Source organism: Pyrgilauda ruficollis, unplaced genomic scaffold, assembly GCF_017590135.1.
Source record: "Pyrgilauda ruficollis isolate IOZ18807 unplaced genomic scaffold, ASM1759013v1 scaffold25, whole genome shotgun sequence".
NCBI classification, from domain to species: domain Eukaryota; kingdom Metazoa; phylum Chordata; class Aves; order Passeriformes; family Passeridae; genus Pyrgilauda; species Pyrgilauda ruficollis.
Window position 1 is genome coordinate 6052361 of NW_024523822.1, and position 72089 is coordinate 6124449.

General features: G+C 40.1%; 2 protein-coding genes across 2 annotated transcripts; both read right to left on the minus strand.

The window, feature by feature from the left end:
• Window positions 1-29188: 29188 nt before the first annotated feature.
• SNX18 (sorting nexin 18) lies at window positions 29189-50504 on the minus strand (the record flags this gene model as incomplete). The annotated part of the gene is made up of 2 exons (XM_041470937.1): window positions 29189-33315; window positions 49691-50504. Coding segments are annotated over 2 exons (1068 nt in total), but the record flags the coding sequence as incomplete, so codon positions are not given.
• A 10528-nt stretch (window positions 50505-61032) lies between these two features.
• On the minus strand, window positions 61033-63224 carry HSPB3 (heat shock protein family B (small) member 3). The gene has a single exon (XM_041470921.1). It carries the CDS (start codon window positions 63186-63188, stop codon window positions 62592-62594), a length of 597 nt encoding a protein of 198 aa, XP_041326855.1. The 5' UTR covers window positions 63189-63224; the 3' UTR covers window positions 61033-62591.
• Window positions 63225-72089: the final 8865 nt, after the last annotated feature.

The following is a 72089-nucleotide window of genomic DNA, read 5'->3' on the forward strand; positions in this document are numbered from 1 at the left end:
ATGAAAATTACATATGCGCAAAGCACAAACACTACATGTATTTTATTATTTAAAATCAGTGTTAGCCATAAATTCTGATGGGCTTTCTCTCTCTCCCTCTCTGCCCTTGTGACAGAATTGCTCACTGTGACTACCATTTCCAGCCTCCGCGCAGAAGAAGCCACATCTGCCCTGCTGTGACAGGTGGTGCCAACCACCCCGTGGGGCTTCCTTGCCCCAGCTCGAGCTCTGCTTCCATGGCCAGCAGCAAAAAGTCCTGTCCAAAAGTGAAAGGGGCAACTTTTGAAAGTCTCAAGATACAAGGGCAGCCCTTGTATCTTGAAACAGCAGCCAGTTTTACTGCTACTACTCTTAGCCAAATTTTCTCCAGTAAAATATCCAGAAGATTTTGAAGGCTTTAACATGTGAGCACGTTTTAATAAATTGATAGCTGGGGGAGTGAAGCTGACTTGAGGCTTGCCCTCAGGTCATAACTGGAGGTCATAAACTGAAGAACTGCAGTGGTTATAATGTTTGACATTGGAATGATTGACGCAAAAGAACAGGAGCTGCCAGGTCCAGAGAGATGGTCACAAGGGAAATCATAAATGGTATTCAGGAAAAAATACAAGCTATAGGAACTAGGAAGACTTGTTCTGATGCTAAAAACATTGTAGTCTTGTGCAGGAAAGGCAGGGATAGAAAGGGCAAGGATAGAAAATATTTTAAATAAAAATAATGTGCTTTTTCTGTGTTTTCCCTAGGGGTGGTAGAGTATTTTCATAAATCTATGACTAATTTTTTAGTTCTGGACCTCAAGCCAACTCTGCAATTACCTGAACCTTTTAGTATTTTTAGTGAGATTACTATATAGATGTTTTCAGCCAAGTTAGTCACACACATGAACTCTTATTTTTTTGCTTAGTATCTATTATTAATGAAGGTTTAGTAAATATGGTTGAGGAGGCAAACAAGGGGTTAATTGTTCATGCAATAGTGGAAAGGCCATAATTGATGGGATAGGTCAAACCTTACCCAGAACCAGAACAGAAAATAAAAATTGCTTTTACAAAAAAATGCCTATCTTTAGATATCTAAAGATAGCCAAGTCTATCTTTACACTTGGCTTCTTCTGTAAAAACATTATGAAAGATGGGAGGGTTTCAATGTAATTAGCTGGTGAAGAGAGTAATGAGGCTGTTACTAAAGGGAAGTGACACATAACATGCTGATGTTGCCTGGCTGAATGTGAACCTACTGAGTATTCTTTTCTTAATTATGAACTAGTAATATGACTTTGTTAGCTATGTTGCATTTTAGATTGATCTTTTAATTTTTTTGTAAAGTCATTTTTATGAATGATAAAATTCTTATAGTCATATATTCAAATTTTCATCTTTTTTCTCTTCTTTCTTACTTCTTGAACTTCAAATATTCTTTTGAAGTCTTTTAAATCTGTGAAGCTCTATAAATAGCTTCTTCTCACATTCATATTGAAGTAACTCAGTTATGTTGAATCTTGAAAAGTTTTACCAAGTATTGTAATAAATGAAAGTCTTGTCAGATGCATGCAAATATTTTCCATAACCCTAAGAATTGTTATGGTGTGAAATAAATAACTTTGTGAGTAAATAGCACAATTCTCACTCTGCAGGCATTAGAAACATGTTACTGGACAAAGCAGTAATATCTTACAGCAGACTATACCTTGGCAAAGCTACCATATGAATTTAGTTGCTATATAGCAGAGATTTATTCATTTCAGACCTCTTGGGTCCCTGTTTTTCATTCTTTTTGATATTTAATATTATTTCTAGCAAACCTATTCCCAATTAAAAAGAATAGTTACAAGGGAAGTTTCCAGTTCAGAGTCTTTATAGGTATCTATTTCATTGCTTCTTGTATAAAAAACTATGCTTGACTGCTGTAAAATTTGAATGTCAAACTCATTTTTGAGTTTTACTACAATGCTATGTATTGTACTAAAATATTATATTTATTTTTGGTTGCATTCACAGCTTATATATTTACCATTAGGACATCCTCCATTCCCTTGCTAAAATTATTAGTGGGGAACTTATTGAACAACATGGGAATTCAGAAGACAGAAAAAATGTGGTAGGTGTAAAGTCTTATGATACTGGCTGTGCTGTTTCAGTTTTCTCAAATAGCTTCTGGAGACTATAGATCTTGGAACAATCCTCTCAGCTCTTTTTGGTTCTCTCTCCACCTCTCCTTAAAACACAAACCATGAAGGAGAGTGATGGGATCACTGAAGACCTCTGTCTCTCTCACTCCACATGGTTAAGTTGAAAGGGCAGCCTTCTCAGCTTGGCTGTCAAGGGCAAGCATTTTGTATTATGAATTCAAAACCCTGATATTTTTGAGATATGAATAAATGCCTTGCAACAGGAAAAGGTTTAGCTTGCTTATTTGTGTTTTTTCCTTGTTGACAGTGTTTCCAAAATCACACTGCTGTTTTGTTCATGGCCATTTCTGAGCCTATTAATTAATCCCTCTTTGCTCATTGTGCAGCAGTGCTGAGATGCTCCAACCTTGCACATGGCTCCATACAGGCCTGTAATAAAGGTCTTTTTCCTCCTCTGAAATTATGTGAAGTGAATAGGCCCAAAATTTGGAAGGGCACAAGACAGAATAGGCAATAGATGGGATTATGGCCTGTTCAGGTTTGAGCCCATATTTGTGGGTATCCAAGGCAGTGGAGTGTGGTGACGTGCTGTGACACACGTCCAGAGGAAAGCCACCCTTCAGCCCCAGGTGCACGTGCTGCTAACAGGAGCTAAAGCACTTGTCACAGCCATGGTGCCGTGGCTAGGTGCAGACAGTGTAGGTTTTGCATATATCATGGTTCTGTCTTCACTTTGGTCCTGTAGACATACAGAATCAGACTGCAAAATAACTTGGATGGATTATGCATGCCAGCTGTCTAATACTTGCCAATATTTTGTCATCTTTGGTGCAGAGACAATTTAAGGAGGAAAGCGAGGCAGGATAAGGAGGGTGATGGCTTGATTTTAATCACAGCTGTTTTCTCTCCACTGCCAGGTGTGTTTGGCAGGTTAAATCTAGAGTGTTGAGCTGGCAGTGGTGCTGCAGCTGTGTAATTTTCTGTGCACAGAGTAGTAGGTGTGTGCCAGGAGCTGTGATAGAGGGAAGGTGGTTCAGAGGGGCTAGACCAGTAACAGCAGGGGTAGGAAATTTAACCAGCAGGATGCAGCAATCTCAATTCTCAGTGAATCTAGGCTCCAGAAAACAGAACACCTTAATCAACACCGGAAAAATAAGTTATTAGGTGTATTAGAGGTATTAATTGGATTAGACCTTGTGTTGCTACACCTTGGGAACCAGTCCCTCCTTTGCCAGCAAGGCATGAGTACCTGAACTCACATAGGGGTCCCTGCCTTTTGCAATTACTTGTCTTAGAGTGAGTTTGACTTATGCACTTCTTTGCTTTGGTGTTAAAAGGTGTTTCTAGCATTTGAAGCAAACTGAAAATTTCTTGCAACTTACAAAATCCTTAAAAAAGAAAACATTGGTTTTGCACAGATTAATAGAAAGGAAATGGTCAGTGATTCTTCCTTGACTAAAAGGATCAGACTACAGAGCCTTCTTTTTTCCCTAACATGTTCTTCTGTGGTAAAATTCCTGTTTTCTTGAATGTATTTTTGAATAAGGATTTTAGTAAATTTGAGAAGATTAGGGATTTGTCGTGTTGCAAAAGGTCCTTTGCAAGGCATAATGTGGGACTAACTCTTCTTATTTCAAGTCAAACATTAGTATAAGATAAGGTTTTGTTTGTTTGCCCATTTTTGTGGAAAAAGCAATGAATGTGGAGTCTATAAGAGAGAAATTATGTGGCTTGTGTTACCATACCTACAGCAAATGCTTTCTTAGTGTCTATTACCCTGAAAAGTATGTTTTGGATTCATGCTAATCAAATCATGTTAACCCCTCATCATGTAACTCTGATGCATCATTTGTGATCCATAATGTAACTGGCATAATAAAGATCAAGAATTTTGAAGTACACCTCTCAAAAACAGTTACTAGCAGACTATACCCTCTCTCATTTGTATATTGACCAGTTCTTATAACTTCTACTTGATGATAAATCTCATTTTTCCTGAAAGCCTCCAAATTACAGTGGATCACACAAGCTGCGTGTAAGGATATACTAGTCCCAGATGGCCATCTGTCTCTTCTTTCACCCAGCCAGTTCAGCCAGGTTTCCTGATAAAGGGTGCATGAAGTGTCAGCAGGTCCAGCTGGAGACCTGCATAACAGTATCAGGCTCACATGCTTATATTTTGCTTCTGAATGACAGTATCAGCAGGAGAAGGACTATAGGACTGTGGTTTTGGAAGTCAGTAAGAGAAGTGACTGAGTAGGGACTGAGGCTACTTGGTTGAAGACATGCATCAGTTCTCAACTAAGTGCAGCAACAGGCTGTGCTGTCCTTATTTCTCTAAAATTAACTAAAATGTCCTAAAGTTGTAGAGTATGCTGAGTTGGAAGGAACCCTCAAGGATCCTACACAGAGCATCCCAAGAGTCACACCAGGTGCCTGAGAGCATTGTCCAAACACTTCTTGAACTCTGTCTGGCTTGGTGCTGTGACCGCTTCCCTGGGGAGCCTGTTCCAGTGCCCAAAAACCCACTGGGTGAAGAAACTTTTCCTGATATCCAACCTAAATCTCCTCCAGCTCAGCTTTAGGCCATTCCCTTGGCTTCTGTCACCAGTCACACAGATAACAGATCAGTGCCTGCCCTTCCTCTTCCTGTCCCAAGGAACTTGTAACTGCAGGGAACTCTTAGCTCAGTCTCCTCTTCTCCAGGCCGAACAGACAAGTGCCCTCACCTATTCCTCCTATGACTTCCCCTCCAGAACCTTCAACATCTTTGTTGCCCTCCTTTGGGCTCTTTCCAGTAGTTAAAATATCTTTTTTACACTGTGGCACCCAGAAGTGCCCCCAGCACTCAAGGTGAGGCTGCCCCAGTGCAGAGCAGAGCAGGACAATCCCCTCCCTTGCCCGGCTGGCCATGCTGTCCCTGATGCCCCCAGGACACGCTTGGCCCTCCTGGCTGCCAGGGCACTGCTGGCTCATGTTCAACTTGTCATGGACCAGAAGCCCAGGGCCCTTTCCATGGCACTGCTGCCCAGCCTCTCATTCCCCAGTCTGTCTGTACATCCAGGGTTTCCACATCCCAAGTGCAGAATCTGGCGCTTTTCCCTATTGAACTTCATTTTGTTGGTAATGGCTAATTCCTTTAACTGTTGAGATGTCTCTGCAGGCCCTCTTTGCCCTCCAATTATGTGCCATTGTCAAATTTAGAATTCCTTTGAGTCCTATATTCAATGTATAACATATTGGTATATATTTAATTTGATTTTTAAAATAGCTTGTTTTCAAAGGGAAAATATTGAATAAGCTCAAGAATAAGAATGGCAGAACAATTTCTTTTATCTGCTACTAATGTTTGGAGGGGCAAACTTTTCTAAGGCAAGGTCTGGTTGCCAACCCCTATCCTGCCTAGAAGCAAATCTCTCCACATAAAAAATTAGTTCTGTGTTAAATGCTTTACCTCTGAAGAGTTCTTGTTTCTTTAGCAGCTGCAGCATTACAAATGAATCTTGGAGTAAACACCTAAGCCCTGGGGAGTGCTGGAATTTCAGGTACATTGTTATTCTCAGTGATTTCAGTGCAGTAATTTCAGGCAGCTTCCAGCTCAGCATGACATATTGTGGAATTGTTTGTCTGAGGTAGTGAACCTAGGTTTTAAAGGGGATGGGCTTGCAATCCAAAGCTTGATACTATGTTTTTGAAAATTTGTTTGTTCTCAGCATAGCTCTTTCTTCTGGACAAATAATGATGTGAAATGGTTCTTACCTTTGATTTGGAGCCTAATAGGGGAAACAGGAAATCATTCAGGGTTAAACAACAGCATGATGGTATGGGCCACAATGCAACACTCCTATGTGACCTGCTAGTGCAAAGCTGTGAAACAGAGTGAAAATGGAACTGGCCCCTGGGCTTCCTGCCAGCCAGCGCTGCCTGGCTGCTCTCTGGGAGCAAACAATAAAAACTGACTAATTTTGTTCCATTTACAAGATGGTGCCCTTTCCTGCCAAAGTCCAAGTTCTCAGGAAAAACATTTATTTATTGCTTAGGCAATTTTGTAAAAGCAAGTGAGTTCTACAAACAGAATAAAACCTGTCAGTGAGTGAGTGTTATTCAGCTAGTTCCGGTTTCTAGCTAGGCTAGTTTTCACTGGTGTTGAACCCCATTTCTTCCCTGGTTTTTTTTTTTTTTTTCCCTAGCATTACTCCATCTCACCTTACTTGTTTTACATATTAACTGAATTAACTAGTAGGGAAGGATTTGAGCCAGCTGGATTTTACTCTAACTGGATTACCTCACAGGAGCATGCAATCCATCAGACAGGCTAAAGTAAACACTTAGCTGGGTCACAGTCTTCCTACAGCCCAGCCCATCTAAAGTCCTGTATGAGATCACTGAAGTCTCTAAGTAGATTACATGCTCATCATTGTAATGCAGGGAGATGTTCTGGTAACAAAACGTTTGCATCCAGCAATCAGCCGCTCTTGCCTCAGCCAGCCACGCTGCTGGGAACAGGAGGTGGTGTGGAGCTGTGCTCTTCAGACGTTTAGAGCATTCCCTATCAAAAGGCAAGGCACATTTCTATTAGAAAAGGGATACTCCTACTCTGTTTTTATGGACAGCTGCTTTATTGTTCTGAAATACTTTCGGAGATGAAGTTATTTTCTGTTCTTCCGTCAGTGCAAGCCAAAGGTGTGAATGATGAACCAGCCAGAGGTCTAACCACACTGGCAAGTGGAAATCTGTCAGCATTGTACTAGCAACAGGTATCATCACGGGTGCCAGTCCTGTCAAACCTGCCTGTTCAAGTCTCTCTGCTTGCCCCTGTGAGCCCTCTGACGGGAACCCTCTGTAAAGCACCATCCCATTTTAGCTGATTGCTGGTCTGGGATTCCCAGTGGGGAAAACCCCGTTCTGGCCCTCCAGCTACACCAACCACTGTGAGTGCATTCATTTGAATCATTAGTCTAATTTACTAAATTGCCCTTAAATAATTCCTACCAGCTGCACATTGTTCAGCATCACACCTCGGTGTCTATGGAACTGCTGTCTGCTGTGGCGTGGAAAGGATCCAAAAACTTCTGCACCACATGAGGCTCTTGCAGCTGCAGTGGGGACTTGATCCCTTATTTCTGCTTGGAGACTGGATGTGCTGAGCCCAACTGGGAGCATTCAATAGCAGTTCTCATCTTCTTGCCTCCAGGGCTGTCAAGGCAGCAGCTTCTTTGTGGGGCAGAAATACAAATGTTTCTATTTCAGCCATCCAGAGTATTCAAATATACTACACTGAGATTTACTAAGAAAAGACACTTCTAAAATATTAAAATAATTCCATTAATTAATCCTTTCTCCCCCACTTCCCTCTCTACCCCCTGCCCCCACCCCGCTGCCCCCCCCATCCCCCCCCATTAAATGCAGAGAACTACACTTTTGGGGTCATTTGGAGCAATGAGAAGAGAGGTAGAAGATCTGCTTATAACTTGCTGGAGCGACTTAATGGAATATCATCACTCTGAAATGTACAATTGCAAAAAATAGTTTATAAAGAGAACAGAGGAAACAGGAACTGTTTAAAAATGGAAAAAATGTAACTTCTTTGTGTTTTAGAACAGCTTTCAAGAAAGTATACTATATTGAAACCAAACTGCCTGGAAAATGCTTTGGAATTTTATTCAGAAGAAAACTGAATTTTTTGGCTTTTATCCAGCTTAAAATAAAGTCATATTACAAAATATGAAAAGCTTTTCTGAACTAAAATTTCCATACTTTGTATGACTTTGTTGTTGTATTACCAATGCCCTACTTAAGTTGCAGAAATGGGATGTGAAGACCGTTCCAAGATCAGTTTTTGTAAACAGGTAAAAGGAGAGTTTATTCTTCCATACATTAAAATTTTCTAGTCCTCTTCTTTTATCATTTTTTCCAGCTGCTGAGAGGTTTTCTGCTGATTTCCTGTTGGAAGCAAAATTCCACTTAAATGTGGAAAGAAGGGAAATCAGAATGGTAAACCAATGCCAGATTAAAGCATAGGTATCTTGTCAATATTTCACATGTGGCAGGGAAGGAGTAAAATTCTTCATAAGCAGCTGCTCGATTGGAGAAACAGTGTAAAGGTCTATTCTTCCAAAATAATGTGAGTTTCCTTGTGGGGTTTCAACACAGTGTGACTTATCTTTCTTCTGCATGAGATCCTTTGGATTCATCCACTGTAGAATCTCAGCTTTGTGATACAATCTCAATAACATTTTGACAGGCAAAGAAGTGTCATAAAGCCTTACCCTGTTTTCTCCCCTTCTGAAATAGTCCTTGTGAAGGATGCCATGTTTGAAGCCCAGCTGGTAACTCAGCCCTACCCAGCCACTCGCTCACTCCTCCCACAAGTAGGATGGGTGGGAGGACAGAAAGAGTAAAACTGAATTAACTCATGGGTCAAGATACAGACAGTTTAACAGGGAAAGCAAAAGCTGCACAATTAATTCACTGCTTCCCATGGGCAGGAATATGTCCAGTCACCCCCAGGACAGCAAGGCTCCAACATACATGGTGATGACTTAGGAAACAAACACCACCACTCTGAACTTCTCACCCCTTTCCTCCTTCCCCCAGCTTTATATGCTGAGCATGCCAACATATGGAATGGGACATCCCTGTAGTCATTTGTGGACAGCTGCCCTGGCTGTGTCTCCTCCCAGCTTCTTATGGCTCTCCCTCCCCAAGCATCCTCACTGGTGGGATGCAGTGAGGAGCAGAAAAGTCCTCAATACTATGTAAGAACTGCTCAGCAATAACTACAATGTCTCTGTGTTATCATCACTGTTTTCAGCACAAATCCAAAGCACAGCCCCATACAAGCTACTGTGAAGAGAACAAACTCCATCCCAGTAACCAAAAGTAATCTGAAATTAAGATTTGTCTGACTCTTTTATCAGATTGTACTCATGAGGTGTGATTCAAAGCACACTCATTCTTGCATCTGTTTTACCTTGCCTGGCAGCCTATTGCTATGGACATAGGTCATTGCAATTAATACATAATTCTAAGTGAAGATATGCAATATCCGAATTCCTTACATTAATTGAGACAAACTCCTTGGTGATGTAGCAATTCCTTCTGTTTTTTTGTTCAGTGCTCAAGCATTGTCTCACCTTTTTCTGTCCAGGTTTCCAGCTTTGGTTTCAGGCAGCCATGCACCACCCCACTGCTGCTACGGAGATGCTGCAGCGGCAGTGGTGTAACACACACAAGAACCCTCCCCTGTCCCTCTCCCCCTCCTCACACAGCATCCCTCTCCACAGTGGAGGATGCCTGAGTGTGTAGATTCTACAGGGGCCTCTGCTGCAGCAGCCTTTCTGGGTGCTTTTGGCAGCTGCTGTGCCTTGGAGTAGCCACAAAGAACAATCAAATATTCAGAGATACTCAGTTGTGTAGCAGTGGATTATCCAAGATGAACAGTGCTGGTTTGGAAAAGGTACCACTGCACTGCACATCTGGGTTTATGTAATGGGGTATTGTTTCTGAAGTTACACACTAAATGTGCTTGCAGACCTTTTGTATGATAAGGGTGGCTCCAGAGAAACAAATCTGTGTTCCACATCTTTTAAAATCTCCCTCTGTAGACTCTCAATTGATAGAGCACTTTTAATCTGCTCTGAAATGGAAAGCCCAGATTCCTCATAAGGTTGATTTTCTATTTGTGCTTCTTGGTGGTCCTGTTTCTCTTAGGTATTTTCTCCGATACCAATTCAATACATATTTTAAATTACATGGAAACTCTTCCCTTCCTGGACACCTCAAACATTCAACAAATAGTACACATAATCAGCACCATATCATCCAATTGCCAAAAGCTGGCTATTATTCTGCATGATCAAATCACTAAATCCCCTGTGTCTGTCTCCTATCTGGGGCATGGATTTAAAAGGCAGCTGTATTCTGACTTCTATTCATTTGTTTGGAGCGTTGCACAAGCCATGCTAACAATTACATAAATCAGCTTTTGTGTAATGTTAACTGATAGTCTTTATTGATCACTGGCCAAACTTTTTGAATAATCTGTATTTAGTTCTGTATTAATAACTCTTCTGGGTGCTATTATAAAAACCTGACCAATAAAATCCTTTAAAAGAGTTATTTTACAATGTCCTTCCTCAAAATTAAGCTCATTGCATTCATTTCCAAAACCACACAGAAACATTCTTTAAATGAGTACGAATTAGATGGAACATCAGGGCTTTGTTTGATCTTTGACTAATTTGGTATACTGTGGGAGCAGTGTCATTACCCACTGACCTTCCCCATCATTGGGATAGTCCCAGTGCACACTGGTGCCCTTGCCAAGCCCACTGCATGTCTGTGACCATGCTCTCCCACCAGGTTCTTTCTCCTGTTCCACCTTGTGGAACACAGAAACAGGATGGATTGATGGCTCATCATTTTTACTATGGTTATTTATTGCTGCCTTGCTGTGTGGGCAAAACAGATGCAAAACAGAGAGATTTAGAATACAAACACCAGCTAAGCCATGCAAAGCTGCTTGTGGGTCCCTGAGTCAGCAGCATCCTGCTCCGTGTCTGGATGTAGGGGGAGAGAGCAGCCCTGCAGTCTAATGTAACGTTGATCCACAGCTCTGCAAGCTGGACACAGGGGTCCACACCTGCCCTTCCTCCTTAGAGTGGTCCTGCTGCAACTTCACCTGCTGAGCTGGCAGCAGGGATGGAGTGGGAGACTGCTGCTAGGTCACCATTTATCTTGTCTGATGCACTGTCAGTTGAGTGATCTCAATCAAATGTTGTTGAAAAAGAGCTTTCACAGTCTGTGGGGAAATGGATCCCATCTGTCTCTGAGCAGTGACATGCCTCATCTTGGCTTATGTGATGGATTCTTTCTCATACCAGATGTTATGTTAGCTAGGCTTGCCAACCACAAACATTTTAGTAGTTTCACAGGGACTGTGATAGCTCTTTGCTCAGCTGAGATGGTTTGTCTACCATAGGCAGGATGTTTCATTAGTGTTGAAGACAATAAAGAAGAGCCAAGGAATTAATACCTTTATTCTTGCTCTGTAGGAACAATCTGATGCACATCGGGTCTGCTGAGTTGTTTTAATGAGATCACACTTCCATGTGAGATTTGATCCCAGGGTACTCGACCCATCAGCTTTAACCTGGTTGCCAACAGCCAGTTAGTCATAAAGATTAAAAGCTCCAGTTTATTCCAAGCCTGGAATTAAATGAACTCTGTCCAGTTTACTGGGCTGCCTTACTTCTTCCATCACTCATCTCTGGCAGAAGTGTTAGTGTCAAGATTCCATTGACTTTTCCATGTCTCTGGCTGCAGATGTTCCCAGCACATTAGGGCTGTTTTGAGAGAGTTGTGGTGAAAATAATTAGAACAGCATAGAATGGCCATTCATTACTTCGGGAAGCATCTTTAAGGTCACTGAGTCCAACCACTAATGCAGAACTGCCAAGTGCATCAGTAAACCATGTTCCTGGACTTACAAGTTCTGTTCTTCCAATATACATTTGTGAGAGTATTGATTTCCAACGTATTCTCTGTTCGACATCAATATTTTCAAGGAATTTAATGTTTCTGAGTCACATTCTTTTAAAGGAATTCTACATATGTCCCATTTAGGCAAGGGTATGTTCTTGGCATTCAGGTAGGATAGACTTAGCTAAGTCTGTACCTGTCTGTACCTCATTTATATTGACGTCACTTGGAGTAAACTTATTGATTGACCAAGTTTGGCACTTAGCATTTCATAGTTTTCTTTTGTGCAAGGCATTGGGGATAACATAGAGATTAAGAAAGAATTGTATTTAGCTTTTATTTCTTTGGGACATAACCTGGGATTCAAATCCATCCCTTTGTATCAGGCTTTTATGGCTTGTTGGAATGTGTTTTGGAGATAGAAAACTGTGGCTTGTCTTACACTGCATGTCCATTTCCCTTACTGATTGCTAAAACTAAGCAACTGGGGAAAAAAGCTATTTTTTCTTCCTATTTATACTTTTATGCTAAAGAGACTAGCAACTGTGCTAGCATTGTTTGTTCAGGCCATTCAGTCTCATCCTGCTTCTCTTTAAACAGCTCAGACCAACTCCATGAATGATTTGGAAGCACTCCTGGCAGCTGGGCTGTCTGAGCAGACGTGTGAAAAGCAACCCCCAGCCACCTCCGCAGGACTGTGCTGCCCCCAAACCGGGCTGTCCCGTCCTGTGTCCCCTTCCAGCTGCTGCTCCTCATGGGGAGAAGAATGCTGATATCAGCAGGGGAAAATTGCCTGTCTGGCACCGTTTTGAGCAGCAGTTCCCCTAAGCTTGGCAGACTCCATTCTGATCTGCAGATTTGCCTGACTCCAGGTAGCCTGCTTTGGAACCAGGTTGTCACTGACCTACTTCTTTTCTGTCTATGGCCCAGCTTGGCTGCTTTCTTCACTGCTGCATGCCCTGGCACCCCACAGCTCCCTTTCCATCTGCATGGTAACACACCTTACCCCACAACAACACCTTCAGTTCCTACCACTGATCAGCTCGTTCCCTTTGTGGAAAGATCGCTCTTTCCCGATGAGCTCCCTCTGATATTTGGCAGCTTTGCCTGGGGAGAGGAGCAGGGAAAGAAGAGTTGAGAGAGCATCTCTGACTGCAAGGGCAGGTATTTTTGCCTTTTCCATACAGTTTTCATTTCCCCCAGCTAAAGCTAGAACCAGCCAAAAGAATTCCTTCTTATGCCAACTTCAGTACATCAAGAAGTCATTTAATGCAGTGTCCAAGTTTGGCCAGAGCTGTTTCGATTTAGTAATGTCTCTTACAAATACCTGCCAAAGTATCTAGTTTTCTAGTAATAACTTTAGCCCTGGCAGTATGACTTTCAGAACAAATACCACGTTTTAAAATCTATCACGGATGTGTTTGTAATTAGTTCAAAAATTTGTTCAGATATAAGAGGAGGATTTACTTAAAGGTGGACAGGCAATAATTTGATCTATGTACCAAAATAGGGCTTTACTAATGAGGGAGAAAACAAGCAATTGTCTAATGCAAGATGTACAGAAATTTATCTGTCTTTACAGAAAATTATTTATTAAACTCACAATACAGCTGAGCACTATGATCTTTCTGCACATCTAATTTGAAGTGATTCTTTAATGCATTATTAGAGATTTAAAGTGTGAAAAATTAAAGAACCATTGAGATTGGGGTTTTGGCTAGGGAACTTTAATCTGAAAAATTCAGGTTCCTGAGAATTTAACTTTTTGGTTTTGGAGATCTTGCCAGCTACCTCAACAAGAGAAGGTTCCTGCTTTTTTATTTTAATTTCTTCTTATTTCAGTGATTATAAAGTAAGGAAAAAGTTTCAGGAAAACATTCTTTGTGGGAAGTAAGTAACTTCTGGCAAGAATAAAATGTGATTTCTTAAAAGGCATTTTGGAGCAATGAAGTTATCCAGCAGGCTATTAATATCTAACCTACTATTGCTGTGTCCTTGACTGTGGTTTTGAATAATGTCTGCCTCTGAATCTCTTTTTGTCCTTTTTCTTTCCTTGCTTTCCTCCTCCACCTCTGTGCAGTCCCTTTCCAAATCATGCAATAAATTCTCAGTCTAGGATACAAAGTCATATCCATGTTTCATAAACAACACAATGCTTCCAGATTTTCCCTCTATTAGGGAAGAAGTTAGAGCCCTCTTAGAAGCCAACACACAAAATACAAATTCCTGCTGAAACAACTATATATTAAGGAACGTGGTTCAGTTATTGCTGGTGTCTGTGAATGTAATTTTCCCTCATACACTGTTGTCTGCTATTGTAATATGAACTTGGCAAAGATTTGGGAGGGTGTGTCTTGACTAAACTGTTTATTTAATTATTAAGAATTTGCTGACTAATCTCCCTAAAACAGTGTTTGTTTTCACAGAGGAGCCTCAGTTTGGACATCAGCCAGTCTATTAATACAGGAAACTTGTATAGAATATTTGTACAGAATAGCTTGTATAGAATATTTGCTAGTCCCTGCAAGATTCAAGTACCACTAACATGTTTCCAGTACTTTGATTGCAATACTAGTGAAGACCTCACATTTTTCTCTTTTATTTAGTCACAAAAAAGTACACATTTTAGTTTTCAGCAAAGTTTACAGTAAAAGGATCACATACTTAGACTCTGCCTTAGTCTGCTACATCTGGTGTATTTGTTCTATTTACAGCAACCACAGATATTTCCAAGAAACACTTATATTGACAGGAAAAATATTGCAAGTATATATTCTTGGTGGAAGTATCAAAAATAACACATTTTACTTAGTAAATCAGCAATTAAATGTGTCTGGCAATTTTCATACATTGGTAAAGGAGGTAGAGAGCACTGGGCTTCAGCCTGCAAAGTGACCTTCTGCACTTGCTCCACACACCAACCTCCACTTTATATATTAAGAAGCCTACCACAGTTTTAATAATTATGTGAGTACCAGAATCTGGGCAGTGCAAGGCATGTAGGATCATCCATTACAGCTGCAAATTGTCATTCAGTTATAAGACTTATTCACAGCTATTCTGGTGGAACTGCAGTCAGCTCATATAAACCTGACCTCAAGCTCAATTCCCTTCCCAGGAACAGATTTGCCCCCTTCCCATAGTGACTCACAGGAGAGGAAAATCAGACTCCTTGAGCAGAGCCTGAGATTTCTGCATTGTTGAAGAAGCATTCCAATATTTGCCCAAGAAAACATACTTCATATGTGTACTTGGCCCTGGAAAGCCACCATTTTTAAGGAGACCCTGCTTGTGCATATGTGTAACAGGTCACTATTGAACCCTCATCTCCTTGATCCCACTGAGACACCCAGCTAGTACAAACCTTTATGAATTTAAAGACAGGCTAGCTCAGCAATGCAATGAAGTGGAATGGTAAGGCATAATCTCTTTTCAACATAACATTCTTCATACTCCCATACATCTCAGCTGTAACTTTAAGGAATGGCATATCAACTTTTCAGTCCAGCACTCTATCCCACATAAGACTTGGACAACACTGTCAGGCACATGGTGTGATTCTTGGAGTTGTCCTGTGCAGGGCCAGGTGTTTGACTTCAATGATCAGTACGGAGACCTTCCAGCTCAGGCTATTCTTTGATTCTGTGATTTACTTTTTACTATCATGTGGTGGCAGCTCCCTGTCTTTTGCTTCAGAACAGATTCTGTGCAAATTCTTTTGTGTTCTAGCTGAGATTCAAATACTTTTACACCTAATAGAAACAGAAAAAATTCTTACTGATAGATACCTTTTGGGTAACAATCTTTCAAAAAATTAACCAGGTGGAAAACCACTTTGGAAAGAAGGACAGGTGAAAACTTTTATCAAAGTAATGCAACTGGAGAAAAACTTTTGGGTAGGCAACTGCCCCCATTATGTCCTGAAGAAGCAGCTGAGAAAGATTTTTTCATGTCCCAGACCTTATGAGTTGTTGTTCAGTTTCCTTTATTCCAAATCTTAGTTGCTACATTTATGAACACTGACTCTCTTATTATTTTAGACCACCATGACAATAACAGCACTAGGGCCTCAAAATTTAGGATATGGGACAGGTCTTTCAAATCTAGTGGAAATACATGGAAGGCATTCATCTCAGCTGCCTGGAATTAGATTTGCAAAAAGGACAGAAGACATTTTTATCACATTTTTGTGTCCCTTGGTTAAAACACAAATTTAAATTCAGTGATTGCTTACCTGTCCAGATAGAGAAATTGTCACCGTTGAGCAAGAAATGACACAAATTCACCAGAAGGCTGGTTCACACAACAGCAGCTTTAATACAAAAATTCTCTTATTTTTTAGATAGGTTCAACATATTCTACTTGATTGGCTAATTAACAAAAACATCTTTCTCACAAACACTCCTTGAGAACAACAGAAAAACAGAGTAGGAAAACACCACCTTCAGGTTGTTTATACTAACAAGTTGTCATAGTTTCTCTACAACTCCCAAAAAAAGTCTCATAAGTCCATTGTGAGAAAACCAATCCCGTTTTCTTGCTCTCTGTCCAGGCTGTCACATCCACAGAGAAATCACTAATAGGCCCTAAATAAAGGTAAATCTGAAGGGTTGTTTTTTCATGAAGGAATAAAAAATACACTCACATTGGCCTTAACAGAAAAGATTTTATGGTGGTCAATGGAAATAAATCCAGTTGGAGAAAAAACAATATAAAATAAAAGCTTATTCCATTGCCTTGTTCTGTGCCTGCTAACATCTGTGCGTGCTCATTTCCACGTACCTACAGCAACCCGAGCATATCCATTTGAGTAAAGGCCTCACTTCTGCACAGCAGCACAATTCCTCCTTTATGGCAAGTTGCTCAGTGTATGGGACTCTCACAGGCACAGCAACTCTCAGCATACAGCAATAGTAGTATTATTAGGCTGGAAAATTGCCTCTAAAAATATAAATATACAGTTATTTCCTGGTAAAACTACCATCAGATGGTATCTGTAATAAAAACCTCTCTTCCCACATCCATCCCCTTTTGCCTAAACTGTAAGGATTTTTCTACCGTTCCCTGACATTTCAAGCTGTTCCCTGGTCCTCTGGTGCTTATGGCTGCACAATAGTGTTTTTCACAGTTAATCTCAGTTTAATATATAAACACATCATTTCCAGAAATGGAGGTCCAAGTCTTTCAGACATGGTCAAAATTTCCTTTTGGAGACCCTAACATGACTTCAGCATGGCACCTTTAATGGTAAGAAGGTAGTATTTTTACCTTGAGTTACCGTTGTGGGTAACAGCTCTTGAGACAGAGCCAGGGAAAAGACAAAACACGACGAAACACGTCGCCCTCTGAGATCAAGGCCAGGTGTCTCCCATAGCTGTTAAATCTCTGCCCTCCCATTCCCACAGACATGGTTATTATCATGCCTCTATCCTCCAAAATGATTGAAGTTAAATTTGTCCTTTTCTCCTGTGACTTTTACTCTGATAGGGGCCAGGGTTGATGGTCAGCACCAGGGATGACCCAGACAGACCAGAGACACCGACCTGGGCCAGAAAGGGGACAGGCAGGGCTCAGCAAGAGGGAGGGGCTCACCCAAACCGAGCAACAGCCATGTTGCTTTCCTCTGCTTTCCAGAGAGGCTCTTGACTGGAAACATCTTGTTTCTTCAGGAAACAGTGTCTGCAAAAGAATTTACAAATTGAATATATGGCAAATCACTTTTAAAGGGTGCTAGCTCCAGAGTAGCCATGCAGTCAGTGCCAGTACTGGACAACAAGCTCAAAGTGCTGGCTTCCCTTGTCTTAGGCACACCTGAGTTGAAAATAAACATTTCTTTGCATTCTGTGTGCGAAATAATACACCATTATTCTCAAAATCTTCTTTGTGAACTAAGAGAAAGCATGACACATACATAAATAAAGCCAAGAATTTATTGTTACTGCAACAAAAATCTTAATGGTGTACTTCAAGAATCATTAATTACAATCTGCAATTCAAGACCGTAAATGTTATGATTGCAGAAGAAGGGAGACCAGGAATGCAGTTAGAGTACTACTGTATGGTAAAAGTCTCAATCATAGCAATAATAAAATTGTCATGCATGTATTTAATATTTTCTACCCCTTTCTTTGGACATATGCTCACCCTTTCACTTTCTTCTGGACCTTCAGGAACTCTGGACCAACTGGAGAGGACAACAGCATCAACCATAGCCCCTGGAGTCACTCACCATGAAGAATATGATGGTCATGGCACTGGATTCTTCTTCCTTCCCTGATATGCTCTTGGGATAAGAGGTTTTTTATTAATGCTTTCCAAAGCAATTTTTTACCTTTCTTTTGCTTTCCTGGTCTATGGCTTCATTTAAGAAATTTACTACATATAGTACTATTTATGTCTGTTAGATATTATTTCCTTGTTCCTTTCCTTAGCTGTCAAATTAGATTAGTCCAGATCGGGATCTATATTTCTAAAATGGACAACTGGAGAGTCTCAAGTGCCAAGCCTGTGGCCCATCTCTTACTGCTCCATCCCCCTAAGCCTCTGTGGTGCATTCTGTGTCTCCACTTCTCAAGTCCTCTGCTGTCATACCGCACCTCTATTTCTTTGCCCTGTATTGTGTGGCAGAGTCTTAAACTTCTCATTTAACAGAGCGCCAGCACTTGCTACTGCCAGCTATGTAAAACCATGACTACACCACACAAGGATAAACACAAGTAGAGAGAATTAGCCATAGCCACCTGATTAACTGGAGTTTAAACAAAGCAAAACAGAGCTGCAGGCAAGTCAAGAGGTAGTCAGACAAAGCAAACCTGAAGCCTCTCAGCCATGAGACCTTGGAAAGCCCCTGCAGAGCTCATGGGTTCTTGCTGGAAGGCAGTACTGCATTGCAGGGCTACAGGTTTACACAGCAGAGGTGCTGTCTCTGGAGGTATTTAGCTTTCCATAATAACTATCTAATAGCAATTCACAGAGAACTCAAAACATTTCGTGATTATTTTCCAACCGCGATATATGTGCAGGGACTGAGAAAGCTTGGGTTTTCTTTTAAAGCTGCTGGGTTGTAGGAGCAGCAGAGGCCACTTGGTCTGTTCAGCCTGGAGAAGAGGAGACTGAGAGGAGACCTCATTGCAGTTACGAGTTCCTTGGGAGGGGAAGAGGAGGGGCAGGCCCTCATCTCTTCTCTGAGTGAGCAGCGAGAGAACCTGAGGCAATGGCCTGGAGTTGTGTCAGGGGAGGTTTAGGATGGATATTAGGAAAAGATTCTTCCCCCAGAGGGTGTCTGGGCACTGGAACAGGCTCCCCCGGGATGTGGTCACAGCACCAGCCTGACAGAGCTCACTTGGACAATGCTCTCAGGCACAGGGTGTGATTCTTGGGGATGGTGCTGTGCAGGGCCAGGAGCTGGACTTGACGATCCTTGTGGGTTCCTCCCAACTCAAGCTGTTCTGTGACTCTGTGGAAACCCATGTGCTGAATTTCAGTGCTACCTATAAGAGGTTAAGCACAGCTCCAGAAATTACTGTGGGTTAAGATGATTCCTGCCACTGTGGTGCTTTCATGATCTGGGATGTTTGTGTGGCTGAAATACCTGATGTCCTAAGCTTACTCCTTTAGATTTCTCAGTCACACTTCCTGCACATATTTTTGGCCATTGCTTTTTATAAGTATTTTATTATGGCTAAATAGAAATATTTTCAAAAGTTCTTTCATGCTGTTTCATCCTTAGCAAGGACAAATTCAAAAGTTTCTATTTCTGGTAGTTTAGTATATGAAAGAAAATCCTATGACTTATTCAGAAATTACTAACACTTTGTTTTTTCCCAGATTGTCTGACAGTTAGACTGATCCAATATGTTTAGGACACTACATGTGAACAGGGTTTAAGAACTAGAGCTGGCCTTCCCATGAGATGGCAATTCTGTACCTCAGAGTGTCATGCCGTCCTGTACCTAAGGTCAGCCCAGCTCCCAGTCAGCAGCCAGTTCTGGGCCTCAACAACAGTATGGTTCATTTGCAGACTCCTGCAAGAGTTCCCCCAAGCTGGACTCTGCCTCCCATTCCAGCCTGTGGCACTGCCTGGCTCTGGGAACTGCTGAGACCAGCAGCCAGGCAAGGGGGGAGCAGTGTCTGTGCCCTGGGATGCCCATCACTGACTCCATGGGCAGACAGCCAAAATACCCACTCTGTGTGTCTGGCTGATTCTCTTCACCTCTTCTGTTCCTGTTTTCGTTTGAGGGATAGGATAGGGCATGAAAAAGCACTTTGGAAGGGCATTGGCACGACCTGTCCTGGCACTACAAAAATACTAAATAAAGAGGAATGGCAGTGCTTTCCAAAATCATCCCCACCTCTATTCCTCTGCATCTTTGTGAAATGCAGAACCCAAGTTTTCAGACAGTCTTTTAAATACCTTGATAATCTTTCAAAAATGTTTAAACAATTCCAACTCCAGCTGTACTTACAGATGGCTCAAATTTTCCTTTCATACCAAACATATTTAACAGAGGCTGCATTATTTTACAGCACATTGGAATTTCAAATTAGCTTGATTTGCTCTCATATTATTTCATTACTTTTGATATATCTTATACATATGTAATTCAGACATGCTGAACGTTGTGCAGTGTTGTTGAAAAGTAACAAAAAGGAAAAAAAAGTATTATGAAGTATTCAAAAACTGCAGTTTTAAAATTGCAACACAGTATAAGAAAAGTCCTATTAAAAACTCACATTGTAGCAGATTTGTATGTATTTAAACATCAGATCATTTAAAAAAATCTATTATAGTCTCTTTATTCTACCTCAGGAGAGTTTAAAAGGTTTCTCACAGGCTACATTTGCCCTATAATCACATTTCCAAAAAATGAATGCAAGACTGAAAATATAATTTATTACCCTAGAGTAATATATAATGTGGTGATTCATCTCATCTAAAAGCCATGCTTTCTTTGTCACCTTTGTAAGTAGCATTCATTTCCCTGCCGTGAGCACAATTTACAAATTCATCTCAAGGCTCAGATAGCATCATTAGCATATATTTAGCAGTAGCAGACAGTGAGCAGCAGGTACAAATGGCTGGCTGATGAGATAATATGCTTTGGGCAATCTTCCAGCTTGTATGATAAGAGAGAAAATACACTACTTCTAAGTCTGTGAGTCACAAAACAATTAGCAGAAAAGAATGACAAAATGACCTAAATACTCAGCATTGAACAGTGGGTATAGATATACTGACATTATGTTTATAATTCTAGTTAACACATGAAATGAATACCTGAGTGAAGAGATGCATCAGTGTGTTATAGACCCATTTAAATACCTGTTTGTTTATTTGTGTTTGTGATTTTTTGTCTGTTTGGCTTCTTCTTATTTTTCTTTTTTAAGGGAGGTGTCACTAATGAAAAAGCAGGCGTCAGTGTGGGCAATAAATATCCAACAAATCACAGCTGGAAGATACTGCTATCAACAGGATTTTAATATTTTCATTTTATTGAAGGATGTCAGTTTCCTTATACATGTTGATAAATGAATGTGCAAGAACTGAGTGAGTGTGTTTGTTATAATTTGTTTTCTTCCAACCTGAAAGTAGATACCTGCTACTGTTACTCAGTGACACCCACATCAGCAAGCCCTGACACAGGCATAGAGTCCACTTCAAAATACACTGATAATTAACCTTCTATGATGTTACAAATACATATCTTGAAGAAGGTGAGAAAGACTGTGTTGCAGTTTGTGGTTTACCCTAATTCAGCCTCATTGCCTAGTAATTGTGACACTCGAAACCTTGTCACTAGTTTCAGAAGTGCTTACTGCCTGAGCTAGCACCATGCAGGATCACTACAATTCATACACAAAATATTGTCTATTTTATCACACAGGACCATTCAGTGAGACCTGGATAAGCTGGAGAGTTGGGTGGAGAGAGCCCTAATGAAGTTCAAGAAGGGCAAGTGCATGGTCCTGCACCTGGGGAGGGATAACCCCAAATATCATCTCAGGCTGGGGCTGCCCTACTAAAGAGCAGCTCTGTTGAGAAGGACCTGGGAATCCTGGTGGGTGACAAGTTGAAAATGATCCAGCTGTGTGTCCTGGTGGCCAGGAGACCCAGTGGGATCCTGGGGTGCATCAGGATGTGTGTGGCCAGCATATCAAGGGAGGTGATCCTGCCCCTCCACTTGGCTTTGTGAGGCCACATCTGGAGTGTCCAGTTCTGGGTTTCTCAGTACCAGACAGACAAGGAGCTACTGGCAAAGGGTCACAAAGATGATCAAGGGTCTGGAGCATCTCCTTATGAGACTGAGATGCACATAAATCTATCTAAGACTATAAATGCACACAAACATCTCAAAGGCAAGTGCCAAGAGGATGGTGCCAGACTTGTTTTGGTGGTGCCCAGTGACAGGACAAGGAGGCCATGAACTAAAACACAAGAAGTCCCACCTCAACATGAAGAAAGCTTCTTTACACTGGGGGTGACACTGAAACAGGCTGCCCAGAGAAGTCAGGGAGTCTCCCTCACTGGAGATGTTCAAAACCCACCTGGACATGTTTTTGTGTCACCTGTCTTGGTGACACTGTCTTGGCAGGGGGTTGGACTGGATGATCTCCTGAGGTCCCTTCCAACCCTAATAGATCTGTGATTCTGTGAAAGACAGTTTAAAGGAAAAAAAAACCGCATTTCCAGATGAGTGTAAGTTTAAATGCACCTGGCACTCTGAATTCCTAAAGAGAGGCTCTCAGCTTAGCTGGGAAGCGTTGGGTCTCACCCTTGGCATGTAAGTGGGGGGACTCAACCCTCTGGAACCATGAACTCTCCTAGCAGAGAAAAGCCTGCATGATCAACCAGAAGAAATTGAACACAGTTTCAGTTTCTGGACACTTCACTTAGAGGGCAGATGCATAATCTAGACCTTGCTCTCCTTCAGGTAACCTCTAGCAATACCATCACAACTCTAAGAAACTCAGCTAGAGCAAGGGCCAGTACGTCTGTGCTGGTGAATTTTACACACACCTTAAGCAATGAGGTATTTGACCTTACAAAGACCTGAGCAACCTTGAGGGAGGTGCAAAGTGCCTTGAGGGAGGTGCAAAGTGCACCTCCATTGCATCAGTTCCAAAAACATAAACATGAAAATGTAAGTAGATATAGAATTAGGCACTTTCAGGATTGAGTGGTGGCTGATGAAGGTATTTTAAATATATAATTTGAGAATTAGATGCCTCCTTGAATGTAACCCCAAGCATTCTTGTTCTGCAGCTCATGGCAGCAGTTCATGTGTTGGCTTTACTACACTCTGGGACACACCTCTGCTTTGGGCTCCTTAGCATTGCTCATCAATATTGTTCATCATCAGGAAAAGCCCATTATCTCCCCACTGATAGAGATTAGGTTCTGCTCACTGTCAGACTGTGAAATTACAAACATTTGAGCAGGAATTAAAAATGAGCCAAAAAGAGTTCAAACTAACCACTGAAACAGTATTTCAGTGACAGCTATTCACAAGAGAAAAGAAGTATCTGGCAGGTAAAATCTTGACGAAAGTTCTAATGAATTTTTAATCCAAGTTCTAAGAATGCAGCCAGACCAACTGGAGTAATGTAATCAATGTAGAAAGGATACACGTATAGTAAGTTTATACAAAAATAGAGTTGTTTCAGACAGAATATGCCTGATGCACCAATAAAAAGAAAAACATTGAGTCACCCCTACACATAAACATATAAATAACATTGTCAATTGCTACAGATTACAGACCCCAGACTCGACAGTTCAATTTTATCAACCTATTTTTGCCAGTTGTCCTTTGTTATGCTTGTTCCTCCCTCGGGCAGCGGGGACAGTGACTGGTCTGTGGGAATACAGTTCAGCAGAGGGCTGTGAGCAGAAGGATGGCACAGCGTGGTGTGAAGGGCAGCAGGCACGTCATGTCTCGCACGCGTGGTGGTGTATTGCAGCAACACTGAGAACCATGTAGGCTCGAAAAGCCTTTTCTCACCCTGCCTTTTCTGGTTTTGGGATTCCTGTACATAGGCAGCTGTAGCTTCTACTGGGAATCTGACCTGTACTAGAGCAGTGTTAGCCTCTAATCCCAGTTTTGAAAAGATGCTAGGAGTGAGACAGTTGTTCAGATTTTGTATAAATTCTAGAATATACAGGAAATTATTTGGCATCCTTTCTGTGCAAAAATTTTCAGACTAGTTTGCATGTGTCAGCTACATATGGGAATTTAGGTATTAGAGCTGCATAACTCCCTCTGCAAACACTGGGCACTCTTGTTCAGTATTAAGCTTAATTTGATTTATTGTATTTCAGTATGTGAGCAAATAAGGCTAAATGGGAATAGCATGAATCCTGAACGAGCACATGGACATAAGGTTTTAACACGGTTTAGCTAATCTTCTTTAGGTCTGTTTTGAACAAAATTTCCTGACTATCCAAGCAGGTAACTGTTTAAGGCCCATAAAGATTGCAGATTCTGTAAACCTAGCTTAAGGTGCCTGGCTTATGGAGAGGATCTCTGCATCAGATGACTTGACTCCCCAAACAATTTGCATACACATTTCCCAGGAGGAGAAGCAAAAGAACATATAGAAGTAGCCAGAGGATGGAATGAGCACTGGGGTAATGAGCATAGAGCCCTTTGAGAGCTTATGTCCTTCCTGTACAGCTTCAGATAAAAGCTTTTATAGCCTGGGGACTAACATCCCAGACTTCTCTTTGGGAGGTGGGCACCTACAGTGTCCACCTAAGTCCTACTAAGGAACAAGGTAATGCTGAGCCCTGAGTGATGCCAGTGTGAATGTCTGCCTCTTGCACAATGTTCTGGATAGCAGTGAAATAGCTTCACCCATGCTCCTTTGACCTCAGAGATCCAGGAACATATGTCTCAGGAACAAGCATCTGTGATAAGTGTGAGCTAAGGCTTGTCCTTTCCTTGCTGTCTCCAAGTGCAGAAGAATGCAAGGGAGGTTGTGAGATGACCTTGAAGCCATTTGAGCATTTACTGTCAGAGGTTCCTCCTGGTGGGGCTGCTCCTATATTTTAGACCAAGAAATAATGATTCTAAAGAGAAAATAGCCACAACTGCCTTCTGCAGGATACTTCACCCATTGGGCATTCATGATTCAGAATGATCCAAAGGGAAACCTGCAGCATCTTTCAGCTTCTCTCTTTGGTTGTCAACAAACAGCTCCACAGTCTGCACTTGGGCTATGAGAAAGAGAATTATTTCCCCCTTCCTTCTCATCTTCCTGCTCTAACAAGTTCCAGACAGGCTTTCCTTACCACACTGATACACTGACCAATGTTGCAAGGTGCAGAGTCTGCCCTTTATCCGATTACTACTGTGAGCAGTTAAAATTCTTTCCTCCCCACTCCCAAGCACAGGGATTCATATTGCTCAACTTCTTCAACCAAATATGCTCCTTAACTGCGGTTCAAAGTGTGAGCAATGGGTTCTTGAACTGAGACACACTTCCTTGTCACTGCATGTGCTGTGGGGGTATGGACAGCAGAGCCCAGAAACTTACCTATTTGAGACACTGCAAGACCAAAATGTTGTTGCTGACAACCACCTGGGGAAAAAGACCAGCAGAATAGGAAAAGCTCACCACTGGGCTGCTCACCACCGCAGGATGATGCATTGGCCACATCCTTATGCATGTGGGTTTAACATGTATCATCGTAACTTCGTTTTTACATCTGACTTTCGTGTCACTCAGAGCTTAAAGGCACCTTGCCAGACTATTTACCCTAAAGCAGAGATACAGCTGCCTTTCAGCTACAGCTTCTGAATGGATATTGCTTATGGAACAGTTTGCTCTGTCTGAGAGCAGCTGTCCATGCTTATTCACAAGTGACTCCCACAGAGATAGTGGCAAGGAAAATAAAAGAAACTGACTACACTACATGTTTGAAATGAAAGCCTCTCCCAGAGAAGGTAATTGAGCTTGAGAAGGCATGCTTTTCTTACCAACTAGCAATTCTTCATTAGCACATTCAGTCAGGTTTGCATTAATCTATTAGACAGACCATTTCTACACAGCAACTACCCATGGGCACAAAGCAAAACCACACTGGTACCACACTGACAGCAGGGACCTTACCTCTGATGAACTTGCTTCACAGATCCTGAACAATGATGCAAGCAAACAAGGTTTTCCCAACGCTCACTAAAGTTCTGAAAAACTCTTTCTATATTTCTTAAGATTATATGAACTGAAATCTACCCTTGATAGATAAGCACTGGCACAGATTTTTGACACAGCAATCGAATCAGCAGCATGGTCCTAAATTCCTTTGATTTAAAAATTGGGGTAGTCATCTTGCCCGCAACACTTCTCTAAGCAAAGCAAAATGAAAAATATTGAATGTGGCAGCACCCTGCCAGGATAGCACTGGGGGACTCTGACAATTATGATTTTGCAAGTGCTGTTTTGCAACATTGTTCATGTGTTTGCAACCAGAAATTGCCTGTGAAAATGAACTGCTGTTTGCAGCTCTTTCCCCAGTCACCTTAGGAAGCATTGGGATGGAGGTGATGGGTACGGCAGCCTCCTGCAGGATAGGGACTCAGCCAAGTGCCCCGCAAGGACTGCGAAGGAACTAAATGTCTCCTGCAACACTTACTGAGGGCTAGTGACTAGAAATCAAAGGGAGGATACTCTTATAACATTATTTCACCATCTTCACGTTTAATTAAAGAACTGACTCTAGGTTTTTTCCAAAGAGATCTTTAAAAACAGCATGGGGTGTACCAGCAGAAATAGTCACCTTAACTCATTGCAAATAAAACTGTACTGTCTCACCGAGCTCTAAAATTTTTAATGTGTATATGTGATGTTCCTCCTGTGCAGCATTATTTTCTCCATAAAAAAATAGTTAATGCCAGTTAAAACACCCAATAGAGAAAAGATGAAATTCAGGATTCCTGATTTTATCTTCTCACAGGTTTTCATGCTCCTTGGAAATGTCTTTTAAAACCAAAAGCAGTACCATTCTTCATTTCAAATTATAATGTTACACTCCCCAAAACAGGGAATGGTTTTGATTAAAATTGCAGGATAGAGCTTTTTGACAGGCAACTTCAAAATTCTGTATGTTAGATTCAGTTGTAAAGGAGCACACGAGGGGAATAGTCTGGGCTGAACTCTTCTGAGTTGACGGAGGGATGTAATTTCAATCCACTGAGCCTGATATCCTTCCCAGTGGAGTCAAGCAAAAAAAATCCCATTGATTTCAAAGCGGGACCAAATTAAGTGGCAAGTCTATCAGTCAGTCAGTACAGGAGATGCCTTTTAACTTTAGCAAATTAAGTTTTACTATATCTATTATTAATTTGTATTTAAATTAACTCAGGGCATGCCTGAGCTTTGCTGCCAGCTGCATGAGACTGAAGTATATTGAAATTATATCACTTACATATATTACATAATTTACTTTTCTATGTGCAACACATACTATACTGCATTGTGTAACATTGAGAAATTATTGAATTAAAAAACATCATCTCAAGCCTTAGGAAATGCCAGAAGTAAGTCAGCCCATGTGGCTAATTCTGCTTTCCTGTGAATATACATCCAAAATGTGCTCCAGTGACATGATCACTCTATGATTCATCTCAGAAAGCCTTTATCATTCCATTCATAGAGTGAACAGTACCTGAGTGAGAATACTCGCTACTCAACATGTGGCCCCATCCCTTATTTCCTAAATAATAGTCACACTTCATTCTGAAGACTATATATTAATTTTATCAGGTGGAATTTTTTTTTAAAATAAATCAATATCTGAAAACTAATTTCAAGGAGTTTATACTTACATTTGCAACATTCCAACAATATGATCTGGGCCTACTATTCCTCTTTTGCTGCTAATGGATTACAAATGTTCTCCAACTTGTGCTGGTCTACCTAAAGAAATGAATACCTGATTATTTTTTTCCAGACAACTTTGCATTTGAAGTATTTCCTTTATCCAAAGCAGAATGTGCATAACCTTCAGTGAAAATTGTGAATTCCCAGCACCTTATTCAGTGTAACTCCTGGGTTTAAACTCAAGCCTACACAAAATGTAGAGCATATAAATGATTTATCTCACATGGCTTATATTGCATAGAGCTTGGGTAGAGACAGGGATAAAGTCGAGTTCTCTGAACACCATTCTGCAAGCTGACAGTCACCCCTACCTGATCTTCACTCTGCTGGTCTTTCTCACTGTGCAGAGTACAACTGATGCTGCAAAAGAAGCAAGGATTAGCCAGACAACAAACTCTCTGAAAGACCTTAAGCTGATTAAGACAATGCTTTATATCATGCGCACTTAATCAGGAAGGGAAACAGTGCAAAAAGTTCTTTGACCATGTCTCATGAGGTGTCTTGATATACTAGTTACCATAAGAAAGATTTTTTAATTTTTCTTTTTTTTTTAACTGAATGATTAATCTTAGAATTCTTTAATACAGGAGTTTTTTATGTGCACAATTTCCCAAATTGATCTCCTCTTCCCAAGAAAAAAGGCTGCCTGACTGGGCCTGAACTATGGCATTTCCTTCAGCCCCGAAACCTACAGTTCTTCAACAGTTTTCAACTGCCCATCAAACATAGAAAGTAACATTTTTCATCAAGCAAAGAAAGTAACTTCTAGTGATGGAAAAAAAGCATTGCCGTCCTCACTATGAGCAGAACTAAAGTTGCCCATTTTCTGCCTGCTCATGATGGCTATTTAGAAACAGCAAAAGGCCACGGACGCTTTAGAAGCCCAAGGTATTAATTAGGTACTGGAGGAACACGTTTTTGTAGTCACAGGGCTTTCTTTCTTCACTATTTTCTTATCTTCCTGTTTTTCTTCAGCTATCTCTGACACCCACCTTCTTGTAGTGGCCAGGCACAACACCAAACTTGTCCCAGGCTGCTGCTCCTCTTCTCCCGCGGCCAGGCCTACAAAGCTGCAGCACCTATTGACAGCTTCTTTGCTCAGCTTGTGGTCTCAGAGGTTCAGCCCCCTCTGAATGAAGGGGAAAAGGATTACAGACAAAGTCTCACTTAGCTGCTGCTGAATAAGGTTAGAATCAAGATTGCTTGGAGCAAAGGGGAGTTACAGAAAGTATATCTGTCAAAATTGAGCAGAGCAGGGCCCAGAGAAATTTTAGTATAACTTGGAAATAGATGGACAAATTTTCCCAGGCTGTGCAGAAAGCACATCTAAGGTTGTGAAAGATAACAACTCTGCCAAATATCAAGTCCTTTCTCCAAAATATGAAAGAACTAAACCAGCCAAATTGTTTACAGAATTTAAAAATAAAACATCCTTTTAAAATGTTTTAATGAGCTCCTTTTGAGAAATAGCTGAGCAATTCCCACTTAAGCTTCCCAGAAGAATTCAGGTTGCAGCAGGGAACCAGCACGGAAGATGGTAGCTGGAATGGTGAAGGTCTGGCAAAATAATCAAGTACTGCCAACCAGATGTTGTGATTCACCAAAAAGATACCTGTGCCTCACCAAGCAATGTAGGTATTTTCAGCGCAGGCAGCTGATTAAAATTTTCTAAAACCAAGCCAATTTTATTTGCAACAAGAACGTAGAGAACATGCACAAATCATAGGGGTAACTCTCTTCTGCAAATATCACAAAAGAAAAGGGATAGCAATCAAATATCTAATAATTTTTAGTATGCTAAAAACAACACAAAAACTGTGATGAATTGAAAACAAATTACATGAATCACATAAAACGAAAGTGTTCATGATGTAGAGCAAATTTGCTTTCTTTCACATTTATTTATTTAAGTTGTTAGATTTCCTTTGTTGCTACCATAGTCCCACACAATATACATTCACATTACTGTAGAGTACACTTGGATCCCAGACCACACCACTCAGTAGTCAGTCATACTTGGTCATAAGTGGTCAATGTCATACTTGGTCCAAATACAATTAATATTGTAGTTCTTATATAGTGCAGCAAGCATTAATGGAGTTCAGGCACCCTACACCATAAACTCATAGAATATGCTGAGCTGGAAGACACTCATTAGGATCATTATGCCCAACTCCTGACCCTGAGGAAACCGACTCCAGACAGGAATCCCCGAGACACACCATATGCTGGAGCATTGTCCAAACACTTCTTGAACTCTGTCTGGCTTGGTGCTTGGACCACTTCCCTCAGGAGCCTGTTCTAGTGCCCAAAAACTATCTGGATGAAGAACCCTTTCCTGATATCCAACTAAACCTCACCTGACACAAATTCAGGCCATTTCCTTGAGTCCTGTCACTGGTCACCACAGAGATGAGATCAGTGCCTGCCCCTCCTCTTCCCCTCATGAGGATGTTGAAAAGCACAGCAAAGTCTCCCCTCAGTCTCCTCTTCTCCAGGCAGCACAGACCAAGTGACCTCAGCTGTTCCTCATCAGGCTTCCCCTCCAGAACCCTCAACATCCTCATGGCCCTCCTCTGGATGTTCTCCAGTAGTTTAATGTCTGATACTGTGGCACCCAGAAGTGCCCCCAGAACTCGAGGTGAGGCCGCCCCAGCTCAGAGCAGAGCAGGACAATCCCCTCCCTTGCCCGGCTGGCCATGCTGTCCCTGATGCCCCCAGGACACGCTTGGCCCTCCTGGCTGCCAGGGCACTGCTGGCTCATGTTCAGCTTGCCATGGACCAGAAGCCCAGGGCCCTTTCCATGGCACTGCTGTCCAGCCTCTCATTCCCCAGTCTGTCTGTACATCCAGGGCTGCCCCATCCCAGCTGCAGAATCTGGCACCAGTCCTTGTTGAACTTCATATAGTTGGTGATTGCCTGGCCCTCTGATTTGTCCACCTCTGTGGAGCTTTTCTGCCTTTAAGGATGTCCACAGTCATTCCCAGTTTAGCCTCATCATCAAACTTAGTACCCCTTTGGGTTCTGTGTCCAAGTGATTTATGAAGACAGTGAAGAGCATAGGGCCTGAGATCGAGCTCTGTGGAACCCCACAGTCACCAGCCTGATGCAACATCCTTTACTGTAACTCCTTGTGTTCCACCCATCAGCCAGTTCAACTTCAACTCTATAATGACTGAGGAAAATAACAAAAATGCTAATATAGATGTAGACTTGAACTTCTGTACTCTGCAACAATTTAAACCAGGATCCCAGCCAAGATTTTCTGGTACATCAAATTTAACCAATTACTACACTCACTTTTCCTGTGCCCAAATAAATTCACAAATGAGAAAGTAAGGTGAAGGCCATGACAGTTTATTAGGGAAAACTGTACCTGTCTGATAATGTTGTATGAATACATATCACAGCTTAATTTCCTCCCAGACATGAACATGTCATTAATACTAACCTCCTAAAATACTTCTACTGAACCAAGATCAATTTCTGAACAGGTCTTAATACCTCCATGTAGAATCAGCTTGATTATAGTCTGATCTAATTACTGTAAAGACGTTTACTAAAACAGTATCTGGCTAAAGCAAACATCAGCCATGGAACTCAGCTCAAACCTAGTTCATCACTCTGTCACATAATTAAATGACATATGGGAAAGCAGGAGTACTGCTGGGAAGAGCTCTTAAGGGAAGTGGTGAGTTTTGAATGTAGAATGAGACACGATAAGGAAGGTAAAAAGCAAGTCAGCCCTGTGACTGTGGTCCTTATTTTACGGTCAATCTTGTTTGCAGAACAAGATAATAATGTTTCAACAGGCTGGAAATGGAGTCTTTCCTCACTGATTGTCCTTTTACAAATACGTGCTTTCCCCTCTTCATAATTCTGTATTTTACTGCGTTATGTGTGTACTAGAAGCACTGCCAAACACAGCTTGTGCAAAACAGCCATCTCCAAACATTTGGGGATGAATCTTAGAACCAAAACTACATTCTTAAGTGTTATTCCTCTGAAACAGAGGTCTGGGGTTAAACTACAAAACCTCACATGATCGTGTGAAAGAACTGCACATTTCTGCTGCATAGGTGAGGAATGATTTCTACTTAACTGTAACTGTTGCTCAACTTCCTTTTCCAGGCTTTCATTTGTTTAAGCTATTTTTGACTAATTCAATTAAACAAAAAAATAAACATTTTGCTTCCTCACAAAGTTTTTGTTATTTTTGTTCAGGAGAAAAAAAGATAGGATAAATAAAACCCTCTTTCATACTGACCTATAAGAAGGAAATCAATAGGTAAGAAATACAGACTTAATTCAAGGGAAATAAGCCATAAACCTCTTTAAAACGTAGTGTTTACATATCTATAAATGCACCCTGCTTGTCAAAAATATTTATACAAAAATTAAGACAATTGTTAATTCTTGAGTGTTACAAACATAAAAATGCTACCTGTTTTCCAAGTCAGTTCAGCCAAGCCTTCAGATAATTTATTTACTGATAATCCCCAAAAACTTTTAACTTAGTAAACTAATGAATCACAGTGGAGTTTAAACTCAGACAAGTGGCAGTGCAGATGCAAGTCTGAAGTTAAACTGAATCAGCAACTGAACAAAGAGCAAATAATTTGGAACTTAAAAAAAAGTTGCAGCCACATAGCTTGCATTAATATCCCCTTGATATATGCAATTTTTATTAGGCTAGCTCTTCAAATTTCCACTTACAGTAATGCCGTATACAAAAAAAAAAACCCAAAAAACAACAACAAAAAACCACCAAAACAAAACAAAACAAACCAAAAAAATCCAACAAAAACAAAACCCCACCCCTTACTGTATTATTTCTTTCAGAAAGGGAGTTAAGTGGTGTATTTTTGTACATGTGCTTAACATCCTAGTACATTTAACAAGTAGTCTCAATTTCCAGGGAAAGTGTGAATAAATTTAACTTTTCCCTTTTGAGCCAACATTTGTCTTAAGAAAGTACTTGCTATGCAAACTGGATGGCAGCTGATTTTTTTCCAGCCAATGTGAGGTTTCATCATCAGTTCCCATCATAGGCACCAACCCTTCATTTATTTAATCATAAAAATGTGACTTACTAGAAAAGGAAAAATAGAGTCTAAAGGCACAGAATCACATAGCTGCTCTAGTAGGAGTCTGTAAACAGAGAATTGCTTGAATTTAGGAAATCCAGATCTAGGAAAGTAAAAAGGCATCCGAAGCAGGCATTTATCTAGCCAACTTCCTTAAATACCCAGAGGGCTTTGAGGTCTATGAAGTATGCACTAAGATACTGTATTTCAAAAAGCAATAAGGCAAATAGTATATTCATTATTTCAAAAAGTTACAATGGTGTAGGCATACACAGTATAACTTAGTTACAATGCGTGGTACGGTTTCTACTACATAGCCCTATAACTGTTTCCTTTCTACATAATGGGAGATTAAACCCGGGTTCCAGGCGAACACAAACCCATCCTTGTACCGCCATCTACCACTGGCAACAGCTCTTCAGCAGCATTTGCTCTGCTGCCTGGGTCACGTTCATGCTGAGCAAAGTCCACAGATCAGAGACTAAACACTGTCATACTTGTGAAGAGCTTCTTCTAGCTTTTGTGTCACTTTTTGAAAAAAGAGTATTTGCTGTTGCAAGAAATGCTGCATTTGTGATTTAAAGTCCCTCACACGAATTTTGTGGAAATGATTAATTTCTGCGAGGGTTGCAAAGGAAATAATGTTACAACGTTCTTGAATGCCCTCAGCTTTTTGCAGCTCCATCTTCCCCTCTTCCACGTGCCGCTTACTCTCCTTTACTTTGGTAAGGGCTCCTGTGTAAAGAACAAAATGAAACAGTTGAACTGTGAGGACCATGTATACTTGACTATTGAACTTTAACAAGTGATTTAATAACAACAAGGATTTGTGTAAGACTTATTCTCAGTGTATTTACAGGTGTGCATACACATACGTATGAATGAAAGACAATAAAACAAAAGCTTTTTAATGTAAGAAGAATCACAAACCAGTGGATCCTGTGTAAAAAATAACACTTTTTTTTAAGGCTCAAGCATACTAAAGTTACTAGAACATCCTATTTTACAACCTTAAAAATCAGATGGTGTCCTTCAGAGAATATGTTATCATTATACCAGTAGAAGAGTAAGCGAAAGCACGACAAAACTAGTCAGATCAATTTAAGCCTACACAAATACCAGAAAAATAACCTTGTTAAGTACTGGACTATGTGAAATATCCCTTTTCTCAATCCTTGTAAAATGTCAAAAACATATCTTAATACACAAAACATGTCAATACATGTTTCAAAATCTTGTCAATACGTGTTTTTGCTTTTATACCAGAGATACTCCAAAACTAATTGCTGATTAGCAGACAATCTAAAAGTTTATCCTGAAGTCACAGATGCCCAAGCAAATCTTATGCATACACAGTGCTGTAAAACGTAGCAGAAAAGCAGAGTTACAGAACTGACAATCCTCCCTCTCCAAATAGTTAATTAAGGCACACACATCCTACAAAAGCAAAGTATCGTCCAAAACAGACCTACCCAAAGCAGAGCCATCTTAAGGCATTCATATTGGACTTAATTTCCCACAGAGCAACTTCTTTGCCTTACTTATTTTATTCATATAACTAAACCAAATCAGACTAGTACAGCTTTTATCATCTCACTAGATTTTCGTTCCTGTAAATATTTGTAATGTCGTAACTCTCCTTTCAGATTACACTTCTTACATGTGACTACAGCGTGCTGCCTGAAGGCCAAGGGCAGTGTCCGTCTCCAGGGGATATGAGGCAGAGGCAGTGTTCCACACCTTCCTGGCTCCCATGGCATGACAGTGGAATGGTTAAGAGCTTGGCACTGGCTGCTTCTGCTAATTAACCTCCAGCCTGGCTCCAAAAATATCGCTGAAAAACCTTTTCCACATGTAGGGTGCCGGCAGTGACACTGCGCCAGAAGATCTGTATGTTGTCCTCTAAGAAGTAAGGAATCTGTGAGGTAGGGTATGATCTGAAAAACACTTGATCCCTTCTCCTACAAGAAGAACACTTCTTTCAACAGATTTAGGTCTAGCAAAAATTTTTCTGTGCTCTGTAGGCACGACAGGAATCTATGCACAGCTGTGAAAAACTGAAATTTGGGACTTACTGGAAGCCAGATGTAGCTGGTTAAATAAACATGACAACTCTTCAGTTATGATGTGGGAAATAGCTTTAGATGTTATTTCTAAAATGACCAAACTGGAAAAGAAATACTGAAATTCACAGCATCAGCCGCTGAAAGCGTAAGTAAGCTCTGGAGCATGTATAATCTTCAGATTAATTTACGTAAATAGAAAACATACATTACCAAACACAACTGCCCTCCAGACTAGATATATAGATATATTATGTTTCGGTGTTTTTTTTTTTTGTTTTTGTTTTTTTTTTTTTTGCTACTAAAAGGAAAAATTCATAATTAGTGAAGGAATCCAGTGGGGAAAGTATGGTACAATCATTAGCACTGCTCTATTAATGCACATGGATCGTACTGGTCCTGTAGTGGATTTTGTTTTAAAACCTGGACAGACTATAACCAGATGTCAGCAATATATGACAAAGCTCATACATATGCTTAAGTATAAAGCTATACTTTATTGCTTGAGTTGTTTTTTCAAATGCTTTTAAATGAAGCTTTTAATTATTAGTAATATTATTAATCTTAAAATAACTCCATAGAGGGATATTATCTTATTTTAGGACAGTCAAAGAATTCTCCCTAAACACAGAGAAAAAATCCCCAAACCATGTGTTTACTCTAAGAAGGAATTAATTGTTTTAAAATGTCATTTTTAAGCTGTTCAGCATCTACTGAAGTTTGCAAGACTTAGTTTAGCAAATCCAAGTAAAAGTTATTAGTTTTCATGGCTTTGAAAGCAGCTTAAGTAACAAAAAATTCCCCAACTTTCTCCAAACACCTTTCCATAATCTACACTTCTCATATTTTATCTGTGTGAGCAAAACCCTGAGCTGGAACAGAGATTTCTTGATGTGGAAGGTTCAATGATTCATCCTACAGTGAACAGAAGACAGAGAATTGGGGGCTGGAGAGCAGCCCCTTGTGTACATCCCTTGTGAAGAGAAGGGTCTTGTGCAGAGATACCTCAGTAGGTGATGGTAACCTTTAATGACTCCCAGCTCACAACTCTGGACCTGCTGCACCCCAGGCTGTGCACCATGAACTCCCCCAGCTGCACCCTCACTAACTGATCCATCACACTCAGTGCCTACTCTGGCACCTCACAGCTCCAGCTGCCACCCTTGGGTGGGACGCTGGGGTGAGCAAGGCCCACTGGTCTACAAATACACCTGCAGAAATTATTTGAATACCTAGTATTGGTTTGTACAATAAAAAAAAAGGAAGATGTAGTTAAAACAAAAGAAGGCTGAATCACAGCAGTCTGAGAAAAAGCTTAAACATATTTTAGCAAAGAGAAACAGAAGGAGCCACCTCCCAATGCATATTAGCCCAAGGAAGCCTCCTGCAGAGTACATGCCTGGGATAAATATACACCAGTGCACTGTTCCCAGAGGGATGGAATACATAAAAATAAATTATTGGGCTTTTTTTAGATCCAGATGTACAGATTCTGTTCAATTTTGCTCATGCATTTGAAGACCTTCTGTCAGGAGCCACTTCCCAGTGATCGCGACTAGCTTTCAACAAGTGAAGAGAGCCTGGATTAAAAATTATGCCAAAAAATGTATTCCTGTTCTTAAAGGTGGGGAAAACCTTATATCAACACTGTTTGTCACTGCCTAAATCCTTACAGTAAACACACTCCTCTGCTCACTGCAGCTAAGGGTTTAAAAGAGATTCAGAGTTTTTGTTTTGAAATATGAAATTAGACAACACAAGAGTATATAAACATATTCAACAAGGGACATTCCTGTTAGCAAAATTTGTGCTAGTGTACTGTGTTAGAAGCCAAGAAAACAGGGACAATGCAGAGTTCTCAACGGAAATAAATAATTTCAAGCCATAAAACAGTGTACTGACAGCAACTTAAAAGGGTGCTGAGGAGTTATGAGGAAAAAAAGAAGTGTATTGAGACAGTAAGCTACTCATGTAAACATGAGATTTCTATGAGTTAGGAAGAGTTATACATGCTCAGGAAAAGAAAATATCTTGAACCCAAAAGCACTTAGGTTTGGGTCAATCTATTTTCACATCATCTGCAGTTTTATTCCAAATAAAAACAAATGTTTTGTTGTAACAAATGTTTGGAGATTGTGTGAAGTGTCAAATAGGGTGGGTTTGGATCCATACACTCAATTTCTCTCCACACAGGAAGTACCCGTGTACTCCTATGAACCCATGCTGATGTACATGCATCTCCAAGTCCAAGTTGCAGCATCCAGTGTGGCCAGAAGGCAGAAGTTTTGGGGTTCCTGTCCTGCAGACTGCAATCCAGACTGCTTTTCACTTAATTCCTTAGTCTCCACAGGAAGGCAGGCTTGCACTGTGCCTACTAGCACATGCAATCAGAAGCCAAAAAGCAGTGATACCTGCTAAGGATGTACCATCTTTCCCTTTCCACCTCTTCTCAAAACATCCAAACATCAACTTCCAAGTGCTGCATGCAACAGACAGGAGTGAAACATCAGCTGTGTTCGAAGCTACTAATCCACACAAAGAATTCTTCAAGGCAGGAGCCCTTTTTTTGCTCTCTATTTGCACAGTTTACTACAATGACATCTGTTTCATGGCAGGGCTTGCTCCATTCTTAAAAAACACAAACAGGATATTGCTGTAGCAGCAGCAATTTAACTGCGTACAGTAATGCTGCACATGGATGAAACACAAAGAAGCATCAGTTCAACACTGCTGAATATAGCACCTGAAGCAGTGGTAAGCACCAGCTGAATTCACTGCAGTCCGAAATTCACTACCAGTCTCAAGAATCCATCAAGTCACCAATATATCAAAGTCTTCAGTATCTCACTTCAAAATATTCAGCTTGAAAACTCACCCACTTGTAAGAGCCAAAACTTACCCACTTGTAAGGGTTAACTTTTTATACCCTATGATTGTAATGCCTTTATCATTGCAGCTATTAAAGCATCTCTTTCACTTCAGTGATAAATTATACTAGAACAGAGCAAACACATTTTTTTTACGATCTCTCAGCAGCTGTACCTCAGAAATCTTGCGCAAATAAAATTATCTATCCAATAAATATTTCATCTTTCTACTATCAGCAAGCTACAAAATAACATTTAGTGTACTACTTACCAGAAGGTAAACCAACATACACTTCCACATCACTCATCTGTCCAGCATATTAAATACTCTAATAGGATGCATGATGTGTCCTCCAAAGCACCTTAATGAAGAGAGAGATCTGAACTTCTCAAACAACTCCCTTTACTCTACTTTTCTTACAAGAAATCTAAGAAACCATCTCTAATGGAAAAGGAAAAAAACACATTGATGCTGCTTTCATAAAAAGATGCAGAAGAAGGTAACGTAACTGGAAATACTTTCTTTTTCCTTACTTAATGATGAGATTAGTTAACTGGAGATCTTTGCTTAAAGATTCGAAAAAGCAAACTCTAGGTAGCTCACGTACATGGAAACAACATTATTTCTAATCCAGCAGTGTGTTGCCAAAGCAAATTGGTCTACATGTTTGTCCCTCTTACTCCAGATCTAGCAAAGATGTTGTTACAAGATGTCTCAAATGACTAATCCAATAAAAGAATGCAAGTGGCCTGGGGAGAGAGATGATGCCTTAGCTCTATCATTGGCTTAGCTATGTGATCCAGGTCAGCCCGGGGTTACACAATCATTAGCTCCAACACAAGGGAAATTGCAGAAGCATTTCATGAGTATCCTGTTTTCAGCCAGGGTAGAGTTAATTTCTTCTCAGTACTGCTACAGTGCTGTCTTTTAGACTCAGAATGAGAATGGTGTTGGTAACATGCTGATGTTTGCGTTTTTGCTATGACATGTTTATTCCAAGTCAAGGACTTCTTTTTCTGCTTTCTAATCTTCTGTTCTGCCAGTGAGGAGGCACACAAAAGAAAACTGGACATAGTTAGGCAGGTGATTGGAACTGACCAAAGGAACATTCCACGCCACAGAAGCCATGCCCAGGATATCAACCAGGGGGAATTACCCAGAAGCACAGCAGATTTGGGTCCAGGAAGGGGGATCTAGCATCAGTCAGTGGGTGGCGAGCAGTTGCATTGTGCATCACCTCTTTGTTTCCTTTTTATTATCGTTATTATTATTTACCATTATTATTGCATTTTACTTTAGTATCAATTACTAAACTGTTCTTATCTCAACATGCAAATTTTACTTCAAGACTTCTCCCCATTCCACTGGGGTTGGGGTGGGGGAAGAGAGGAAAGGGCCAAGCGAGCAATGCTCGGTGCCTGACTTCCAGCTGTGCTCAAACCATGACAATGAGATAACACATAGCGTGAAATCCAACTCTGAAAAAATCCCCAAACTTCACCTTCTCAATTGAATGTGAAATAGTTTGTAACAGAACAGAGATTTTGCTACACTGACAGATTATTTTCTTAAGAATGCTCTGAGCACTGATTAACAAAAGAAGCCTACACTGAGATTCTGCAAATTCTTTACATTTTCTGGCCAAGATTTATAAAGGAAAGCAGCATAATAGGAATTTGCCTGAAATTAAAACCAGAAGACTTTTTCAGTAGAGACTGAACTAAAAGAAATGTCACAGGGAAAAAGTACCATTACACTTATTAATATTGGAATGAGTTGCTTTTAAAAAAATCTAGTTTTACAATTTTACACCAAAAAAAGCAAGTGATGTTCAAAATCAAAAGCAAAATTCTGCCAGTTGCTTTTGGTAAATGCCAACACCATAGTTTGCAAACCTAGTCTTTGCATTTAAAAGATTACATTCTTCTCATTTAGGGCACAAAACCACTTTAAGAACATTCTCTTTTCCATAGTGAAATGTCAGAAAGGTAAAACTTAAATAACTCAAACTGCAATTACTTTAGTATTATAGAGGTTTTTGTTGATACGTGGAAATGGCTATATTGCTTTTAGAACCTGCAGCCTAACAATAGTTAAAGAAGTGAGCTTTGTTTTTCGTTGTTTTGTTGCCCATTGCTCAAAAAAAGCCCAGAATAGCATAGTACTATCCTGTAAATTTAAGTTTATAAATTACAGAACTCAGCTGACATCTAGATCAACACTGACTACAGAGTTATTAAAATCAGACATAATTATTTTCTCTTTCAGTTACCCTGCTGCAAAGCTTATTGAAAGCTGACACTAAAAAACACATTCTGCAGTTCAAAATTAAGTCACTTTTTAATCTACACAACTCAACAGCTCACACAAAGTCTTTGCTAGATATTTCAGAACACTAATTAGCTATAACCTCATCTGACGGTCTTAACTTATAAATTGATTTAATTAACATAAACCAAATTAGCAATGATGCTAGAATGCACAGTGTAAAATGTCAATTTCTCAAAACTACCAGGGTTCTTGGTAGTCTAACCAAAATTTTTTTAGATTTTAAATAATATGATCATTAAGATATGAGTAGACTCAGTGAGCATAAATCTGTCAGTTAGTGTACACAGAGGAAGAGCATACGGAGCTGATTTATTTATCCAAATCTACAAGGACTGTAATCATACCTGCGCATGTTCGGAGAGTGTAAAACGATCACACTACTGAAAAAATATTTAAATCTCCATACTGTCAATGTGCAGTTCAGTCCAGAGTACCTCAGAGGAATCTATGAGCCTTGGTGTGTAGCACCACCAGTACCAATGTTTTGCTGGGCCATGCTACGCCACACTGCTATATGAGCAGATGTCATAGCTTGCCTCTATCAACTTGGAGGAGTTGGTAACAGAAAATGAGAGCAACATGGTCGAGTAAATGAAAGAAACATCACAGAATTATCATTTTAATGCATCTACTGCCCCACAAAATGCCATTAATAAATTTTTAAAAACTCCAACAAAATATAATGCTAGGTAGCCACACAGAAAAAGTGTGTAAAATGAGATTAATATTTTCCATTCAAATCTTGAATACAGAGATGCTAAAACTGCTCTCTTTTGACGTATTGTACACTAGCAGTCCTCTAAGCAAACAAAGGACCCTATTTTAGACACTAAAGCATGCTTAAATTGTGTTTGTGAATAGTTTTGACTTTACAAGCACCTACAGTGATATCTGAAAGGAGGTCCACCAGGAATCATTTGACTGTAAAATCCAGTTAAACTATGTGTACAGCTGTCTGTTTTCACAAATATGACATTTTGCACCACAGCCTGAGAGGCAAATGCTAACTAATGCTGGGTTTGCCCAGTTCTAAGGCACTCTGTACTTTTTGGGACTCACACGTACCATTTAAAAGACTTTTTTTTTGGTGTGGTTTCAGCTAGCAGTGCAGACTAGGATGACCGAAAAGAGTGAAACATAAACTACGCTGGTCACCAGAAACACAGTACATTTGCCCATTAGAAAGGCAGTCATATTTTTTAGGACCACACTTGAAAATTTAGGCTATTGGAATTTGCAGTAAGTACCAAGATGAAACCTTTCAGCCATTTTTAGTACTTCTCATTAGTCCACATCTAACTAGGGCATCAAACAAGCTTTCTAATACAGAGCTCTGCTTTTCCAGAATTGGTCTATTACAGTTCAGTAGTCACAGGTTTTGAACACTATTTTTTCCTAATTAGGATGCTAGGAACAAGCACTTTATGTTAGGAAGATGTTCCAGACTTTTAACAGCTTCTGTAAACACACTGTTCATAATGCTGACTTCAAGAAAACAGCCATCAGAAATTACGCTGTCTATGGATAAAATAAACTAATTTTCAGTAGAAATGGTAAACAACAAATGAGCAGAAATGTCTCCTCCTTCTCCTCTTTTCCAAAATGGATGTAAGCACTATTACATCAAATGCTGACTTCTTTCAAATTTTTTTTAAGATTCATGGGATGTGGATGGACAGAGGAACACATGTAACACTGTGTATCAACATCCAACTATTACTGAGAGAAGTAAGTATAAGTGCAAGTTCCACTGACTCTTACATCATTGCTTTATTGGGGCACAATGAAACAACTGCTTTTGGATGTTGTTTTCTGTTAAGGCTAAAAGAACAAATACAACTTACAGTGTCTGCTTGTCCATTATCATCTGTTTAGCTCCACTACTGTCCTAAGATGAGCAAACAAAACATGTATAGGCAGTTTAACATAAATTCATATAAAAGAGTCAAGATTCAGATGAAATGCAGATATGTTATATATATATGTATTACATATATACATATACATATAATACAAAAGCAGAACATGTGAAAATTATAATGCTATACTCAGATTATTTAAAAGAAAAGCTTATTTAGTATATTGCTAGCTAGGCAGCATAGCTATTCATGCATATAACGATTCAAAATCACAAACATTCTTAAAAAATGTAAATCAGAATAGTAAGTTGCTCTTACCATGGGACAACAAAGCACTGTAAACTCTGAATCACAGGATGGACCTGCTTTTCACATTGTTAATGAATGAACTGCATGTAGGTATAAAAAGCATAGCTCAGTTCATTATGATTACAGAAGTTGTCCACCCATAATGTGTACCTACTTAAAACAAAGGCTGCAAACATCACACTTCTTCCTGTTCTGCTACAAAAACAACCCAAAGCCACTGGCAAAGAACTGAACAGATTGTTTAAATGTTGGTGGGTTGTTTGGGTTTTTTTTTCCATTTTATTTAAGTCTTCATGGCTTTTATGAAAGATACAAACACACTGCATAAGAAAGCATGTGCCATTTGTTTGTCTAGTCTGCTGATAAGGCTCACGTTTGGGGACTCAGCCAGATCTAACTTCCTATTTTTTCAATTAAAATTTTCAAATTCTATGTTATTTGAACCAGGAAATTTAAAATACATAAGATGCCAACTGGATAAGTTTACACAGTCTGCCCTTACTGACTTGGCATTTTAACTGCTCAAACAAAGTCTAACAATGAAGTCATGGAAAGATGCTGGAAAGGCTGAAACATGTCCTTGTTCTAAAGGTGACTTATAAACTAAAAAAGTTAGTCACCTTGTTTGTTTTTGATAATGTGCTAACAAAGAAATGGAAGAGCTCTGGGAGCTCCTTTCAATTTTCAGTCTACCAATTCTTGCCTTCCATGTTTGAATAGAAGACCTATCAGCCAGACTAGGAGCACCCAGGGCTTCAGAAGAACCATTCCCCGCTATAGATTCTCCGTATGTCTCTCAAAAGGCAGTACTTTGTTTATGAAGTAGGATTACTTCCTCTTTTTACAGTATAATTTTTAATTCTTCAATGTCTACACTGTTCTACTATTCCCTATTTGCTCACAGAGCCTTCCCAGTAGATAAAGCCTTACTGCTTGTGCTGAGCACATAGTATTGGGGTATTTTCTATGATCTGACTACAAATCTGATGAAGACTTGTATTTATTTAAGTATGCACTGCCTGTAGTCAAAGCTAGAAGTGTGAGCTCCAATCAAAACTTCTCCTGTTAGGACCAGCAGGGTAGACTGGACAGGCTTTCTGGTGTGCAGTAATGCATGTAGTCTCTCCCACAGAAGGAACAGCTATAGTCTTCCTCTGATACCAGCAGGTTTTGGAAAAAAACAACCCACTTGTGTGTTATTAGCCATGAAATATCTCTGTTACTGAAGGTGTATGATACCAGACTAGTTTCAAAAGGTAATAGGAAAAAGACCCATCACAACAGCATGAATCTTGCTCCCTTAAAAAGCCACAGAGATTGCGAGGGAGTGGAAAAGGAAAAATAATCATACACTAAGAAGACCCATGTATCTTTCATATAAACAGGGGCATAGAAGTCCTTTTTTTTTCTCTGTTTAATTTTCTTCAAGTAAAGCCATTTCTCAGTTTTAAGTCATTTACTCCTGTCCTCTGACTTCACACAAACTAAGGCAGCTGTAATTTTATACGGCTTCTACATGTGAAGATTCTTTCACATTTTAGCTCCATTTCCTTAAGGTTACCTGCAAATATTGTGAGACAATATTAGGTAATGGGGCAGCTAGCAGGCAGTGTTACATCATCTCTGTGATAGCTATGGGGAGGTTGACATGGCAAAAAATAGAAGTTATCCTGGAGCAGTACATCCTTTCTCACCAAAGCTCTTACACAGATAAAGTGCCCATCTCCTTTTACTGCTGCAAGGGTCACCTGGCTAGGATTGCATGCCTAGCTCTTACCCAGCAGCTACCTGAGTTGAAGCCCATGCAAAGTGTATGCATCTGAGGGACAGAGGAGGAAAAAACCCTACAAGGTGGGTTATAGGAAAAGCAGCAATGAGAAAAACCCTGTCTGCACAACAAATCTAAGAGCTTAGCAAGTAAGCATGGGAGAAAAGCACTGCTTTTATACTGTGATATAAAGTTTTAGGTGTCAATATTAACCAGTCTGATTTATTCATTAATTCAAACACCACTTCTCCATGGGGGCAGGAGGGAGAAGGAAGCTGAAAATGTTAGAGAGTTCCAGGTTTCAGTGCTGTTTGGGTTTTCTGGTGCTTTAAGTTTTGATGCATTTCCATCTGGATAGATTTTTTTACCTACAGTTTCGTAAATAATATAAAAATATATTTGTAATGTTTGTAAATATTCTAAAAACACAGCAAGTGCATTCTTTAAAGCCTATGTCTAGAATTAAGTTTGCTTCAGGTAAATAAGACTATTTGCTTTATTTTACTTTTCACAAACAGTGACCAAAAAACAGTAAGTCATTCAGGTATTTTTAAAAATAATTCTCTTAAATCCTGGCACGCAAAGGAAATGGAATTGTGTTTAGGAATTTAGACCACTTTTTCAGGTCTCTTTTGTAAAAACCATAAGCAGAAGTTTCTCAAACATTAACATCATAATGTTAAGGGAGAAGAAATCTGGAAAGCAGAGATGAAACAGCATGTTAGTAAGTACTTCCTCCACTTTCATGAATCGCAAGAAGCCAATTATAGTAATTCCTAAAAGAAAACTTGAAAGAGAGATATCCAAAATTCCTCCAACTTCTCTACTCTCACCAAACAAATATGAAGACGAGAGCCAGACAAGAACGAGCTAGGATACTAGCATATACTATCTCCAATTCCCACAAGTGCATGAATTTTCTGAACTTGCATGGGCCTGCAGTGAGCATTGGTGTTGAGGATTACAGAAGTAGGAAGACTGCATCAAGCTGAGCAAAGCTTTAGGAATTAATATATAAAAATTACTTCACCAAGAATGCCTAGGGAATTTCCCCAAGCAGATCTTAAATGCATACAAGAGAAGATATTACCCATTACAAATGGGAAGCTGCTTTACTTCTCAAAATTAAAAAAACTGAACCAGTATTTCTTGAACGATACACCAGTTCTGCAATAGAAAATGGTAAAATGCAGATTAGCATTTTGAGCCTCTGGAACTTAATATCCCTCTTCTGCAAATGTTTTGCCAGAGGCTAAAGAAAACTGTGTACAAGTGTATCTGTCTAATATGCACCTTCCATTCAAAAAACCGACATATATGCCCTAGAGTATTTTCATGCATGAGCATCAGAAGCATTTATCTACATGGAACTGAGGGCTAGATGCATGAAAGTATTGGGATGTTTAGAAGCTTGAGACACCACTCTGCCATTGTCTACACTATCCAGGCACTGGTTCTCCCTAATCACTTAATTTTCCAAACAAGACCTACAGAACAACAAGTCATTGTAAGGGACATACGCCTTCATACTGATATGTTCTATACCAGCCTCAGTGGGACTCTCAAAACAAGTATTTCCAGATGGAAATGTGGGGTTTCCAACTGGGCACATTCTTTGCTGTAGGGCTCAATAAAATGAATCACCAGACCCAGACAAGGGTGTATATGAAACCAAGAAAGGTCTCAAAGCATTGACCTGTTGATCCTCAACTGGCATGTAGTATAGAAATGTTCAAATACTTTGTCTGTCTCTTCTGTAGCAGGTACATTAACTCTTCCTGCAGAAAATTCCTTAAACACTAGGAACTCAAGATGAAAGAAAAGGCATCTTGTAAAATCTCCTATTAAAGCTATTGCCATTTCATAAAATATCAATTAACAATATTAATAAGATAATGAACAGTTTGAAAATATTTCCACAGTCCATTGGTACACGTTTTACACAAGTTACACAAATCAGATCACATATGATGTCCTCAGCATAGAAGGCAGAAAGACCTGAATCCCAAAACAATTAAAAGCACAACAGTTAACACATTTTCCCGGCAAGATGCAGACAAAGCAACAGCAAGGCTTACATGGCTTTGGTTCATAATTCTAGAGAAAAAGAAAAACCCACACAGAGGGGAACTTTTATCTCTATGGCTCTTTCTGCATAAGTTGCAGAAAGTTTTTAAACAAAACCTCAGACATGCAGAGTTCTCAGTCCATAACACAAATCACACTTAGAAATCACTTTTAGCAGCTCTTCAGCTAACTACATACAGCACAAGCATAAAAGGACAAGACAGTTAAAATTACAGAATCACAGAATATGCTGAGTAGGAAGAAACCTATAGGTATCACTGAGTTCAACTCAGTTCTACAAGGGACATGCCAAGAGTCACAGCAGGTGCCTGAGGGTATTGTCCAAACGCTTCTTGAAATCTATCTGGCTTGGTGCTTGGACCACTTCCCTCAGGAGCCTGTTCTAGAGCCCAAACACCATCTGGGTGAAGGTTTTCCTAATATCCAGCCTCAACTTCACCTGACACAACTTCAGGCCATTCCCTTGGGTCATGTCATCAGTCACACAGAGATCAGTGCCTGCCCCTTCTCTTCCTCTCACAAGGAAGTTGCAAGCTGCAATGAGGTCTCCCCTCAGTCTCCTCTTCTCCAGGCAGCACAGACCAAGTGACCTCAGCTGTTCCTCATCAGGCTTCCCCTCCAGAACCCTCAACATCCTCATGGCCCTCCTCTGGATGTTCTCCAGTAGTTTAATGTCTGATACTGTGGCACCCAGAAGTGCCCCCAGAACTCGAGGCGAGGCCGCCCCAGCTCAGAGCAGAGCAGGACAATCCCCTCCCTTGCCCGGCTGGCCATGCTGTCCCTGATGCCCCCAGGACACGCTTGGCCCTCCTGGCTGCCAGGGCACTGCTGGCTCATGTTCAGCTTGCCATGGACCAGAAGCCCAGGGCCCTTTCCATGGCACTGCTGTCCAGCCTCTCATTCCCCAGTCTGTCTGTACATCCAGGGCTGCCCCATCCCAGCTGCAGAATCTGGCACCAGTTCTTGTTGAACTTCATGCAGTTGGTGATTGCCCATCTTTCTAACCAGGGTCTCTCTGCAGAGCCTCCCTCTGAGGGAGTCAACAGCTCCTCCCAGATTTGTATGACCTGGGAATATGCTTAGTGTCCCTTCCAGTCCTGAGTCCAAGTCATGTATGAAGATTTCAAAGAGCACAGGCCTGATGATGAAGCCCCGTGGAACCCCCTAGTGACAGGTCCCCAGTCTGATGCCACCCCATTCACTGTAACCCTTTGAGTCCAGCCAGTTCTCACCCATCCCATGGTGTGTTTGTCCAGCTGTGAGCTGGACATTTTGTCCAAAAGAATACAGTGAGAGTGAGTAATGGAAGCTTTACTGAAATCCAAAAAGATCACACCAATTGCTTTCCCTTGATCAACTGTGGATTACCTTGTCATAAAAGGAAGACTCAATAAGCAGGACTTTCTTTTAATGAAGCTGTGCTGGATGTGACCAAGGACTGCATTGTCTTTCAGGTGTTTTTCAACACCTCTCAGGATAAGTTTCTTCATAACTTCACCAGGCACTGACATGAGACTGACAGGCCTGTGGAAAGGGTCCTCCTCCTTGCCCTTCTTGAGAACTGGGACAATGTTTGCCAACTTCCAGTCAGCTGGGACCTCTTAGGATTTCCAAGACTGCTCAAAAATCCATGACAGGAGGTTTGTAATCACATCACCCCGCTCTTTGAGGATTCTTGGATGAATCCTATCAGGTCCCATAGATTTGCAGAGATCCAGCTAGAACTGGGAGGGTTGGGAGTTGATCATTCTCACTCATGGTCCTCTAGCTCTATGCACAGACATAGGCATGTTTTGGTACAGCTGCCTTTGTTCTTCCATCCTTCTTAGGTCCACGGGAATATGACCTTGGGTTTTATCAGAAGTAAGCAATATATTTGCATCATGTAGCAGAAAAAGAGACTACTTCTAATTTCAGGGTTCACAATTTTAAAGACATGGCCATTTAAAAAATGTATCAGTCAGGCTGCTGCTTCTGCCACTTATAAGGGCACTTTGGTGTAATTTTACTGCTTAATGAGCTTGTACACTAGAAAATAAAACCCTTGAAGAAAGACATATCAACTCTATTTTTTCAGATAATTTCTTATCACAAACACACTTTCATAGATGTTGACTACACAGATATTTGTGTAGTCTATAGGAACAATATTTTTTCTCAAAACTGGCAACTATCCCAGACAGTAAATTTAAAACAAAGCTTTTATGTTGCAAGAACACCAAACAGCTCATATTTTCATCTGAAGTTTACAGATTGGCACTGAAAAGCTGTACTTTCTTAAAAGTACCCCTTAAGACTAATAAATTAGTAATATGGAGTACAAAACATGTCTCTCAGTTTTTGTCTAGTTTGCTGTCTTGCAACAGAAACAACAACAAATAAACAACCCACACAACTCAGTTCCTGTCATGGCCATGTACACTCAAGAGACCACCCTCTCAAGCCCCTGCCATATTCCTATGACTAGCATGTACCATGGATGATACTGTGAACACAGTGCTAGCTCAGAGGTGCTGGAGCACTAATAGCTGCATGATATTTCTCCAGTCTGCTCCAGGACAGTGCTCTAGCTCAAAATCAACTCTACATACTTCATGCCCATGCACTGCTCCAGTTATTTACATGAACCTTCAGCAGTTCAGCAAGGTACACTTTACCAGTAAGTGTAAATTCAAATAGAACTACAAAAGAAATAAGGACGGTTTCAGCATGTATCTTACTATTCCCAATCCTCTCTTCAAAGGCTTGTTTCCAAAAATACTTCAGTGAAGACCTGCATATAACCTTAAAGCCTGAGGATGTATTATTTAAATAGTATATATAGTCTGCTGGATTTTTCCATCTAATACAAGTATCTATCCCTTTATTTTTTCCAGAAGCTTACAGATAATCAGATTAGATGACAACTCACTTTAACATCCTCTGCTCCCAAACATGAGGCATGGCCAAGGCCACTCATCTCTCTAAATCTAAAATATTTGAAAGCTGTTATCAAAACCTCTCCTCATATACAGTACTACAAACCTCTGTTTATCTGAACAAGTGTCACAGTTATATAGCAGATATTTTTTCATTTTTCAGTTTCTTTCTGACAGGTCACAAAGTACCTTACAACTAGCAATCTGAACCTGGACAGCGTGTTTCAGCTAGAAAGATGCTGAAAGGACAACAGGTGACCAGCATCTTCTCATAACAATAAGGGCAAAGGCTGAACAACTAAGATCACTGTAGCTGACCATTACTCTTTCACAAACACCACAGGACACTTGGCTGAACAAATATACCCCAGCAGCCTTAAACATCTCATCAGACTGATGCTGCAAAACACACACACACGTGCATCTTGAACAGAGTGGTCAATCAGAGGAGTACCTGCATCATCATATTACTTCATATTCATTACCTAATAGACAAAAGATTTAAGATACCTCACATACCTCAGAGTAATAGATGTTTGCATATCACTTGATTTAAAGGGTTTGTAAACAAGCCCAATAATCTTTAATATATAGACAGTTTGGTTTGTCGTGGTTGCTTTCAGAGATATGCAGCCAAACACAGCAACCTCTGATCAGCAAGACTCCCAATTATGTTTAGGCCTTTGGCACAAAATAAAAATTGTCACTGATGTCTTCTTTGTATTTCTAGTGAGAGCTTACCTGAGTAAACACAGGAAGGAAGATTGCACACAAAGCCAGCAAGCCAGACACAGGGCAAATTTAGGCAGAGGTTGTGTTGTGTTGTGCATATGTGTTGTGCATATGTGTTGCATACCACTGATATATAAAAGTTAAATTGTTTCAGAAAACACAAAAGTGTCTTACCTTTCTGCACATGGATAATGTCTGGAAAGTTGGCCAAATGCCCCTGATACAATGCTAACAAATCCATCACAGGATCTAGGTCCTGCCGGGGCTGATCTGCAAAGAGGTCCCCGATGGCATCATAGGCTTCTGCAGTGAAGGCTATGGCTTGGTTGAGGCCAGCCGAAAAGGCCTGCTGGTCCAGCTCAAATGCCTGACTGAGGCACTTGAAGGAGTGCCCCACCTTCTGGTATTCCTTCTTGAAACCAGTGACTTGTTTGCGGGCAAACTCGTTGGCCGTGTGATTAAGTTGCAGGGCACTCTCATCCATCTTCTTGGTGAAGGCTTTGAAGCCATCCACCTGGCTTTCCACCTCCTGCAAGTCTAGGCTGGCCCCAGGGCCTGTGGGGACACTGATGGTCAGAAAAAAATTGGCACCCACCATCTCATCCTTTTCAGCCTTGCGCTTGCCCTGTTTCCAGGCCTTCTCATCCGTGCTGGGACAGGTGAGGAAGTGCTGGAAGGCATCGCATTGAGCCAGCACAGGGTGGCTGCACATGTGGTCCATCCACCAGGCCAGGCCTTTGCGACGTTTGGAGATGAAGTCCTCCTCAAAACGGCCAGTGGCCTGCTTCTCTGGCAAGTGGGGCACAGAGATGACAGGGAACTTCTCAGCCAGGCGCCCATAGAGCCAGTCAAAGTGCTTGTAGCGGCGGTGCACCTGCTGCCCCGTGTGGCTGGGCACCAGCTTGTAGGCGATGTAACTCTTCATGCCCTTGAATTTGGTCTGTACGCCAGCCTCCGCCGCTCGATCGCCGCCAGCGCCTCCCGATCGCTCGAGGGCGCGTCAGCGCTTCCCCGCGTCCGGCCGGGAAGCTTCCCGAGCCCTCGGGTCTTCTCCCCGCGCTCCGGTGCCGCCGCCGCCGCGGGAGCCGCGCCAGGCGGGTGCTGGTGCTGCCGGGGCTCCTCCGGCTGCCTGCTGCCCCCACAGAAAAAGAATGTCAGGGTGCCTTTTGCTCGTGGATAACGCGTATTTTAGCCTAATAGCCATTTAACAGACCTAAAAATGTAGTCATGCCACTGATGTTGGTGTTCTGTGGAACAGCCTCAGTCCGTCCGAGGTGCTTTTTTCCCCTGCGTGGTTATTTCCCCCACTTTGCTCCTGGTCCTGTGTTGTCTAGTCGTATGGATCCTGTCCCCTCAATCATCTTTTACCTCTCTTTGGCTCCCTAGGTACAAACTTTTCTCAAAATTTCTACCTGTTCATGAGCAATTAGAAGGAAGTGTTTCTAGAGGAGATGTTCCAAGTTTCTAGTCCCCGGTTCTTCATGTTTTCTCATTAGCATCTGGATATCTTGCTTATTTCTCTGTTTCTCTGCCGTAGTTTAGGGAGTATGTTACTTCATAGATTTGTGTCAAATAATTTGTCTTCATCTGGAAGCAATTCACTGGAATGCTACAAGACCCACTGTTTCCTTTCGTTGCTTGTTTTAGTGTTTGATACCTAGGGTTTACTTTTTACACTTCTTCGGACCTTCATTTTCTCCATGGATTATCACAGTAATTTCCTGTTACTGTTTCTGAGTTTGTCTACTCAATTTTTTTTTTTTTTTTTGATATGTCAGCTCACCCCAGTCCAGCATGTTAGCCTCAAACTCCTTTAATGCTTAAATCTGGAAGTCTGTTTTAATTAGTGAGTACAGTCACCAAAGAAGCGCGTAATTCACCACACAACCAGCTCCTCAGTGGCCAGCCCTGTGGAACACATTTGTGTTGCAGCAAGTTTACAGAGAGCAATTCTGAGTATATACAGCAGTACTAAGGTGAGAAGCATCAGCTGTCTCCTGAGAGAGAGCAGCTGGTAGAAACACCCTGACCTGGCCTGGTCATCATCACTCACCGCTGACCAGCAGGCCCTGAGGAGATCCCCAAACCCTGGATCAGCACCTGTTAGTGCTCTTAGAACCACCACGGCTCTCTGCATCAGTCAGCGTTCTGCCCTGCAGATGATGCACCGTCAGTGTCTGCCTTTCACACAGGTCTGGTTCTCTTCTGCTAAACACAGAGATAGCCATGGCAGCTGGCCCACAGCCCACCATGCTGCTGTCCACCCACTGGCCAACTTACAGTAAGGACTAAAACCCCAACAGGAGGTAGATGTGGATCAGTTTGACCTTGGTTTTAGATTTCATCCCAAATTCTGACTGCTGCAGATAAAGATAAGTGATTGGGATTTTGTATTCCTTCCAAAGTTACTGTTAACTGTCATCTGGGAAATCTTATGCATTCATGTGAATCCTTACAGGTGAAACTACAGAAGAATAGTCCTTGATCTGCCTTCTTTATACTACTTACTGCATTTTATATATTTGACTGCACTGATCCAACTCCTTTCCTAAACTTTTCACTTGTATTCATCTAAATTTCAATGTTCTTAATGATTAATGTTGTTTTCTCTGAATAGGCAAAATTCATCTTTGTTACATGAAGTGAACAGTACTAGACATGATGCTGACCAACTTGATTTGTTTTAAACAGATGTTTAAGATTTGCTCTCCTTGGACAACCTGGAGTGGCAAACAGATGCCTTGCACAAGTGCAGAGCTGGTTCAGGAATGGGATTTTCCTGCTCCAAGTGGTCATGCTGACAGTGCCTGTCAGGCTGTGGCTGTCACAGCCAGGGCAGGACAAAGGGACAACTTCGAGCTGGGCAACTCTCTTAATTCCTTAGGTCTGGTGTAGGTGGCAGCTGTCCTACTTCCTCCTGCTCCCCTCAGTGCATTTGGCCTGATTTTTCTCTAGTAAGTATTGGCTTGATGTTTGCATCTCAGATGAGCAGAAGCAAATATGTCAAGTCCAACAGGGACAAAAACTGCTACCAGAAGAATTTGACGGTGTAAGATCTATAAAGCTAATGAAAATAGCATTTCTTAATTATATAGGTAATTTTTAAAGTAGTTATTCTCTAAGATCTTTCAGTTTTATCTGAAGACTTTAACAAAAAATTAAGGTATGTGACATTGAGCCATGGTTTTTCCAGCACTAATGCTTTCAATAAGGCAAGAATATGCAAGGAAAATGTGTGCTATGTTGTTTTCCTAGTGATCAAAACTGCAAAAAGAATTTGGAACAATAAAAAGGTTGCAAATGACGTTTTCCATCCTTTCCCACCCGTGAGCCAACTCTGATTACCACAGTGCTGAGGCACTCTGTTGTGGATATTATAAATAACATCTTAAAACCATCAATTATTATTTTCAAGAAAACTAACCTGCAAAACTAGAAGCCATTCTAACAAACATTTTTAAAATGTTTGAAAAAAAACGGCTTCCAAAGTTCTCAATAACCATCTGCAGTGCCAAGCAGAAGAGCTGGATTCACTGACCTTTTTTTCTTGCTGTTTGGGCTAGGAGAGACAATGGTTTCAAAGTAAGAATGGCATATAGTAACTTAGAGCATTTTAGCTGCACAAAGCATGTATTTAAATGCTTTTCTTGGTCAGAAATTTCTGCCATCTTTATTGGGAATTGAATTTTCAGAGGCAAAGTGAATGTTATTATGAAGACTAATAACCTGTAATTCAGTCAAAATGTCTATTATTTACCGTGTTCCTAGGGACCTGTAATTTGAGGGAGTAAAGCTGAAAGCCAGACTAAAACCAAATGGCCACCAAAGACTCCTTGTATGTGAGCTTGTTGTTTCAAGATACCATTAATAAGTGCTAAAGAGATGTTTGAAAGCAGCATGATTTTTTGCTGATCAGGTGCAGAAAATTAGGAAAAAAAATTTGGAAACATTTAAACATTTTTGCAAAAAATGTATGGTTTTAATCTATCTTGAATTAAGAAGAAGTGAAAGAAGAGAGGCTCTGAACTCAAATGTAATGGAAGCTTATATTGCCCTGTGAAACTTTTCATTGAAAGCGTCAAATTTTTCCATCTTTATTTTGTTACTGTTTCTCTATGCTATTACTTTGCTGTTTTAGAAAGAAAAGCAAAATGAATTTCCATGAGAGAAGATGAAACTTTGGTGGCACTAAACCTTTTCTTTATGATGATACTCCTCTGTGGACCCTGGAAAAAACATGTGTCTGGATGTTGAACAGTGCTCTAATAGGAAATACACTGAATAATGCTTTGTGCAAGGAAATGGCTACAAATAGGTTGGTTTTCATCAATATAATTTCTAAGAGCAAATTTGATGAAATGCTTACACAGTATATGTGATTTTTTGGGGAGTTTTGTTACTTTTGGTAAATATGTAGCTGGTGTTACTACCTCATCATGACTAGAGATGAGTGTAATTTTTGGAAACCATACAGATTGATAATGAATTTCACTTAGTAGGGGAATAAACAGTTTTGCTTCCATTTTTATGTAAACTCTGACAGGAAAGTCACAGTTTGGGTACCTGGCAGGGCTGCCACTAGAGGGCACAAAATGATTTTAAACACAAAATTATTTAAACATTTCACTTGCTGAAAGTAAAAAGCTAAAGGCAAGGAAAGACTGTGAACTATCAAATCAGTAAAGAAAATGCAATAAATTTGACAAACATGTTATTCTAGTGGTATTTTTTTCAGTTTCTGAAAGATGGAATATGATTTTATTTGAAATGTTTCATAAAATCTTGCTTGAAAACAAAATGGAGAGAAATGAAGACACTTATAGTGTTCTATAAACTGAAATTTAGAAAAAGATTCAGTGAATTATAGAAGAAAACAAAATATTTTTCAATTACAAGCATGAATTTAACAAAAATTGCATTGCTTTTTTCAAACTAGATTGTGTAAAGTTAGAGATAATTGATCAGAAACACTGAGGGTTTTGCTTGGCATTTGCAATATATATTAGCTACCTCAGCCCCAGTCTGTGTAATAGGTGGCTGTTACTCAGTTTTCTGCACTCTCCATTTAATATTACTTGGATTGTGCATCTGTCTCCATTTCCTGTCTGAAGGGATAATGCTGCAAACCATGTAGGGATGCTGTCAGGATAAATCCTTTACGTCTGCAGTTCTTCCATGCTGTGGCAGGGGTGATATGTGCTAGGCTGACATTCTGACCGTGCTGAGTCTCTCATGGTTATGGACAAATGGGCCCATGCCAACTGCCAGTCCCTGGGCATGCACACAGGCAGAACTTACCTGCTGAATAAAGACTGAGACAGAAAAAGAGGATGAATGAGCCTGCTGAACTTTGTCCTGAGCTACCTAAGTCCTTGAGGGATAATCTCAATCTTATGTTTATCAGTTCAATACCTTTAGTAATAACAAATACTTGATAAAAAGCAAAATTGAGAGCTAAGTGGGTAGCTGATGTTGAGGCCAGCATTATATCCATGTACCATATAAATGTGGCGTGAAAGTAAAGTTATCCCAGCAACAAACCCATTGTATAGGATGAAGAAGTCATAGTATAGTGAGAATAAAGAACTGAGCATTCATTAATTTCCTGCATGCATATTTCCCTGTCTTCACCCAGGACAGAGAAATTGCAGAGAAGAACTTCTTAGCAGGGTCTCTGCTTGTGTTAATGCTGAGGTTTACCTTGGGAAAATAAATACTGATGGGTTCTAAAAATCCACAAGACTTGGGCTGCAGTTGCTCTGGTCAGTGCAGAAAGGTGCCTGGTGGAGGCTGGTTGCCCACTGAAGGACTAGTCACTGGCAGCTCCTCAGTTATACATGTCAGTGGATCAGGATGGATGAGGCTTGACACTACTTTATGAGTTTTTACTGTCCATCATTGAATTTTATGAGTGGCTTCTTGGTCTCTATTCAGCCTGGAAACCAGGACAAATGCTCACTAACTTAGGGAACAGACCAGTTTGGGTGTCATTTTGACCATCAAAGTATCTTTTATTTTCTCAGAGCTTGTGTTTAAGTTGATGCAGTGCATTCTGTATCAGGAGACAGTGGCATGTACATTAAGGTTAATTAATATTTGGGTATTTATGGGATATTTTTTATCTTAAAGGAGAAAAATTTTGTTCATGTTGTTGCTTGAGGGCATGGGCTGCTTGAAGGATGGCCAAGGAGTTACTCATTTGTCTGTATCAGCTCAACACATGGAGAGTTCTGAGAAGCTGAGTGACTCAAAATGGCACTATATTACTCAGTTTTACCTTCCATGTTTTGCTGGTCTTTTGGAGAACATAGAGACCTGTAAATATTGAGGTGGTGAAAAAGGTTCTTGCTGTGCTTGCTTAGAGCCATGTATTTGTGAGAAAGTGAATGACATTAATTCTCTATCACAGATGGTGTAGCGTGGTGCCTCCTTGTTTTAAACATTTGTTTTAGGATGGAGTCCAATGCAGAGACTTACTGGGCATCCCATACCATTGGTAAAATCCTCAGAGACTATAATTTCCTAAGAGAAACAGTGTCAGAACCTGGCTCTGGTTGTTCTGTATGCATTTAGTGTGTTTATTGCTACCCATAAATACAAACTGTGCTCAAATAAGCAGATGTATCCAAATCTAGAATACATTGTTATAAGAGGGCAAGTGAAAGCAGAAATGGAAAAAATAAGCAGTTGGTAGCAAGCAATATCAATTGATAAAAGAGAAAGCTCAAAGTATATTAAAAATTATATGGTCAGTGGGAGGTCAGGACTTATTTGACAAGCAACAGAATCCTAGCAATAGTTTAATGAGTAGGACATGAAGATGGCGAAATTACCAATGATAATACAGGTATCCATCAGGTACAAAGGTATTAAATATATGCAAAATTATTCAATATGTATTTCTGCTCTATGTGGAAAGATTATGCTTACAGTTTTTCATGCTGATAAATTCATTAGTGTTCTATTAGTAGCTAATAAGACTATTTAGTAGAAAGCACTATGCTTTTATATCTTTGTAACTCCTAAAAACAGGGTAATAGAAAGAGCTGTCCCAAGAGCTGTCCAGAGTATTACTTTTAGTTTTAGCATAAAATTATCAGTGAACAAATCTCAGGGGACTAGGGAAAACCTGCTCTTTGTAGGCCATGATGATTATTAACACTTGAATAACTGAAGGAGAGGTGTGATGAGTTTTCCATCAACAGAAGTGTTGAAATAAACATTTGATATCTTTCTTGAATATGTGTTCTTTTTCAAACATATTATGGGCTGGCTTCATGAGGAAATTATTAAATGTGATTTTAATAAGGTGCATTTTGTTAAGGGTGTCACTCTAGGGATCATCACTGATCCTTCTGACATTTAAATCTGGAATAAAATAAATAAGGAAACCCTATCTGTCTCGACACTGTAGTCATTTCAGACTGAGGTTTCTAGCAGGTTTAAGTTAAATATTGCTATGGTTATTATGATAGGGTCTAGAGTTCATATTTCTTCACTTAGTTGTCTCATAGTCTCCTAATCTGTATTGAGTCTCCCAGTTTCATTCCAGGATCAAGTCCTGAGGCTCCATGTATACATTAAGGCAGAGGCTGTATTTATGGAGTGTCTTGTACGGTACATACTAGTCATGCCACCAGTTCTTGGGTAATTGTGGTAAAGTTGCAAAATATAATTGAACAGCTATTAAAATGCATACAGCTGTCACCAGAGCAGGTAGCTTATGAGCTTCTGTCTGCCTTGTAAGACAGAGTACAAGAATTATGTTTTTATTAGTCACACTCTGCTCTGAAAATCATTCCCCTTCATTAATTTTTCATTGTAGTTATGATCAGTGGAATCATTTTTAGTTAAGAGTTGGACTTATTTAACCCAACATCCAAATTCCAAATTAGCTTATTCACAGACAAAACCCATGCCTGCTCTTTGTCTTACTCCAGTGTGCTACTGTGATGTCTGTGGAACAGATGACTCCTGTGCCCAGGCTGAGAGGGGAATGGTATATCCTGGAAAAAGAGGAGTGGAACTAAAAATAAAGGAGTTAGTGCCACTGGAACTCAAAACATTCTCAGATCCCATCTTGCCTCTTGTGGGAAGTCAGACACATACAGAGAAATACTCACGTGGTCCCTCTGGGTGTCTGAATCAGCTGTAGGAGCAGCCAGCTTCTACTCCTGGTACTGTGGTGGTAGAGAGAAATGTTCCAGCCAGCCCTGGAGGCTGTACATTGGCCCCTGAGTGAGGAAGTCTTGCTGGATCAAACCAACTCCATGCAGAACCAGTGAGAGGGGCAACTGCACAAGTTAACTACTTTATACTTATTGAGTAAACTAATTTGAGCTGATGAAGCCTTGACTAGGAATCTTGGGGTGGCTAGTTCAGGTAGGGCTTTTCCACTTTTATCCCAATGTCATCCAACTCTGCTAAGAACAAATGAAAGTTTTAGAGATGCTGACATGAGATATATCTGCTTACATGATGAAATGTACAATTAATAGATAAGATAATTGAAGAGATATGCAATTGGAAAGAAACATAGCTGAAAATAGTAGCTGAAGTAGCTTCATCTCTTTCAGCCTAGGATACCAAGGGTTTAGTCCATGTACGTGTTCCTTTTGTATTAACAATCAAAATTTTTGAAATGTAATTTTGAAATGTATTTCTCAGCCCCTAAAAATGCTTATTCTACAAAAAAGTCAATTATTTCTTGCAGAAGGTTTAAATATTATGTCTTCAAATCTTTTTTTTTATATCTTCTGGTTTTGACTTGGAATTGAGTGTATTTTCTTGACAGTAGCTACTGTAGGGCTGTGGTGTGGATTTGCTGGAAACAGTGTTGGTAACACAAGGATTTTTTTGCTCTCCTTGAGAGAGCTGTGTGCCAAGGCCTACCTACCCTGGTTTTACAGTTTTCTGTCTCCTCTTCGTGCACAGACCTGCCTGCTGCAGCTTCTGTGCCATGTAGCAGAGCTCAGCAGTCTCATACTTCATCACCAGTGCTCACTGGGGTCAGGGGCAGCCCAAAGCACAGTAAACACACCAAGGAGCATGGGAGGAACTGTAAATTCTCTATTTGCACCAGTTCCATTTGTGCAAGCTGCTGCTAGACATACTTCCCCTTGAAAAGGCTGGCATCAGCAGTATTACCATGTGGCTAAAGAGGGTTACTTTTAAAGTAGATTGATGGGATTTGTGGTGAAAGTGCAGCCCACCATGGCACAGACAGCAGAAATCAGCAGAAATCTCCACTCTAGCACTAACCTGAATGGGAAGTCCTGAGCTGGAATGCCATGTTTCTCATGTCTCTCTTAATGTCCAAGTGTTTTTTTTTTAATAAGGGATTACTTTTCAGCCTGAGCTCAGCAGCAGAGAGTCTGAGTTTTCTGGACCTGAGCTGGCACACAGGGACAGTACTTCTGGCTCCAGAGCTAGCAAAAGTGGGGCCAGCTCACTACCCCAATGTAGTATACAGGTGTAACTCTTTAGACTTAACTTCTGTGTTCACAGTGTAAGGCTATTGAGCTGCTGTCCTCTGGGTGAGAGGGGCCAGCCACAGTCTCTGGTAGTTGGCAAGACAGAGGTTTGCATCTCTTTCAAACAACAGAAGGTGTACCTAATATTTTCAGAAATACTTCTACTCACTTTAAAAACCAGTCTTGTACTGTTACTCAGATTAAAAAGGGACTTTTTGATTCCTGGATATGAAGTAAGGAATGTGAGACCTTCCCCTCTGAGCGGGAGTGTTGCCACCATGATACACCAGAAATTTCCTTTTCTCTTTTCCAGTGCTGCAGCTAAGTCATTATTGAGTGACTGGTGGGTATCACGTCGGCCTTGGTTCACTGTATTACCACTATTGGACTCTGTCGAGAGAACTCAAATGCCCTGGGTGCAGCAGGAACTGTGAAAAGGCAGCAAGGCAAGGAAAGGCATTTTTGGGCATTGTCCCCACAAGAATCTTATGAAAATTTATTTTTTTTACTTTCTTTTTGGCGACTAGTGCCATATTGATACATTTTCTTCTGTATGAAGGCATTTTTCACAGTGCTTATATTCATTCATTAAATCATATTTATCCATTTGGAGGAGCAGTTTGATCAATTACAAAGGTAATCCCTCACTGTTGGGAACTGAGAAGCCTCGGTAACACTTGGTCTGCAAGACTTGCACAGGCTTATCGCTTATTCTGGGCCAAAATTTTATAGACAGCCAATTTCACAGTTCCTAATTTAACCACATCAGCATGTCTTAAACCTGTCTTAAGCTGTAGCTGTTCTGAAATCCTTTGCTGTTGATTAATATCTCAGTCTGCTGCTCATGAGCAATATTAGCACCTTTCTATGTGACATTCACATTCAGTTCTAATCAGATTATAAAAGTAAAATATCATATAAAATATGTGAGAACAGATCTTTCCAGATTATTCAGAAACTGTCTGCCAAGTACTTTGAGGTTGTTCTAGTAAATACATAAAAATCATCCATCCAAGATCTTTTGATAAATCACCACTTTAAAAAAAGGAGGGAGATGTTTTCCTGTTCTCCTCTTGATGCTAAAATGCAGGAATTCAGTGGCAGGTCCATACTCCATTGTGGTCTCTGTTACTTGAAGGCTCAGGTGCCAGCTCAGGGAAAGTTCCCATTTACCAAGGAGCATGGATATAGGCTTTTGTAAAGATCTGTCTATGAAAGAAGGTAAAGTTTGGCTGGATAAATCTGTGCTATGTCTGGGTCAAGGTGTTCCAGTGATTTCTGACTGATGACATTGTGAGCAAGTACAGACTTGGGCACAAAGTGATGCAGAGAGACTTGCAATATAGAACAATCAGGCATCACATTCTCCACCCAGTTTTGTGAGGCAGGCCTGTGTACATAAGCAGGCCTGTGTGTAACCATGGTATTAACATATATAGAACAGATGATATTATTTTGGCTGTATGGTCTAATTCCTTGCCAAGTTTCCAGTAGCTTAACCATGATTTAATTTGAAATAATTAAATCAGTTTTGTTTTTTTAGAACATCTTTCTCATCTATATGGCTATGAATATCATCACTGCAATCACAGCTAGAATAGTTTTTATAATAACTTGTAAGTTTAAGTGATAAAGTTTACAAAACTCTGTAAACAAAAATCACCCAAACAGATTGCTAACAATCTTTAAGCTTTACAGCTTTTATAAATTTGGCCTGTAAAGTTTAAATTCTACACTAGACCTGTATCTAGAATTCAGTTTCTTAGTCCATTTTACATCTTCTACCAGATTGCTGTCTGGTGAAGCTCCTAGACATAGAAATCTAGATCTGATTTGCTGTTTGATCTTAAACCAATATGCAAATTGAACACAGGCAATATGAGGGAAAAGTGTGGGGTTGAATAGAAATGCAGGGACATATGTTTTATATTTGGTTTAGTTTGTGAGAAAACATTACACTCTTGACTTCTGTTGTATTAAAAATATAATTGCATGTGATGGAAATTTACAATTCAGACTTTATTCTGCCTTGTACAAATTTCTTCTGGGTCTTAGCACAATTAATAGGTAAAATACAAGAATTGTACCACCCACTTTTCTAAAACCAATTGCTTCAAATATCTTTAAGTCTAAACAACAAAAATGTAAATCTTTCTCATAAATGGACATGTGCAGACATACAAACTTAGGATTTTAATTTGAAATGAAAGGAACTCTCTAGCTTCAGCTGGTGAGAGCCCAGGTTTTCTTCATCATAGTTTTCTTGTGTTCCTAAAATTGTATTTGTATTCAGTTTCATTTGAATATGTTTTTGATTTGTCCAAACAACAGATGGCTGTGATAAAGCATCTGTTTTTAACTTGGCACTTTCCATTCCACATTCCTTTACTATTCATAGCACACCAGTCATAGTGGTCTCCAGTACATATAAAAGCAGGCAGTTCGATTTGCAGATGCAGTTACCCTCAAATATGTGAGTACTTACAAACCCATAGCATTATTTCTTTTTAATATTGAGAAGACCACATACTAGATATAGAAGGTGGCTATTTTTTCATCTCTGCCACTCTCATGAAATGTGAGACACTGGAACAGAAACTGTGTCTGCAGCAAGGAAACCCTATATCTAAAATTAGGTTCATGTAGAGCCTGTGTTCCCATGGGGAGAGGGGGATTACCATTGGCAGAAAAATTTTCTCTTGAAGACAAAGTTGTGGGATTTCAGCCTAAACTGTCAAGCAACGTGGACAATTAAATACTCATCAGATTAAATAACAAGATTACCTAAAATGTGTAAGAAAAAAGGCATTTGTGCAAGAGCAATGTCTTTTTATTACTGAGGTTTCACAAAGAAGAATTTGGTGCGTTTGTAAGCAAAATTTTTTTCTTCAGTTATTATATTAAACAAAACCAATTTTCTAAAATGTTTTTAAAGAAAGGTTTTCTTTCAAATTAATATGACAGAAAGTATAATTTCTATTTATTGTATTTTCAAGCAAATAAAGTCAAGCAAATAAATTTTTTTTCTCATAGTTTGAAACATGCAACACACTTCTAAAAAGTTATCTCTTGAGAGTTTTTTGGTATAGAATCTTGAACTGTGGAAATCGGGATTTTTCTCTTGATGGTATCTTTCAGTTCTTGTGCTTTTCCAGAGAGAAGAATTTAATCTCAAAACTTAGAAAACAGATTTTTTGGTACATAAATTTCCATAAGATTCACAACTTGTCCATTCCTTCTTTAATATTTATGACTATGTATGACAAATGCTTATTGCTTAGAAATACAATTCCTGCTAATTAACTCAAAACTGTGCTCCATTTTCAGTATGTTATCAAATAGATTTTTTTCTTTTCTCCTGCTGAGACTAGCCTTTGTTTGCTACTGTTTGAACAGCCTGTGTTTTCAACCTATATGTAGCTGGAGGCAAGCAGTATAACAGTTCACATCAAACAGTAAACTCAGCATACAAAAAATATATACAAATAATTTCCTTTAATAAATACAGCTACATGCTTACTACACCCTACAGCATTGCATGATTGATATAATTTTGTTACATTAAGAATGATTTTATCTCACCGATAACTATAGACATGGTTCTAATTCTTTTCCACTGAGTTCTTCATTTCAACAACCAAAATGCCATCATGGCAGAAAAGTGCAGACAAGTCTTTGTTCTCCACTCCGTCAGGTAATTTGTATTGTCTGGTGAAGCTTCTGGATATGAAACCATGTTCGTCCATCCTGGGTCCATGCTGAGCTTTAATCAGGAGCCAGCCTTCGAAAGTCTGGATAATGATATCTTCGGGGCGGAACTGCACAACATCCAGCAAGACCCGAAAGTGTGTGTTTTCCTCCTCCTGGCCGCTCTTCCTGACCCCAGCCGTGCTTTCTGTGGCACACCTTCGGTCGCTCGGTGCAGTGGTGGCAGGGCCTGGCAAAGCATATAAAAGGTGGTTCAGTCTGTGTGCTTCCAGCTCTTGGTCAACAAACTGCTCCTGGTAGCGTACAGGGGTTTCCACCCAATGTCTTATGACAGCTTCTGCCATTGCTGAGGCAGAAAGATCAGCTGCTACGCCTGCTGTGCTGGGAAACTGCAGAGTCAGACTGAACTTTTCCCAGCCGTGTGTCTTACCCACAGACCAGTCTATCAGTTGATGTCGCCTTTTACTTTTAGAACAGGCAGAGCTTAACATTTAATACAGTGTCCTGTGTTCCAGTGCTGTGAGACTTGTTTCGTCTTTTATCCACTAACAATAGAGCACTATTTATAGCACTGCAGTCTTGAGTGGCTTCAACACATGCATGGCTTTCATGCAGGAGGAGTAAAAGAAAAGTGTTAATGCATGCATTCTTATTGCAATATTGTGCTGTTTATAATTATGAATAATAATTAAATAATGTGAAAGATGTTTTTATTTAAATGGAAGTTCAATACTTTTGTTTTTCCCAAGGGATATGTGGCAGTAAGTACAAAATCTGTATTTCTCATTGAATTGTATAATCTAATTGAAACGTCTGTCTAGTGAGGGAAGAGATTTAATTACCTTGACGGCAGGAATGGAGCAGATTTCAGGTTAGCTAAATTGTAAAGTTAGCAAGTGCATTGGGCATTTTTTCAGAAGCTGTGCATAGGTGAAATTTGGGCATGGTCACCCCAGGACACCGTGTTATTGGTGGGAGGAGGGAAACAATCTCTGCCCAAAAAGGGGGAGCCTGAAGGGCGGAATCTGCAATCTTAGTAACCTACTAACACAGCAGAGACGCCTCCAGCATGTCGGGGAGTCAGACACAAGAGTGCAGACAGAACTACAATGAAAGCTCATGTTTCAGAGCTTCCAGAAGAGGGTAGAGTTATTTTCCCCCAGGGGCATAGTAAAGACAATTCTAAATCCTTAATGCTATCACATTGTCCCAGTAATCTTCATCTTCTATTGCTTAATAACTTGAACCTGTGATCTCATCTACTGCATGTGTCTGCAAAGCAGGACTGATGACCTCCAGGGCTCTCTGAGGTGTAATTATGGAATCACAAAATGTTTGGGAATGGAAGTGACCTCTGGAGATCATCTATACCAACCCCAAATCAGATTCACCTAGAACAGGTTGCACAGGATCACATCCAGGTGGGTTTCACGTATCTCCAGAGTAGGAGCATCTACAACCTCTAGCTTGTAATCTTCTTGCTATTCTACGATTGCAGGGCAGATAAGGGCCACCTACAAAGGTGAATAGTTTATTTAACAAGAGCTAAGAAAAAAGTGCAATAAAGAAGGAAAGTAATTTCTAAATTTTAGTATGTTTGCTAGAATGTCACTCTGGCTGAGCTTGGTAATGTGAAGCAAAATGTGTTATGGCAATTGATGGTGAAGATTTTTTTGTTTGATTCATTAATGCAGTAAGAGTTGCTCTAGAGCTAGAAATAATCAAATAAGATACTTTTATTCCTTCTTGTTTGGCTGTTGTTGTTCAGAGTTCTGTCTCTCCCCTGTCCTTACATGTTCCATTACTATAGCTATTGTGGGATCTTTGGTTGCTAATGGTTGCAACCAAATGAAGAAAGAGGCAACTAAACTTCGATATTTATCAGATATTTATCAGATATTGACTATTACATTAATAGCAGGGCAGGATTACCTGTTGTATGTGGAATTAAAGCTTTAAGGCTGCCATTTTACTTTAAACTTAGGCTGCATTGGAAGGTAAGGAAATTTTCAAAAGTTCAAGATATTAATGGCCAACTGTTTAATTGAGTATTGTGAGGGAGAAGTATTGTGAGTAAGGAGAGTTAGGCTACTTTATTTAACTGTTGGCTTTTCTCCTTAAAGTATTCTCCAGTAATAATTTTAAAATGCAATTCTGAATGTATGACTGACTAAAATAGTGACAAAACCAATTTGGAGCATTGCCTGTTATCTGTTCAGCTGTTTTCTCTTTTGCTAGCAAATGATTCACTTGATGAGGAAACTTTAACCCTGAAGTGAAGCAGTATGCCTGTCTGGTTGTGATATGCTTATACAGATTCCTGAAAGCTATTGCTGTCCCTAATTAATTCTGTGATGGTAGCCTGACTTATTTTACTTCAATTTTGCACTTCATTAATAAATGTACTGTACAGGAATATCACTTTTAAATTTTGTTTTATTTATTCCCATTCTCTCTGGAAAATGCCCATAGTTACAATTCAAATGAAAACAGAAGCCACCGTCTCACTGCAAGTCACTGTGGGACAGCTGTATCTATTCCCAGAAACAGCTGTGTTAGTCTTTCAAATGTCTGTGTTAACCATACTTGAAGCTGTCTGGTCTAATTAGCATGAAAGATTCTTTGAATACCCTTTAAATTCATGTTGTATGCAAAATGCTGCAGAAGGTTATAGGATCCCTTTCTACTCTGTAGGACAAGAAATCAGAAAGATTTTGATAATGAAGCTATGGAGCCTGTTTGTGCTTTCCCATCCTGCCCTCCCTGCTGTTCAGTCCCTTCTCTCAGTTTGTCACCTGTGGTCTCATGAATTAGCACAATGCTTCTTATCTCTTTGTTACTAACATGGGGAATATGACAAGTGGAACACAGAAACACCCTTGATTTTCGGCTTTCAAATTTAAACATGGGCGCAGTGCTGCAACACTGAGGCGCTTATTGATGCTTATTGTGCTGTATTCTTCAAATACCTACAGCAGGATTCGGTCCGACAATACGTTTCGATAACAGTTGATTACCGTGATCTTTTTAAACTTTCAGAGCAGATCCGACAGGAGCTGGATCGACGTCCTAAATCACCAGCTCGGTGCCTCAGGTTTTGTTTCCCCATTTTACCGTGCCTGCGCAGGCCTCTCTCGCTGCTGCCCAGCGGGGAGGCTGCCCAGGGAAGGCACTGCAGAGGAGGTGCTCTTCCGAAGCAACAGCCGGGCAGCTTGGCTTCCCACACCGTCCCTCGCTGCTCGCCGCTATCCCGGGTGTCCGCCTCCTCCGCGGCTTTCCAGGACGGCTCCGGGATGCGCGGGCACGGCCGGCCGGGAGCGCGCGGCGCCGGCTGCGCGGGGCACAGCGACATCTCCTGGCGAGGCCGGGCAGCGGCGACAGCGCGGGGCCTGCCCTGCCCCATCCTTCCCCGCCCTGCCCCGCCGCGCACTCTGCGTCAGGAAACACAAGAGACGAGCTCTACACTCCTTCACGCCGATACAAGCTACTTTCTCATTAGTTTGGAAGGGGATGGTGGAAAAAATACGTCATTCACGTCCTGGGCTGCATCCAAAGCAGCGTGACCTGCAGGTCGAGGGAGGGGATTCTGCCCCTCTGCCTGCAGTGCTGCATCCAGCTCTGAGGTCCTCAACATGAAAAGGGCATAAAGTTGTTGGAGTGGGTCCAGATGAGGATCAGCAAGACAATCACAGGGCTGGAGAACCTCTCCTGTAGAGGCGGGGTGAGACAGGTGGGGTTTTTCATTCTGGAGAAGAGAAGCCTCCAGGAAGACCTTTTTGTGGCCTTCCAGTATGTAAAGAGGGCTTACAAGAGAGCTGGTGAGGGATTTTTGACAAGGACATGTCGTGGTAGGACAAGAGGGAATGGCTTTAAACTGAGAGTAGGTTTAGATTAGTTATTCAAAAATTATTCATTACTGTGTAGGTTGTGAAACACTGGAACAGGTTGTCTGCAGAAATTGTGGATGCCTCATCCCTGTAACTATTCAAGGCATACTGAATGGGGCTTTGAGCCATCTGATCTAGTGGGTGGCATCCCTGCCCATAGCAGGGAGCTTAGAACTCAATGACTTTTAATGTTTCTTTCAATCCAAACCTTTCTCTGATTCTGTGATGCTATTAAATATATAAAGTAGGCATCCTGTATTTTAAACTGCAAAAATCTAAGGTGCAAAAAATCATGACAGTAATGCATTTTTGATGCATTTCTTAAATAAATACAGGTTCATCTTGCTTGACACAACTTTGAAATAGTAGCTTACCCTGTCACATTCCTCTGTGTGTTTGATTCCCCAAAGATAAATTTGTATTTAAACTACTATTGAAATTCAGTAACTGGTGAAAGGGAAAAAATGTGAACAGGCTGGCAGGCTGAATTGAACAAGAGCTCTTACAGAAGATGCTAACAGGCTAAATTCACATCAGGGCCATGTAATTATCCAAATGAATCTAGATTAAGCACTCCAGTTACTTTTATGAAAGCACACAGGGATGCCACTCATTATCTACTTCACATGTCATTCAAAAGAGATATTGTCACTTAAGACTTTGCAATACATATGAAATAAAAAGTCGTTCCTTCCTTTCATTTTACCAGCACTCTGTTATGCCCAATCGGGAAATACAAGCTTTGTAGTTGGTACCAAAGAGCTAGATAGTAAAATAAGATGTATGTGACAATGTAAATGGGGTGATACATATGAAAACTCCATGGTAAAGTTGTTTTCCACATGGCATTTAATGTATTTGTTTAGAGTGAGAAAATGACCATCTCACTTCCATCACTTTGAATGCATTGCTCATTAAAGCTATGAGCTGTCTTTTTAGCTGGATTGTTAGATCTGAATCTGTGCAAGTGCTGAAGAAATAAACAACCACAAGTCCTGAGTGCTGCGTCTAATCAGCAGATACTAAGTGTTCTGTTTTCAATAAATATTGAGGGATTTTTTTTTAGTAATGTCTCATTCCAATCACATGGTGTTTATATTGGTCAGTGAATCACAACATAACTCTTTCTGCAGCAAGACTTCATGCTGTGTTATAAAAATTCTTGCAAGTAGTAAAGACTGTGTTGTTGCATAGCCAACTTTACTGAAGGGAGACTTCTGTTTGTGGGTCATGTCCTTCAAAACCTGGAAAAAGCTGGATCTGCTCGACCTCTTGGAAAAACTCTCCAGGGCACTGATGCTCTCTTGTAACTTATGGGCCTCTTCAGAAGTGGAAAACTAATCCCAGCTTTTGCACTATGAATCAAGTGTTTGCTCATTTGTTAGGAAGTATTGTAAGAAATATAAGTAATCATGGAATGGACTATCATTTTGCAACCACTATTACAAGACTAGTTTTTCTTGACATGTTGAGATGACAGAAGGGCAGATGAAGGATGAGGATGAAGCAGATGAAGGTTGACGGGAGCACAGCAGCTGCTCTTGGAACAACACCTTTACAGAATAGTGAAGGAATGAAATACAACATGGATAACAATGATTTTTAAATTTTACATTACTGTACAAGTTACAGTGATGTCATGCAACTCTTTACACAAATCCGCTTTGTTATTCACATGGCTTGTTTTTAAATAATTGTATGTATGCTAGAGGCAAATGCATCTATGCCTCACAAATTCTTGAGTAATTCCTATAGAAAGCAAACTCTTTAGAGTGATAATAACCTGTTCAATTCTTGCAGACAAAACAGTAGAGAGGAAATGAACAATTAAAAGAGAATAATGTGCCTTAGGGGGTCAAAAGCTCTGTTTTGCTGTTGAAAGTCAGGATCCAAAGCACTCTTGCTGTAGAAACAGTCTTACTTTTCACCAGTTAAAAATCAACTAGTGTTCCAGGAAGAATGTCAATTTTCAGGTTTCCTCCTCCTCTACCTCACTGAAGGTTTTACTTGAGATTTGGTAGGAATAGCTCAAGGCAATGAAGTAGAGTAAGACTCATGTATTTATTTTGGCCTGTTAAAATTTCATAGCTAGTGCTGGCATGTACATTTAAGAAGTGAAAACCCTATCTATGGGGACATCTTCAGTTGTGCATGTTTTCAGGTGGACCACTTTAGTAAAAATAATGCAAGTATTGAAGATCCCATCTATGAAGTTCTGGAAGTAGCAAAATTTATGCTCTTTAAAATTATGTACTGTGTAGGTTCTACATTACACATAAATATGCTAGTATGTAATTAGCACAAAGCACCCAGTATCTCCTTTTGGTTTTTGATATTTGTTTCTTTCTTCTTCCTAAGAACTAAGCGAAGATATGTAGTGTACTGGATATATTTGTCAAAGTAACTGCTTACCAGAAAATAATTGAACTTACTAAATGAATTTTGAGATTTAAGAAGTTTTGTGTTCAAAGAATCCCTAAAAACTCAGCTGAGAACTTGTTGGGGCTGAGTGTCAATGTGTTGGTCTGGAATGTGACTGTCTGCTGATCCTAGGGTAGAAGTACTTCATCCAGAAAGTCTTTAAAAAGAAACTGCTGGGATTTGTGAAGGATTTACAGGAAGAGTTTGCTGTGGTCAGTGAACAATTCCTCTCTGGAATGACATAAATATGCTGTTGGATATCAATGTACCCTGGGAATTAACTACTGCGTCAAGCATCTTTAGCTGACAATGAGCAGCTGGAGATTGACTGGGTAAGTAATGAGAGTGGAAGGCTTACTCCAAAATCTCAAATTTAGAGTGACAGATAGGACATTGATGGTGTCTCAATGCTATTGTCTTCATATGGTGACTTAGTGAATAATATGAAATTCTTAGAAGAAAAGTGAATAATTCATTGGCAAAAAATACTGTCTCACCTTGCCCCTCCACATGGTGAAAGCCAATCAAAATCTGGCTCCTATGTCAGAATTGTTATTTCCTTTTGTGTTGGAATTAAAACAATAGTCTCATATTGTCCTAATTTCCTGACTTTGGCAATGCCAGAAAGGCTGCAGAGGTGGCAAAATCTGCTGCTAGAAATCATTTTCTGTTGATAGTTTTCAGTTAAGTATGAGGAACAAATTCTGATATATAAACTACATAATCCTTTATCTTTACTGGACTTGCACTTAAGTGTGTATCAGTGCAGAATTTATGCCCTTAATGTTAACACTATCATCCATACTACTTCTGAAATTACATTTTCTTTCCTGGTATGCATTCATCTCAAAAGACAGAGCTTGAACAGACTTTTTTTTAAGATTATCTGTTAATTTACTGTGAACCTTAATTTATGGGACATGGATAAGTACATTATTCCACATATGTGAGTCATGAATGCTTTAAAAGAATGTTAGGTCTGAAATTTAGAACTCTTTCTCCTCTCTCTTATTTGACCTTCTGTTTATACATGTTAGAATTTTCAAAATCTAAAAATGTTTTCTGTCCTGCTTTGTACACTTGCCTATTTGCAAAGACCTCCTGCCACATATGCTGGAAAAAATGGAGATTTGTTTTTCTTCATAAAAAAGCCTTTGCATCATATAAAATACTGGCAGAATCTAACTCAGTCTTTGCCATACCCTTTAAACAAAGATCTCTGTACATGTAAACATTTATTTAACATGACCAGATACTTGCTTAGTAGGAAAGATAGCACTTTCTTTTCATTACTGCAATACTTTCCTCCCAACACATATTTGTCAATACAGCTATTTTTATAACACAGATTGTAACTGCTGTGAAAATCTGTTGCTTGTATGTTGTTCAACTGAAGGTCAGAAGATCCTTAATTAAACTTTATTTTGCTAAGGTTTATGTTTACATAGCATGCTCTGCAAGAAATAAAGTGTTTGTAGTGAGGTCATGAGAGAAAAATAATATTTACAAAGGCAGATTTAACTCACGTGTTATAGAAACAATTTTATTTTCACAGTAGAAGCTCTTTCTTCCATATTAATCTTTGCTGTACGAAGGAGGTAAATTAAGTCTGTAAAGGCTAATGGGGTAGTTCTGTGGTCAAAGATTAGTAATTAGTAATTAGTACAACTGAACTTGAATATGATTAGCTATTCTTAGAGAGAAGTTTTAAAAAATAATTCATGTATTTACTGGGCGTGTTTACTTAGCTATTCTGTATAGGTTGTAGCTTTCTTTGAGGCCAGTTAAAGGAACTTCCAGATAGCAGACTGGACTCCGTTGTTGACAAAGTGAAGAGGGGTTTCTTTGTGCAGGGATGAACAAAGCCACAGGAAAATTCGGAAGAGTTAATCATAAGCAACACCACAGAGGGGGTTTTGACATGCTGTCAAAGGACTTAGCATTGTTGACATTTCGTTATCAATTCAAAACATACTCAGTTTTACAAAGAGAATGACTGATGGATGGATAAGGAAGACTGAAGTAGAATGAAAGACAAAATGTTCTAAACACAAGGAAATTTGGTTATTAGCATACAAGCGAGCTGTCATTCAGCAAACTATACTGAGTGATAGTAGCTAAAGGCAGCTGGATGTTGAATAATTCGTGGTTATCTGTCCAATTTGTCAACTCCCTACTGTCATTGCTATTCCCAGAACATTCACTGAGGATATCTGCAAAGTAAAGGCTACAGGATTAAATCTTATTCTAGCAAAAATCCAGGACAGAAAGAACCACCAGACAGTTTCATATAGACTCCAAACTGTCTCACCGCTATTCATTTTCTACCACTGCTGGAATTTTGCTGTGGAAACAAATAGCAAAGAAAACAATAACAGGATTAAGAACAATGACAGACTATTAAATCACATACCAGTGGTTCACAGCCTATGGCATTTTTTTCCCACTGGTTCAATGTTCGATTTTTTTTGGCAATGCCCTTTTTTTTTTTTTTTTTTTTTAATGTACAACATTTTAGAGTTAAGAATATGACCTAGAGGAAGAAGGGATGCTTTCTAGTTCCTCCCTACTTTGATACAGTTTTATTATGTTTTTCATTTAGTTCTCCAGCCTCAATCTGTGTAATTTGGAGACAGGCCCCTTTTCTGCTCAGGAACAAGAGTCAGGGCCAAATCAGATGCCAAATCATGCTTCATTCTTCCTTTGTATAGCGAGCCGTAGAGAGCACTTAGCCATCAGTGTGCAAACAATAGTAATGAGTTCTTCTATGAACTGTAATTGTGGGAGGGCTAACATGCACAGCCTGCAGTGCAATAGAGATTTGGGACCAATATACCATCAAGTGGTAATTCTGTAATCTAAGGTCTAGTCTAGAACCTAGGAAACCAGCATCCTATGTTTAGGTACTAAAATAGTGCAAGAGGTCTCTGCTATTTTGAGAAATCAAATACAGTTTCCTGTTGCTATTGTTCCCAGAGTAAAAAATGCATCCTGTTGATACCATAAAAAGACACCAAACTATTCTGCAATCTGGAAAAGTGTGTTTCAGTTATCCTACTGTTGCAGTTCTATACTCTGATTATG

Coding starts and splice junctions, on each gene's coding strand:
- HSPB3 (XM_041470921.1), bottom strand. CDS start 63,188: ATGTTAAGCTCTGCCTGTTCTAAAAGTAAAAGGCGACATCAACTGATA.